We start from the raw sequence: 72,089 nt of genomic DNA, 5'->3' as shown, positions 1-72,089 counted from the left end.
TAGTTCTCCATGCTGTGCATGCATTGGTGGTGGGTGTACATGCAGGGCTGGAAGGGATGTGCCTGCAGTGGGTATGGCATGCAGGGCTTGGGATTTAGGTTTGTTAACTGTGGTGGTGCACTGTGTGGGATGGAGTGGGGTGATGGGTGACAGTGTGAGGGGTGGTGGTGGCATGCAGGTATGGGGGGGTGATAGGTAGTAAATGTTGACTTACCAGTGTCCAGTCATCCGGCAACTCCACTGAGTCCCTCAGGCTGCAGTATTGTCAAGACTTGCTCCTCCCATGCTGTCAGCTGTGGGGGAGGAGATGGGGGTCACCTGTTCCTGATGTTGTCCCTTGTTTGTGGATGCTGTCACACGGTGTTCCCCCTGTCCACGATCCTCCGCCATAGGTCCATCTTCCTGGAAATGGAGATCTGCTGGATCTGTGCTCCAAACAGCTGTGGCTCTACCCTTACTATATCCTCAACCATGACCCGCAACTCCTCATCAGTGAAATGGGGACATGGGTGTTGTGTTTTGTGTGTGTTGTGCAGAGGGTGTTGAGTAATGTGGTGGGGCGTGGGGTGTGTGGTGCGTGACGGATGAATGGGTGGTTGTGGTGTGTGTGTGAAGTTGTCTCTGTGATTTGCGTGGCTAGCTGTTGCTGTCTTTTCGTGTTTGAAAAGGTTTGTGGGTAATGTGGGTGTGTGTTTTATAGTGCTGTTGGTGGGTATGTGGGGTGTGTGTATTTGCGTCAGTTGTGGGTTTTTTGTTCTGGCCAATGTTGTCTTGTTTTGTCTTTGTGTGGCCATATCCGCCACGGCGGTGTTCACCGCTAATGGTTTACTGTTGTTGAACGTCTGCTGTGGTGATTGGTGGGTCATTATTTGGAGGGCACAGTATTGGTGGCATAACGGTATGGGTGGTAGCACCAACAGTTTATCACGTTCAGTGGGTCTGGCGGATTTGTGGTTGTGGCTGTTTTCTGTCGGTTTTGAATGTATGTGTCATAATGTGGAGGACGGATGTCCGCCTCCGCGGCGGTATGCTGGCAGCAGTCAGCGTGGCAGTATTTGGCATTTACTGTCAAGGTCATAATGAGGGCCTATGTGTTTCCATTTCCCAAGGCAGAAGTGTTGCATGTTTTTTTTTTTTTTTTTTTTCTTCCAGCTGGCCACAAACCTTTTCATTTAATTTTGTATGCCTACACTATCAGCGTTTTACAAGTGATCGGATATTGGCATTTTACATTAATGTATATTAAAAAAAGCCTATTTTGGTTTTATTACATGATTTGTGTCTAGTTGCAACTCAGCTTTTCAATCTCTCGTTATTTACGACCTAGCCAGTGAGACAGGCTTCCATGTGTGCAGGAAGACAAAGGGCCTCATTTACAAGAATTTTGCGCTGCCATATTATCATTTTTGTTTACACTACGGTGATGCAAACAGTTCCCCACACAGAGCCGCATTTACAAACTATTGGAATGCTACCATTGCTCCCGTTTGTAAAGCCTTGCGCCACATTTTACCTGCACCAGGTATAGTGTATGCAAGATAGCCATTCCCCCCGCAAAAAAACCTGCAGTAATGGTGCAGTGAAAACTACAAGATTTTACGGCACCATTCTGCTTCGTCACATCGTCATTTTTTTAACACCTGCTCAGGGCAGGCATTAAAGTGACGCTGTGCTGTTTTCATAGAACCCAGATGCCTCCAGTCGGCCCCAGCCCCAACACCTGCCAACACCTGCATTGGAAGAATTTTATGTACAAATGGCATTAAAAATACACAGTTGCCGAATTAATGAAAATCATAACATAAAAATCATATGTCAATCAAAACGTCAAAGAGGTCATAACTCTTGATAACACCCAGACATCCAAACGATCCTCCCGCGTCCCGAACTTCGGTTTGACCACAAAGGCGACCGGTACCTCACCTATATCCATGGGGGGGACAGTTCCCCACACCTCACTGTCCCTTGTCCTCTGGGTTCCGCCCCCCCAATCACCAATCCGTCATGGGGGTACAACGGGGTGGTCAGGAGCAGGAGCACCATGCCCACCCCAGCAATCGGGCCTCCCTAACCCCCAAGCTGGTGTGTATATCCGCAGGTTGGTTCAGGACTGCAGGATCCTACCTTCAGTGTTATCCAGCGGACCCTGCCTTCGGTACCCCTCTATTGCTTAGGGTGAATTTAGTATCGCCCTCCCCACCCCCAAACAAACTGTGGGAAAAGGCCCAAACAGTCCTCAATTAAATGGTCTGTGCCCGCATCAGATAAATGCGCCCAATCTTTGTGAAACATGTCTGTGCCTTTTAACAGTTTGTGTGGGATATTCCACAAACGGCCTGGACCAGGACACAACCGTGCCATTTTTGAGTTGAGACATCACACGGACACATTCATAGCCCTAGATTTAGTGTCCAGACCCCAGTTGCGGAGGGGTACCATGTAAGACCATGTGATGGAAGTGTTCAGGAATTTCTTGGATAACAGAGCTATTTCTGCTAAAATTGCTTCTCTGAGTGCTTTGCGACCCAGACGAACCAGGTCATTTCCTCCGATATGTATGACGATGAGGTCCGGGAACTGGAGTCCCTCGCACCCTTTCACCATCTTAACCAGTTTCTGCAGCTGAATCTCAGACCACCGATCCCACACCACCAAAAGGATACGTCATGAAGCGATGTCAGCTTAGGCTTATGGAGCAGTTGCAACCTGTAGGCCGCCCGTTGGACAAAGGAGTGACCGAGCTCACAACCCACATGAGACGGCATACTATTGAAAAGAAAGAAGCCAGCATGAGTAGCTTGTAACTAACGAATCATAATCAGACAGGCGTAACATTTGCCATTGCCGAATGTAATGTTTATAGCAGTTGGAAGACCATCTGCCAATCATCTTCACTTCCTCATATGACATCCGTGCACTTGCCGCAACAGTAGCTGCCACTATGCAAAATGAATGTGTGAGTAACCCTTTGGGTCTACCCCAGCTGCCTCTAATACCTCAGCCATTACCTTGGAGAACTGATACCGAGATAAGCACTGCTCCTATGAAGAAATAGTGCTGGGGCCCCCATAGCTGGGCGAACCACTAGGTAAGACCCCAAGTGATCCACCAGGCACAAGGGGGAACCATGTGCTGCCTTAAGTTTAATGGTAGACCCTCTCCCCTCTTGATCTGTCTTGGACCTTCATAACTAAATCGTTAAGCAGCCTGAGCCCATATGCACATCGGCCCACGGCAGACCCCCTGCAAAATCACTCTTGGACGATCCTACCAGTTCACCCACACAGAATGAGCCATAAAAGGTTAAAGGGAATGCTGCCACAAACAGTGTCACCTCAAATGGGGAAGTACAAACCTTATTGAGGCTGGAAAGGAGAACTCCCAAGATGTGAACCGTGAGGGGGCGCCTGGTTCCTTCTTCGTGCCATCCAGGGAAGCCTAGCCGGCCACCACTCTCTTAATGATGAAGGCGTTTAGGTGGGCCTCCTTATTCTGCAATTTTTCAAAGACATGAATAGCAGCAAGATGAGCCCTCACACAAGAAATTGGTTTACCCTGTTCCCTAAGATTACCTGAAAAGAGGCAAATGGCCTCAGTTGAAAACCATTCAGAGACTTGGAGAGTGCTTAAAAGTGTTCTATATTGCTTAAATGATTTCTCATAAGATCCCCGGGTGCGGGCCGCTACGGACACACCCACTAATTCTGAGAGGGCAAGACTCCAAAGTTCCTCAGATATGCTTGGAACTCCGTCATCGTCTCCTCTGTATGTGGGTGGAACCTCTGAAAATCCTGCATCAGTGAGTGAGATAAGGCATCAGGTGCACTGTTATGAACACCAGGTACATGTTTAGCACAGAATGTAATATTGAGTTTCAGACACAATAAGACCAAATGTTTCAGTAACCGCAAAACCAACCTACAGGAAACCCACTGCCTATTAATGGCCTCCACAACCGCCATGTTGCTGGAGCAGAATATTACCGATCTGTCTTTGAACACCAGGGCTCAGACCGTGACCGCGATCACAATGGGAAACAACTCCAAGAATGCTACATTCCTTGTAATGCCATTGTCGTGCCACTCGGCCGGCCAATCTCCTCTGCACCAATCTGTACCAAGGATAGCCCCAAAACCCATACTGCCCGCTGCATCGGTGAAGAGACCTAACGTAGCATTGGACACCAGGCAAGAAGATCATATGACAGCCCCATCAAAGTGTCACAAAACGGAAGCCCAGATCTAGAGGTCCTCTTTGACCTCCAAAGAAAGCCTGGTGTGATGATGTTTTTCTTTAAGGCAACAATAGCCCTGACTATGGACCATGAAAATGGGCGAGCCATGGGAACAATTCTTAAAGTGAAGTTGAGTTGTCCCACCAAAACCTGCAGCTGATGAAGGGTGACCTTTTTCTGTGCTAAGACTGTGTCACTAGATTGCCTAAAGGCCATTACCTTATCCAAAGGGAGGTGACACTCACCAACAGCACTATTTATCTCAATCCTGAGAAATGTTAGGCAGGTTGAGGCGCACATTGGATTGTCTGGAGCTATGGGAACACCGAATTCCTCAAACATGGTAATCAAAGCTCTTAAGGCCCAAAAGCACCTCCCTGACCTAGGGGGTCCCAGAACATAAAATCATCCAGGTAATGAATATCATCCTTGTGGCCTGTACGCTTGGTAAAGATCCATTGCAATATGGAACAAAATTGCTCAAAATAATTGCAAGACACACTACAACCCATCGCCATACATTTATCTTAATAATAGGACCCTGCAAATTGGAAGCCTAATAGATGATAATCTTCAGGATGCACTGGGAGAAGCTGAAAAGCAGACTCTATGTCGGTCTTATCTAGGAGTGCCCCCTGACCCAGGTCGTGCAACCTCTCAAGAGCCTGGTGAACCGTTGCATAACGAACTGAGCACCGAACTGAGCATAGTTGAGAATCAATCACCTCATTCACTGAGGATCCTCGGGGAGCCGAAAGGTTATGAATCAGCGTGAATTGCCCAGGTTCTTTCTTGGGGACCACTCCCAATGGAGAACACACAAAATCAACCTGGGGGAGAGGAGAAGAGGTGTGCTATCCTGCCCAACATCCTTACCTTCTCAACCTTCTTCCCCACCACCTCCGGAAGCCTCTGGGCTGATAATAAATTACTGCAATGAGGGATAGGGGCTACCCTGAGGGCTGGAATCCTAAAACCTTAAGAGAAGCCCTTGTACAATAACTCTGCTTTGTCTTTTTTTGCATATGACTGCAACCGTGGAAGGATTCCAGAAATCTTTATGGGTGTAGTCAAGAGCTGCTCAGCTTGAGGGCTTACTCACGTCCTTACCCTCCTCCTTGGATTTCTTATTGCATTTGAACTCTGGGTGGGATGAGTGCCTATAGAAAGAGCAATTATGCTTACATTTGCAGGACCCTTCCGAGTGAGTGCACACTTTCCTGTTGAATGCCCAGCAAGAGCACTTTTTCTCACCTGAATATTGAGTCTGAAAAGGCTGTTTCCCCGGTATCTTGCTATTCACTCACTCCAGCCACACATTAACCTCGGTCTGATCCCAGCCTAATTCTGGATCCTCAACTTTAGCCCACCTGAAGTCCCTATTGTACTCCAGCCATGCGTTATCCCCATACATGTGATGGGCTTTCAGTATCTTATAGGAATAGAATGTGCCAAATCGGGTTTCTTTTCCAACATAACGGACATGTAAACATTAAAACCAAATAACCACATTCTCTTCCACTTAGTTTTTTTTGTCATTGGATGAAGAGCCCTTCCCCTCTTTATCCTTAAGGTCCACCTCCCTTCTCTTAGCTCTGATGAGTTAAAAGATATCAACAAACTCCCCTTTCCAAATTCTGGGGGTCATTACGACCTCAGCGGTCTTTTCGCAAGACCGCCGAGGTACCACCGTGCTGAAGACCGCCAGTGGTGGCGGTCTTCCGCGCCACATATTGTGACCGCTGGCAGCCCGCCGTCCTTTTTCGTACAGAAAGCTGCCAGCAGCCATACTGGCGGATGGTGGGAAAGTGGACCTCCACGTCAACAGAACACGTCCCATGATTCGGTGTGGCGGTGTTCTGGTGACGGTGTTCTGGTGGCGGAGCTGCCCCCATGGATCCCGTCCCCTCCCGGAGGATCAACGGACAAGGTAAGTTGATTGTCCGTTAGGGAAGGGGGTGGGGGGGTGTTGTGTGTTGTGTGCGTGCATGGGGGTGTGCGTGTGAGAGTGTAGAAGGGGTGAGTGAGTGAGTGTATGCGTGCACGGGGGTGTTGTGTGTATGGGAAATGTGTGCGTGTCGGACGGTGTGCATGTCTGTTTGTATGTGTGCGGGTATGTGTTGTCGGGGGGTATGTGTGCGTGTAGGGGTGTGTATATGTGCATTTTGAGGGTGTTAGCGTGTAGGGGTGTGTATATGTGCATTATAGGTAAAAGGGCATTTTTTACAGTATCAGCAGGAGCCCAGGTGGCAGTAGTTGGGACCGGGGGGAGACGGCCTATCCAGGGTAGACAATAGCTGAACCGCTGAAAGTGAAGCCTGTGCGGTCCCATCCTGTGTAACTGTCTGAGGTGTAGGGGCCATGGGAAAGGGTGCAATGCTCTGTGTTTGGGCGGCGGCTGGGAGGACCGGCTGTACTGTAATATCACGGGCAATGGGGCTGGCCCTCGGTTGCGAAAAATGGTTGAACGGTGTGCGTGGAATATCCTGGTATAGCCAGGCGGGGCAGTGGAGGCATTAACCTCCTGCGTAGCTGAGGGTGAGGAAAAAGCTGACAATGCCTGCCGTATATCTGCCAAAATGGTATTGAGACCCTGGGCATCAGCCATAGGTTCCACCCTCTCATCTAACGGGGGTGCCACCAATCAAATGTTAACATTAGTCTCAGGCAGGGCCTCCCCAATACGGTCTACTAGTGGTGACTGTGCGGGAGTAGGAGCAACAGGGGGAACCATGGTAGATTGCTGCGCCAAACCCAGGTACCCTCCCCCTGGAATAGCTGGTACCTGCTTCTGAGCTCTGCACTTCACAGGGGGAATGCAGCACGGGGAGGCACATGAGAGCGCCTAGGATGGATGCCTACAACTCTGGCTTCTTCCCTGTCTGATTCAGAGTCCACACTCTCGGACTCACCATTGCCCAACTTAGCCAGGACTAATTTTAATAACTGGGACAGTTCAGGATCATTCCCTTTCCTCTTCCCCACTCTACTGCATCCTGAAACCATGACCCCATATACAATCACTACCACAATGGACTGCAAATCCAAAATTATCAAATGCACGCACTAATAGTATGTATATACGATGAAATAAACTAAAATAGCAGGTTATATAACGATTCCCCCCCAAATTTAACCGCACTCCCCCTAGTTCCTGTTTCACGTTCCCAGCCCGGGCCAGGGCCGAAGTCGGTCGCAGTAATGACAATGACCTGAGCCACCCCGCCAGGTCAGGAAAGCAAGGCAGGGATATGGTAAAGTATGAAAACTGCAGGGAAATGTTGTAATCAGGGAATTAAATGAGGCTGCCAAAAAATATAGATTGGCCGCCCCTGTGCCAATAGGCTAGGACAGATACTACCCTCCCACAACCATGGGCCCCAAAAAAGCTCAATGATGGAGCGAATGGACTAGGGATCGGGAGTCGGGGTTCAGCTAGCGCGGTATAAGGCCCAAGTGTTGGCCCCGATGCTGTTCCGGACGAGGAGGGGCAGAGGATAGGCCCTGGAGCAACAGCTCAGGCATCAGGAATGCCGCAATGCAGGCCAGGCAAAGAGGGGCCCTGGTGCGGCAGACATGAGCGCCGGGAGAAGGCCCAAGCGTAAGCCTCCAAATTGCCTTGGAGCAGCACCAGTCACGTTTGAGTTTGTCTGCTTTACAACTGGTGAGGTGGGATTCATTTGGAGGGCAATGTCTTTATGCTTAGAATCAAGGTAAACAAGCACCTTTTTTATTTACATTAGTGGGTGAGGCCATGTGCATTCCATGACACAGAGGTCAGATGTTTTGTCACCATGAGTTAAGAGTTAAGATGTAGTGCACGAAGGTGGTTGTAAGTGTAGGTCTCTGTAAGCGCAATACTGCTCAGAGGCTGGGGTAGGCACAAGGGTTATGATGATGTGTCAGAAGAGGGAGAAGGGGCAGGGGTGATACAGATGTGGGCCCTAGGAGCTTGTAATGGAGAAGGGGAGGCTGTACAAGGGGATCTATGTGCCTGTCTAAAGAGTGGTGGCGGGACAAAGAAATGGGGTGGACTGGAGTAGGGAAGAGGCAAAAAAGAGGGTGGTGCAGCAAGGAAACTAGAGGAAGGGACATGGAGAGAAAACAGGGGAGGGAACTATAGGTCCCCGTAAAGCTGGGGGGTTAAAAGAAAACATTTGATTGGAGTGAAAAACCTCAAATGACTATATATCAGGCCTCAGAAGAAGGGAGGAGGACCCCAGTGCCCCCATCAATTGAGGGGATCAGTGGTGATGAAACCAAACCAAGGTCGGTGAGGGTACCAACCGGGTGGTGGTCAGCAAGGAGAGAGGGGGAGGGCATGCGTAGGGAGAAAGAGAGGGGATGGTAGCCCTGGATGTTATGCCTGACGTCATGGAGAATATGGTGGTCATTCTGACCTCGGCGGTAAAAGGCGCCTACCGCCGGTCAGAAATCCTCCATAATCCCGCCGCGGTCGCGGAAACCCGCCACGGTCATTCTGACCCGCAGCAGCCAAACCTCCGAAAATCCGACAGCCACAACAGACCGCCAGACCAGCGGTCGGCGGAAAAGTGGAGGTGACAAAACCTCCACCGTCACGCCAACAGAAATACGCCCATGCCATTACGACCCACGAATCCACGCGGCGGTCTTTCAAACGCGGTTTTCCATTGGCGGGACACACCGCCGCGGTCAGAATACACACAAACGAACAAAACTCAGCCACATTGGCCGAATTGAATTCCACACACCTGATACACATACACACACCACTCCCACACACACAATACAATATAAAACACACACCCACATCACCCACAAACCCCTACGACCAAAAATTCAGAAAGAAGGCCAGAGCGAGACACCACCATCCACAAACTAGCAGCCACAGCCACTCAACACCATCACCCACACAATATCCACACACAAAACAACACACACCACCACACTCAACACACTTAACTACACATACTCCACCCCACACATCATACACACCACCCCATGGCACCCCAAAGACACCCCCGCTTCTCAGACGAAGAACTCAGGGTCATGGTGGAGGAAATCGTTCGGGTAGAGCCCCAGCTGTTCGGCACACAGATCCAATACACCAGCATTGCCCGGAGGACAGAGCTATGGCAGAGGATTGTCGACAGGGTCAACGCTGTGGGACAGCGCCCCAGAAATCGAGAAGACATCAGGAAGCGATGGAACGACCTACGGGGGAAGGTGCGTTCCATGGTATCCAGGCACAACATCGCCATGCAGAAGACTGGCGGAGGACCCCCACCTCAACCCCCACAATTTACAACATGGGAGGAGGAAGTCTTGAACATCCTGCATCCTGACGGCCTCGCAGGAGTCGGCGGAGGAATGGATACTGGTAAGTTGAAGCTTCACTACTGCTTCCCCCCCACCTGCATGCCAAATCATACCCCAACCCTCACCCCCATCCTCGAACCCCACCCTCACCCCCACCACCATCCTCACCCCCACCACCATCCTCACCCCCACCCCCAGCACACCTATTCCCTGCCAATGTCTCACCATCACAACCCACACATCCCAAAACCTAGGCCTGCATGCGTCCACTAAGCATGGACACCCCTCACCAAAGCATGCCCAATGCATATACACATCCCCCCCACAAGCCACCCTCACCAAAGCCCCCACACACGAATGCCAGCACTTGGGGACACGGGAACCCACAGATACACCCATATGCCACACATTGAAACTATAACCATACCTCTATACCCCTGCAGGACCCGACCGTCAACACACCGCCGCGGAGGGCCCAGAATTCTCCACACCCCCCACCCAAGAGGCCGTCAGCGATGACAGCACCTCTGTCGACCTGGACACCGATGACCAGCCCGGACCATCGGGGACCTCTGGACAGTCGGTTCCTCTCACACAGGCACAGGCCACTACAGACCCAAACCCCTCTGGGAACACCAGCACAGCTCCCACCCAGCGGGCCCATGCCTCTGTCTCCAGGGCGCGTCAATCTGCGGTGTGTCTACCACTACAGGGCACCCAGGATAACCCACCACCCCAACAACAACAGGGACCTGGGGGCAGTGGTAGTGGGCACACCGGCCAGGGGGCAGAGGCCCAGGGAAACAGGGCAACTCGGAGGGCAGCTGTGCGACAGGGGGGGGACGGGCCCAGGGAACCCACTCTCCACGAGGCCCTCACCACCATCATGGGAGCATACAACCGCTCCCAGGAGACGATGGCGACGGTACTGGCCCGGTTCCAGGAGATCCAGGTACTGCAGGAGGAACACTATCGGGGGTACAGGGAGGACATCAGAGCCCTCACCTCCACCCTGGTTACCATGGTCGGGCTGCTGCAGGACCTCATCAACACCAGGACGGACACTCAACAACAACAAAGGGCCCCTGCCACTAGCCTGGACCAAGAACAGCCAACCACCTCCGCCGGCGCTAGTGGACAGGAGGCCCCCGCACAACAGCAGCCCACCAGACCCCCACCTCCTGCAGGAGAAGAACCACCCCGCAAGAGGGCCCTGAGATCTCGCAAGAAGACAGAGTAGGATGTCAAGACCCCCACCAGCAAAGGATACCACCTGATGTCATCCCACTGTCCCACATTGTCACCCTGTCCATCCTTGAACTGCCCATGCTCCATCTCTTCACAGGCCTCTGGACAATGCACCTGTGTGACTGTTACTCTGGACTCTGCCATGGACATTCCTTCACCATAGCCCCCACCCACTTGAAACCACCCATCCCATTTTGAGCACTGAAATAAACACCTATTTTGCACAAAACTATCTGGAGTCTGGCTGTGATTTCAAAATATTGTAATTGACATGACAGTGCAAATATGTCCTTGTACATAGTGAAGTCAACAAACAGCTGCCACAAAGCTGTAGTCCATGGGGAAACGAAGCACAGGACTCGTAGTGGGGACCCCAGATCTGAAATAGGGAGGGAAAAGCCACAACTCAGTCATCATACACTGGGGCAAATAGACAGGCAGCAGAGATGCAGGAGAGTAGTTCACATTTACTAAATTATCTTTGAATTGTTACCTGTGTCCTATTGGAAGTACTGTTCAATGATTCTGTCCCTGTTGTCTGTTTCAGCCCCGTCGTCTTCCTCCTCGTCACTCTCCACAGGTTCCACCGCTGCCACAACACCACCGTCTCGACCATCCTCCTGCAGGAAAGGCACCTGGCGGCGCAAAGCCAGGTTGTGAAGCATGCAGCAGGCCACGATGATGTGACACACCTTCTTAGGTGAGTACATTAGGGATCCACCTGTCATATGCAGGCACCTAAACCTGGCCTTTAGGAGGCCAAAGGTGCGTTCGATCACCCTCCTAGTACGCCCATGGGCCTCATTGTACCGTTCCTCTGCCCTGGTCCGGGGATTCCTTACTGGGGTCAGTAGCCACGACAGGTTGGGGTACCCAGAGTCCCACAATAGCCATAAACGGTGTCTCTCTAGCTGTTCCATCACGTAAGGGATGCTGCTATTCCTCAGGATGTAGGCGTCATGCACTGACCCTGGGAATTTGGCATTTACATGCGAGATGTACTGGTCAGCCAAACACACCACCTGGATGTTCATGGAATGGTAACTTTTTCTGTTCCTGTACACCTGCTCCCTGTCTCTTGGGGGAACCAAAGCCACATGGGTCCCATCAATGGCACCAATGACGTTGGGAATATGTCCAAGGGCGTAGAAATCACCCTTCACTGTAGCCAATTCGCCCACCTCAGGGAAAATGATGTAGCTCCTCACGTATTTCATCAGGGCAGACAACACTCTGGATAACACCTTCGAAAACATGGGCTGAGACATCCCAGATGCAATTCCCACTGTTGTCTGAAATGAGCCACTTGCCAAGAAATGGAGTACTGACAGGACCTGCACCAGAGGGGGAATCCCTGTGGGTTGGCGGATGGGGGACATCAGGTCGGGCTCCAGCTGGGCACACAGTTCATGTATAGTGGCACGGTCAAGACGGTAGGTCAGGATAATGTGGCGTTCTTCCATTGTCTACAGGTCCACCAGCGGTCGGTACACGCGAGGATTCATCCGTCTCCTCGCCAAACCCAGCGGACGGTGCCTAGGAAGGACAACATGGAGCACACAGTCAAGCAACCCACAGGTACGTACTCACAGCTAGCACAGTAAACGATTCTCTATGCAGTGAATGGCGTGTCTGAGTGGCTATGCAAGGCCTAGGCCTGTGTGACGCAGTTGAAATTGAGCCATGTGGACCCTCGAAATGGCGGCTGCCTGACCTGTGAAGTGTGACAATGGGATGTGAGGTCAATGCGCTGGCGTGGCACACCGCGGCGGTCAGCGGTCGAAGACCGCGGCGGTCAGCGGTCGAAGACCGCGGCGCGAAGCCGCATTGGTTAACATTGAAGCCTATGGGTTTCAGGAGCCAATGGCGAAGGGCGCCGGCGGCGGCGGTACGCACCGCCGCGGTACGCACCGCCGCGGACGTGACCGCCATTTTCTATCTACTTATCCACTTGCGACTTGAACTTTCACAGGAGAGGACCTATACTGCAAGTGTTGCTGTGACCTCGGTCTGGAAGGGACAATGGCTGCTGCGACTGGGGAAATGGCCCCTGCCTTCACTGGAGAGGAGTTGGAGAAACTTGTGGATGGGGTCCTCCCCCAGTATGCGCTACTCTACGGTCCTCCAGACCAACAAGTGAGTTTAATTCAATATGGATTTGGGGCCACTGGCTGGCTTGGGGGCCTGGCGGGGATGGGGGGGCATGTTGGGGCTGGCGGGGATGGGGGGCATGTTGGGCCTGGCGGGGATGGGGGGCATGTTGGGCCTGGCGGGGGGCATGGCGGGGGGCCTGGCGGGGATGGGGGGGCATGTTGGGGCTGGCGGGGGGCCTGGCGGGGATGGGGGGGCATGTTGGGGCTGGCGGGGGGCCTGGCGGGGATGGGGGGCATGTTGGGGCTGGCGGGGGGCATGGCGGGGGGCCTGGCGGGGATGGGGGGGCATGTTGGGGCTTGCGGGGGCATGGCGGGGGGCCTGGCGGGAATGGGGGGGCATGTTGGGGCTGGCGGGGGGCCTGGCGGGGATGGGGGGCATGTTGGGGCTGGCGGGGGGCCTGGCGGGGGGCCTGGCGGGGATGGGGGGCATGTTGGGCCTGGCAGGGGGCATGGCGGGGGGCCTGGCGGGGATGGGGGGCATGTTGGGCCTGGCGGGGGGCATGGCGGGGGGCATGGCGGGGGGCCTGGCGGGGATGGGGGGCATGTTGGGGCTGGCGGGGGGCATGGCGGGGGGCCTGGCGGGGATGGGGGGTGTTAGGCCACTGGCAACGAAAATGCAGACAAACTTGAACGTGGTATTTCTCCATCCCTGTACGTGTCACATAGGTCCGCGCCCATGAGAAGATCGGGATTTGGCGTGCCATCGCCAAGGAAGTCCGGACCCTGGGGGTCCACCATCGACGGGGCACCCACTGCCGCAAGAGGTGGGAGGACATCCGCCGCGGGACCAAGAAGACCGCCGAGTCTCTGCTGGGGATGGCCTCCCAACGTAGGCGGGGTGCCTGCCGTCAACTGACCCCCCTGATGTTCCGGATCCTGGCGGTGGCCTACCCTGATTTGGATGGGCGCGTGAGGGCAGCACAGCAGACACAAGGGGGTGAGTACAAGCATTATCTACTCTGTTGACGCGCAGTGGAGGTGTCTGGGTGGGGGAGGAGGGCTGTGGGTCCCCCTAGGCCAGGGTGATATCTGTAGGCTGGGCACCCCCGTAAGCCCCTGTGTCCCCAGCCACCACCCTCAGTAGTGTGTCAGTACAGCCATCCCTGGGCCGTGTCTTCCATGGGTGCAGTTGTCAACTCTAGGCGTGTAGGGCATGTTCCACGGAATGCTTAGCGGACCCCAAGTGCGCAACTTAGTGCAGGGGGCATCTGTGTCTGTCATGTCCGCTAACTGTACCGGAGATCCATGTACTCAATATCCCTTTATTTCTCTCTCCCCCCCCCTTTTTGTTTGTCTTTCTGTGCTTGTGTGCATCAGCATCATCAGGCGGAGGAGAAGTGGCATCGGGGCAGGAGGGAGCTGCATCTCACATGGCCCAGGAGGGCCATGCCACAGAGTCTGACTGGACCAGTGAGACGGAGGGCGAGGGGAGCTCCACAACGGGGACGACTGGACCCTGCAGCGACACGGACACGTCCTCGGAAGGGAGCTCCCTTGCGGGGGTGGCACCATCTGTGCCCCCGCCATTACAGGTACAGCCGCCACCCAGCGCACCATCTCCACCCTCCCAGCAGCCCCTCAGCGTTCGCCCCGTGCCCGCTCTGCCAGGAAGCCGGGCATCTCCTTCGCCCCAGGCACCTCAGGCCCTGCCCCTGTTACCCCCGCTGCCCTCAGTGAGGAGGTCATTGACCTCCTCCGAACGCTCATTGTTGGGCAGACTACCCTTTTGAATGCCATCCATGGGGTGGAGAGGGAGGTTCATCGCAGCAATGCGTACCTGGAGGGCATTCATTCGGGTCAGGCTGCCCATCAGCGATCGTTCCAGGCTCTGGCCTCAGCACTGACGGCAGCCATTGTCCCTGTCTCCTGCCTCCCTCTACTAACTCCCTCCTCCCAGTCTCCTGTTCCTCTGCCTGTCCCACCCACACCATCAGACCAGCCTGCACACACCTCAACACCCAAGAGAAGCTCATCCAAACATAAGCACCACAGATCACGCAGACATTCACACACGCAACATTCCGATGCAGACATGCCAACAGTCACTACCACCTCTGTGACCCCCACCTCCTCGTCTCCCTCCTCCCTCCCTGTGACGTCTACACTCACACCTCCATTCACCTCACCATCAGCCAGTGTTTCCATCACCAGCACACCCTCCAGTCCAGTCCGCACACGTGCAGTCACCACCCCCACTGCCATTTACACGTCCCCTGTGTCCTCTCCCACTGTGTCTGTCACCCCCTCTTCCACACCACACAAACGCAGCCACCCACCCACCCAACAGCCATCCACCTCACGACAGCCTATCCCTCCTGCACCTGCACCCAAAGACAGCAAACGTGACTCACCTACAACCACATCCTCTCCCTCCACTCCCATTCCCACTGTACCTACCACTCTCCATTGTCCCAAGAAACTCTTCCTCGCTACTGCTAACTTCTTTCCTGACCCTGAGCCCCCCCCTCCTTCTCGTCGGGGTAAGAAGAGCACCTCAGCCACCACCAGCCCTGCAGCCCCCTTGACAAGGGTGCAGGGGTATTGGAGCCCACCAGCCCGCATGTCTGGATCTTCGCCCAGCAGCAAGGGGACAGCCAGCCCACCCCCTGGGAAGAGGAGCAGAAGGCGGAAGGGGCGCCGCAGGAGCCCGGCTTCTACATCCCCCCCGGACACCACCCAGACACAGTCACCAGCCACAGCTCCAAAGGGAGGAAAGGGCCACAGACTCCCGACTAAGGAGGGCAAGGGCAGCAAGTCGGAGAGGTCAGGCTGCAGGCCTGCTGCCCAGGAGGAGCCCACCACCCCCATAGCCGCTGGCCAGGGAGGACCCAGCCCAGCTGGCCAGGAGGGCCCCACCACCCACAGCCCAGGTGGGCATTGAAGGAGCACCATCCCCGCTGCCCAGGAGGGCACCACCAGGCAATGAGCAGTTGGCCATAGACCGGCCGCCGTCTCAAGCACTGCTGAACTGGGCCCGCCGTCTCAAGAACCGCTGAACTGGGCCCCGCCGTCTCCAGCACCGCTCCGTTGGGGACCGCCGTCTCAAGCACCGCTGAACTGGGCCCCGCCGTCTCAAGCACCGCTGAACTGGGCCCCGCCGTCTCAAGCACCGCTGAACTGGGCCCCGCCGTCTCAAGAACCGCTGAACTGGGCCCCGCCGTCTCAAGCACCGCTGAACTGGGCCCCGCCGTCTCAAGAACCGCTGAACTGGGCCCCGCCGTCTCCAGCACCGCTCCGCTGGGGACCGCCGTCTCAAGCACCGCTGAACTGGGCCCCGCCGTCTCAAGCACCGCTGAACTGGGCCCCGGCGTCTCAAGAACCGCTGAACTGGGCCCGCCGTCTCAAGCACCGCTGAACTGGGCCCCGCCGTCTCAAGCACCGCTGAACTGGGCCCCGCCGTCTCAAGAACCGCTGAACTGGGCCCCGCCGTCTCCAGCACCGCTCCGCTGGGGACCGCCGTCTCAACCACCGCTGAACTGGGCCCCGCCGTCTCAAGAACCGCTGAACTGGGCCCGCCGTCTCAAGCACCGCTGAACTGGGCCCCGCCGTCTCAAGAACCGCTGAACTGGGCCCCGCCGTCTCCAGCACCGCTCCGCTGGGGACCGCCGTCTCAAGCACCGCTGAACTGGGCCCCGCCGTCTCAAGAACCGCTGAACTGGGCCCCGCCGTCTCCAGCACCGCTCCGCTGGGGACCGCCGTCTCAAGCACCGCTGAACTGGGCCCCGCCGTCTCAAGAACCGCTGAACTGGGCCCGCCGTCTCAAGCACCGCTGAACTGGGCCCCGCCGTCTCAAGAACCGCTGAACTGGGCCCCGCCGTCTCCAGCACCGCTCCGCTGGGGACCGCCGTCTCAAGCACCGCTGAACTGGGCCCCGCCGTCTCAAGAACCGCTGAACTGGGCCCGCCGTCTCAAGCACCGCTGAACTGGGCCCCGCCGTCTCAAGAACCGCTGAACTGGGCCCCGCCGTCTCCAGCACCGCTCCGCTGGGGACCGCCGTCTCAAGCACCGCTGAACTGGGCCCCGCCGTCTCAAGAACCGCTGAACTGGGCCCCGCTGTCTCCAGCACCGCTCCGCTGGGGACCGCCGTCTCAAGAACCGCTGAACTGGGCCCTTCAAGGCAAGACCCGCTGAACTGGGCCCTTCAAGGCAAGAAGCGCTGAACTGGGCCCTTCAAGGCAAGAACCGCTGGCCCTTTGGCAGACGTGGCAGGGCAGGATCTGTCTCGGGCAGGGCTGCAGGATGTCCTCTGGCCAACATGCCTCCTCCAGTGGCAGTGGAGTCTGTTATGGACTGTTTGGACTGTGGCTTTGCTCTCCCCAGGATGGCCCAGTGGGCAGGCCACCCACTGTATGGACTGTATGGACTGTGGCTTTGCACTCCCCAGGATGGCCCAGTGGGCAGGCCACCCACTGTATGGACTGTATGGACTGTGGCTTTGCTCTCCCCAGGATGGCCCAGTGGGCAGGCCACCCACTGTATGGACTGTATGGACTGTGGCTTTGCTCTCCCCAGGATGGCCCAGTGGGCAGGCCACCCACTGTATGGACTGTATGGACTGTGGCTTTACTCTCCCCAGGATGGCCCAGTGGGCAGGCCACCCACTGTATGGACTGTATGGACTGTGGCTTTGCTCTCCCCAGGATGGCCCAGTGGGCAGGCCACCTACTGTATGGACTGTATGGACTGTGGCTTTGCTCTCCCCAGGATGGCCCAGTGGGCAGGCCACCCACTGTATGGACTGTATGGACTGTGGCTTTGCTCTCTCCAGGATGGCCCAGTGGGCAGGCCACCCACTGTATGGACTGTATGGACTGTGGCTTTGCTCTCCCCAGGATGGCCCAGTGGGCAGGCCACCCACTGTATGGACTGTATGGACTGTGGCTTTGCTCTCCCCAGGATGGGCCAGTGGTCATGGAGTCCCCTCGTGGATCTGGCGTCGTGTACTCAGTGGCTGAGGTGCCCCCCCTTCCCTTCCCCCTGAGGTGCCTGTCCTATTTTCTTTCTGATGCCCCTGCAGTGTTCTCTCCGTGGAGTTCTTGTCGTGGGACTGGGCCTTGCCCCTTTGCACAGGACCCCTGTGGTCCACGGACAGTGGTTGGACTACATTTAGTAGCTGTATATATTTTGTACATAGTTTATTTATTTATTGTGATTACTGGTGTCCATATTTCAATATATCTGCCTGTTTATGATCTCTTCTTTTGGTCTTTGCATTATTTCGGAGGGGGGGGTTTGTGGGTTGTGACAGTGATCTGTGGGAATGCATTGATGTGTGTGTTGTAGTGGGTGTGGGTGGGTGGGTGTGTGCCGGTACTCTTTTCCCTCCCCTGTGTCGTAGGTGCAGTACTCACCGATGTCTTCCGCGCCGCCGGGCGTGCTCCTGGTACAGGAGCAGGTATAGGAGTGCGGGGATGACCTGCAACTCGGGTTCCATACTGCCGGAATCTCGCGTGGAGTGCGTAGAGGTGAGCGTTTTCCCGTTCGTAGTCTGTTTCCGCCGTGTTTTTATCGGCGGTGCTCCCGCCCCGGAAAAGGTGGCGGATTGGTGGGTCGTGATAGGGTGGGCGGTACATTGTCTGCCGCCTGGCTGTTGGCGGGGACCGCCGCGCTGTTTGTTTGTTCCGCCGTGGCGGGCGGAGTGTTAATGCGGCGGGCTGTGTTGGCGGTTCCCGCCAGGGTCAGAATTGCATATTTTGGACCGCCGGCCTGTTGGCGGCTTGGCCGCCGCATTATCACCGACCGCCAGGGTCAGAATGAGGGCCTATGTCTTGTTACCGGGCCAAGGGGAAGGACATGTGTGGACCATGTGCTATGTGCATTGTTAACATTTATTGGCCCACTGATGTGGCACACTCGAGGGAGTAGGAGGCCAGTCAAAAGGGAAGGAGTGGCAGTAATGACGTGAGATCCTGTTAAAAAAAGGGGGGAGAGAGTGATTGTAGCTAGATGGCAAAGGGTCACATGGTTAAGGCAGCACAACGCATCCATGGGCGAAGGGCTGGCTTAGCATCAAGGCCTGAGACACTTTATGAGTGGTGCAATGAATCATGAAAAGAGAGCATATGCAGGTACAAACACCTGTAAATACAGGTGCAGAAACAGAGACAAAGGGTACTTAACCGCCAGAAAAGGTAAGAAGGCAGCAACGCCTTCAATGAACATATATGAACACCTTCGACCAGGTTTGGAACTTTGCTGGTCTTCAACAGTGAACAGTACTTGTCCTGTTCTAAGTCTTGGGTGATTTCCACCACTGCCAAACTGCCAAGTCTTTTCCACTTTGGGAGTGAAATTCCCTGTCTTGCAATCTGCCCAAGCAGTGCGTATTCTCATAGTCTTAGAGGATGAGGGCATTGTTGGCAGAAGTAGGGTGGGTGTCTTGTCCATGTGCTAGTCTTTCAAGGTGTCCAAAAAGGCACAGAGATTCTCCTGTTCAAGGAAGTCCTTGGATTTTCTGTCCATGGTGATCCACACTCATGCTGCTTCAAATTGACCATACTTAAATGTCCCACTTATGCAGTATTAGTCACAGACATAGGAAGACTTTGCATGTCTCATTCGTCTCCTTGGAAAAATCCACTAATATGCCAATGTCACACTTTTCATAGTCATAGGGTTCATGCTTAAGTGCTGCAGCCAAAACTTGAATTCTGAGTTCAAGAAGTCTGAGATGGCCATTTGTGATTTCAGCGATGTACAGCAGGTGTCACTGCAGTCTAGTTTTCCCTGAAATGCCCTTATCTGAGTTCTCATGGATTTCATGCCTGTGGTGAGGTCAGTGATTTTAGTATCCATCAGTTCCAGCCTTTGTCCCACCATGATAATTTCTTTAAGGATGAGGTCCATTCTGTTGTCTGACCAATCGGCCTTTAGTGGGGCAGCAGGCTTATGTTGGGCTATGACCTCTGTAAAAAGCAGTAGACAAGACCCCTTCCCTGATGCTATAGGCGTTGATCATGGATGATGGCCACAGTAGAGGGCTGCAGCCAGTCAATGTGCTCTCCAGGGGGCACAGCTACTCAGACCAGAGCTATGTCAGGTCGTCTGCCATGAAACTTACCTCAGGACTTGTCCGTCCTCCAAGCCCTCTCTCCTGGGATCTTAGATGTGTCAGGGCTGATGTTGTGTTCGAGGCAGGACTGAGGGGGGAGTAAGTAATTAATGTGAGGCTCAGGACAGTCAGAGCCAGGCAGGGCTATGGCCTGTGATTGGCAGGTTGTCGCTGCCGGGGTGAGTGTTGCAAGGGTAAGCTGGCCCTGGGCGGGATCCCCCTGCAGCAAATATTGCACTTATGAGTGGAGAGAAGAGTTGTGCAGAATCAGGCAAAGCCTGCAAGTACATGGGAGAGTTCCATGGATGAAGAACTCCAGCGGAAATCTGTGGGTACCACCTAGTGCAGCAGACCTTACCTTCGATTAGCAAAAGCCGAATTGGCTAGCTGGTTGTCCTGACTAGGAGGTGCTGCCTTACAGTCTAATGGGATTAACCAGTGAACCTCAGGGCCCAGGTAGCAAGTGATATGTACAGAGAAAGGACTTTTCGGTCTCATAAACAATTTTGTGTGGGTATCCTATATTCCTTAAAGCGGTATAGGTCCCCCAGTAAAATGTATTTGCAATACTGACTGGGCCTTTCTCTGTATGTTTCATATGAGGTGGTCCCAGAAGGGACCCATTTGGTGCACCACGATCCTTGATGTAATGCTGTGGGCCGAAGTGAACTTGATGGTGCAGGAAGACGATGGTAGGAACACAGAAAAGATGGAAGCTCACTCTTCACGTGTTTCTGGTGAGGGGCTTTAGGCTTCTCCAATAGTGGAGACGACAGGACTCTGTGACACTGCCTGGTACCCACCAGATGAAGAAGCTTCAAAACAACAAAGACTGAGTTACCCCAAAGGACCACAGGTGGTGAATCGGCGGTCAATGTGATGATCCCTCTGCCTCAACAAGGTCAGGCACGTCCGGTGGCCACATCATGCTCTGGTCCATGGGCATGCAGTGCAGGTATGACTCTGGGGGGTGGCTCCAAGCCAAAGGTAACCATTCGAGCAAACACAGTCAGGGTTCTGTGGATTCACCCCCATGGGCTTGCAGGCCTTGGTGGGCCCAACAGTAGATGATGACCTCTCTGGCAGCGTTTATCTCTGAGGCTAGGTGTGGCTCTGTGGCTCAGGCTGGTGCTTGCCAGAAGGAGAAGATCCTTAACTATGGAGAGCTGGGAAGGGGCCCAAAGGACTGATACCAAGACGGCACCCCACCACGTGGTGACTCGGGGCTGCTCCAAAAATCCCCTCGACTTCACTGGATCAGGCAGCTGTGCCACTCGCTGGCCCATGGATGGGTGACAATATATCACACCATGCTGTCCTCTAATGAGAGGGGGGGCGGAAAAGTACCAAAACATGCATCCGGTGGCCAGCTCAATGAACGCAGGTAACTGGGCAAGCGAACGCAGTGAATTCACCTCTTATACCTCGCTCTGCTCAAGAGACTTGCTGCTACGCAGCCATTTTTGTTGGTGGCCTGGAATTTACATAAAAATAAAAAAATAGTAGATAGAGAAAATAAAAAAATATATATTATGTTATACAGTATTTCATTAAAAGTTTCACTAATTTGGATAAACTTTAGTTAAAAAAAATGCCTTACATGACTATGTATTTCTATAGTTATTTCTTTCGCCCCATGGATTTCTATTGAAGGATGTTGCTATTCCGGGGTTTGGCCATGTGTGGTGCTGGACTTATCCCAAGGTTGAGCTAGATTACAGTTGCTACTATTTTGGGTCCTTTTTGGCTATAGTAACTTTAGAAGGGCAGTTTGTGAATTCGAATGGTCTTACTCTTTAATAGGTGGGTCTTTGACCCGTATTGAACATCCTCCTACTCCTCCCCTAACTCCTCCCATTTAACAGTAAGCATTCTCTATTTTTCAGCCACTCCTTCCATCCCTTCCACATTTACAACAAAAAATTATATGTATGTATACAGAGATCTCCACAATCAGGGTTGAGATCCCGAACAGAAAATCTAGGAAAGGCGGAGGTGGAGACCTCAATATGTAGGTTTGTGAATAGCATTTTGTAGTACTTGATTAGTACTATTGTAGTACAATATAATGTAATACAAAGTGCAGTTTGTGAATAGGCCCGAAGAATATAAGTTCCTCATGGCCCAGGGTGTCTTTGCTAGGCAATCAAAATACATAATTGCTGCAGCAAAGGCCTTATTACCAGAATTGTTTAACTTTTCAGGGTGTTATTCTTGAAAGTCCACGAAAACCTAATCTGGTTATATAGAAGAGTTCTAAGAAACGACTCATGCTTAAGAATTTAGACTCGGATTCCAAACACTCTTTACAGGAGTCATCCTCTGACAGTATGAACTCATACATTTGCATGTTGTTATTTCCACTTGAGCCATGAAAAGTATTCTCATCTTTGCACAGGCTTTGATAACCTTTGTTTTAATACATGTGTGGTATCAGGGTATTGATGTACAGTGAGAAAGCTTACTACCTTCTTTAGATATCAACTGCCTTCCAGCTGAAAACAGAGCCCTGCTGTTTTACCAACAAATGTGATGATATCAGATTTACTAAGGGCCTGCGTTGCTCTTGCATTGTACAAGGTAACACAAAGATAAAGCAAGCCCGTAAGTGAGATTTACTATGCCTTGCTGAGCCCCCTTGCGGGGTTCTGCGTGGCACTGCAAATCTGGAGTAACGCGAGGTAGCACAAGTTGCTGCCTTGCTTTACCCTGCCTCGGAAAGGTGTTCCATGGTTTCTGGCGCATTCCCAGATTTATTAACAATAGCATACCTGGAAATGCATTAAAATGTATGCATTCCCAGGAGAGGTGTATTGAGGAGAAACATTTGTATTTTTCCTCAATCTGCAGAACACATAGAAAGAGGGAAACACCTCAGAGGTTTGTTTTATGTACAAAAACAAACCTGCCTGCAATTCAGGCACCCTTGCAGTATAGTGTAGGAGTTCCTGTGTTGGTACTTGGCAGCCACTAGTGCATAAGCACAGAGAGAGAGCAAGAATGCACCATGTCTTAATAGATATGGCACATTCTGCCCTCTCCATTTGATACAGCACAGCAAGTTGTCTTGCTGTATTGTGCTGCAACGGATGTTAGTAAATCTGCCCTCAAATGTCTCTGAGCCTGATTACGTGTTTGTCAGTCTCACCGCCATTCCGCCGCAGCAGTGGTCCTAAGTTCTCCATGGACTCAGTGGTCTTTCACCCGCCATATTTAGAAACCACTGCTGGCCTTGCGGCCGTGTTTCTGATGGCGGAGGACCAGCCCGGGACACAGTCAGCAAATAAGGAAATATTTTTCATATGTGTTGATGCAGGTGCGCACATTTTGCCTAAATAAATGTAAAATGCACACATATGCATGAGATATATGAAAAATACCTTGTACGAGTGCGTTTCCATTGCTGGAGTACAGGCCATATGTGCCCGGTCCAGTCAATGGGAAAAAGTATGAAGCTTACCTGGATTTCGGTCCCGATGGGGCGGTTTTCTTTGGGGACAAGTTACTGCTGTGAATGGGGTCTCTGGACGAAGGGGGTCCATGTTGGAGACTGAGAGGAAAAGAAGAAAATGGGTGAGTTTGCACCCCATTTCCGTCAATTATGCCATCTCAAAGCAGGCAGTCTCCCCACCACAGTTTGCTTGACGGTAAGGCACTTTGTAATCTGAATGGAAGGAACCTTGCCTGTAACACGCTCTGACAGCTGCTTTCCCCCGTGCCACTGTTGAGGTGGTTGGCTAATGGTTGTTGGAGTCGGCAGGACTCTGTTGGTCTCTCATTCAGCAACCCGCCAACATCGTAATTCAGCAGGCGAACCACCAAGTTGGCAGCCAGGGAATCTGGCACCGTTTCAACAGCGAAACCCTTTCCACCAAACTCCTAATCAGGCCCTTTGTTTAATCTCTCTCTTCCATTCCTCTCTACCCGGGTCTACTTATAATGAACCATTGAGTGTATGACTGGCGGGTGAGCTAGAGGAGTGTGGAACCTTAGCCTTATTCACAGTATTTTCATCTGGGTCATGTAATTTGAGGATCAACTGTCAGAAAATACTGTTCTCCCTAATTTGTCATCTAGCTTTACCCAGCAGCAAAAACTTGCGGGAGATATCTCTAAGAGGTGACAGCATATGTGTGCTATTACAGGGCTGGTTCCGGATTTTACTAGAGGATCTCTCAGTGGTTCTAGAGATGTTTTTTAATGGTGCGGGCAGAAAAATGGCTATCAAACCATTTAACCAGACATAAGGTAGGATTTAGAAACGCGTTATCAGTGCGGGTGAAATGATCAATTTTTCTAGATCTATTAGGCTGACCATTTTGCCTGAACGTTGTTTGAACATTGGTCCCACTTCTCAAACTAAGGCTCCAAATCCCAGTTATTTTACACAGGCGCTTGCATGATGCAAAGCACTGTCCATGTACTTTCGCCCATAAAAACATTTTGAGACAAAAACTTTAAAGAATATCAGCATCAAATGGCTTTGCGTGGCATGGTACCACACCCCGGTTTAGGTAGGCAATGGGGGTGTAACAAAGAGGAAGGAGCACAAACAAACACAGAGTTCCAAGCAAAGCCAAATATACCAATATAGTATAGCCTGGCTTTTATGAATTCGAAGGGTGGTGTCACTAACTTTTAAAGAAACTCAGCTCACTATTCTAAGTTGCAGCGTCATGTTTCACAAGTGGGAGAAAACAGCGCAGAACCAAATTTACTAAAAATAGATAGCTACTGCTGTCTTCTTCTGCCGATGGCACACAAATAGGCTGCGCATCCCCACATAAAACGTGATGCAAAGGTGTGTGCATGATGGCAAGCACAAGTTTTGTAAATCTATGGCCTACACATGATGTATAACATGCCATACATTGGATGTGTGCTGTACAATACAGAACACGTGCAATGTGTGGAACGTCTAGAGATCTTAAAACATTTCCTCAAATGTGTTCTTGCTTCAAGGAGACGTCATTCTTTCACCACCCCTAATGTTTTTTATACAAAGTCCGCTGACAATCTTACCAGATCGGACTTTGTGTCAAAAACTATGATACGTCCTACCTATGTAACGCCCTTTTGAAGCAAAGCGGCGCTAAGCACAATTCTCTCTGTGAAAAGGGCACCTATCGAAACGCCTTTTGCACTGTACAAAACTCTTCTCAGACTTTGCACCACTTTGGGTGAGTTTGTGTCAGGGTAAAGCCTTAGTAAATCTGCCCCCAGAATCCCCAAAAAGCAGTTCCAATAATGGTCAACTGGAAAATAGCATTATTTTCTCACATGTAATGAGTAATTTCTGCGAAATTATATGTATTTTGCGTGCTAGCAAGGGCAGCACATAATAATTTGGACAAGATCGATGTCCCTGAAGTACAATTCTCATGCAAGACTCCCCTCGTTTGCTATTGTGCCAAAAACAATAGTTAATGCCATGCAAAATGTTTTTATTGCACGAGTCCCCTGACAATATAATCGAAATGCAACTATGGTTTCGTGGAGTCCTTATCCCCTGGCCAAACACAGCCCTGCAGATTTCCACGCAGCAGTTCGCTGCCCAAATTTTAATAAATTGGGGCCCCTGTATAGTTATTTTTGCCATCATTGATGGATTTGCGTGAAATCACCGAGATCCCTTTAGTATTTTCCTGGACACTTTTTGGTTCACAGACCATACCCATTACAGTTTGGGCCTTTCATTGTGTTTAGAGGCTACTGTCGTAGTAGCATTTGCACCCTTGGGCTTTCATTCCTGGAACTACATATGTTCTCTTGGACTGAAGGACGCGTAAATTCCCTACATCTGTGTTTACATTTAAAGGCACACCACCAGCAAACTAATCTGTCCAGTGGAAACAAGCAATTGATCTACAAAGTCATGTCCGCCTACTCACAATTTCCAGCTTTGAGGAACTAATTGGTATAATAGTTGCACCTATTTGGAAGAAAACATATTACACCTTACTATTAAAAACAGTTACATCCAGTCTTTTCTACGTGATATAATTAAAAATAGCCTCAAATATTGTACTAATCTCATGCAAGAGAGAAATACATTAGTAAATATCTCATCCCTGGGATTGTGTAAAAAATGAAAAAGACAAGCCAGTTTTATTGAATTTCCTTTATATATAAAAGTAAACACCTGCTGCATAATCAGTTGAGTGTGTCTCGAGAAAGTCTATTAAAAGGGAATCACAAGGTTTGAGGCCATTTCCTCATACTGGTTTATCTATTAATGTGAAAGAAATGTCATCTTGCTGGAATATTTGTTTTCTTGCTGTTTTGCATATTTTTGTGTGTACATTTGAGTGAAAGAAGACACTGCAACACTAAACTGCATTTGGCACTTCTCCACTTGCCTTTATCCATGTGTTTGCCAGCAGCCTCAGCCAGCTTCGCACTGCCAGTGTCCCGTGACTTCACTTGTTAAATGGCTGCCAGCTGCAGACAGGGTACAGAAGGTTGCTTCCAGAAACATTTCCTTAATGTTATCAGTTTTACATGTGTCAACAGCACCATTCTATCAAAGGGGTGTAGTGCGCTATTTAGAGAAACAAACTGTGGAGACTGAGGCCCATATTTATACTTTTTTAGCGCCGCATTTGTGCCGCCTTTTGATGCAAAATCGGCGCAAACTTACAAAATACAATTGGGCCATATTTATACTTTTTGACGCAAAACTGCGCTAACGCAGTTTTGCGCCAAAAAAATTAGCGCCGGCTAACGCCATTCTGAAGCGCCATGCGGGCGCCGTATTTATTGAATGGCGTTAGCCGGCGTTAGCCGACCGGCTCTGCCTGGTGTGCGTGAAAAAAAAACACGTACACCAGGCAGCGCCGGCGTAGGGAAAAATGGCGTTTGGGCGTCCAAAAATGGGGCAAGTCAGGCTGAGGCAAAAAAATCGTCTTAACCCGATTTGCGCCATTTTATTTTGGCGCCCAGACGCCATTAACATGACTCCTGTCTTAGCAAAGACAGGAGTCATGCCCCCTTGCCCAATGGCCATGCCCAGGGCACTTCTGTCCCCTGGGCATGGTCATTGGGCATAGTGGCATGTAGAGGGGCACAAATCAGGCCCCCCTATGCCACACAATTTTTTTAAAAAAAAATACTTACCACAACTTACCTTTTCTTCCCTGGGATGGGTCCCTCCAGCCTTGGGTGTCCTCCTGGGGTGGGCAAGGGTGGCAGGGGGTGTCCCTGGGGGCTTGGGAGGGCACCTCTGGGCTCATTCTGAGCCCACAGGTCCCTTAATGCCTGCCCTGACCCAGGCGCTAAAATCCGGCGCAAATGCGGGTTTTTTTAGTCCCGCCCACTCCTGGGCGTCATTTTTGCCCGGGAGTATAAATACGACGCATATGCATCGCAGTCATTTTTTAAGACGGGAACGCCTACCTTGCATATCATTAACGCAAGGAAGGTGTTCACGCAAAAAAATGACGCTAACTCCATGAACTTTGGCGCTAGACGCGTCTAACGCCAAAGTATAAATATGGAGTTAGTTTTGCGTCGAATTTGCGTCGAAAAAAACGACGCAAATTCGGCGCAAACGGAGTATAAATATGCCCCAATTGTATTTTGTAAGTTTGCGCCGATTTTACCTAAAAAAGTGGTGCCAATTTGGCGCTAAAAAAGTATAAATATGGGCCTGAGGTCGCAGTTACACATGATGGTCAGGGATGGCTGGAGAGGTCTCAGAGATGAAATACTTGAACAAACATTGGACTTAAATTGAGCAAGACTATTTGGTCAAGTAAAGGGTGTTATACTTTAGGAAGATCAGAGAGTTAGAGATGGGGCATGGTAGTGAGTGGGGAAAAGAATATTGAAAAGTGAGCGAGGACAAGCAAGAGAGTAGATAGAGAGCATGCGCACAGAGAGAGTGAAAAGTGTGTTGGGAAAATGTGAAGAAAAGTTTAGGGGCAGGTGAAAAGCAGGGGCGGGAGGTGGAGGCATAACAGAAGGTCTGGGAACCGGTGGGATGACATTTTATGTGGGATTTAAATTGAAATGTTTTTTAAACTTTGTGATGCTTCTGATCCTTACCATGAGGAAAGAGATTAATAGAAATCTTCAGCAATTGAGATTCTACAGGCCCTTGCAGCCAGTAGGCAAACGGCCTGATTCACAAATGCAAACATACACTTTTGTGTAAGTTTACGATAATTTACATGTCACAAGCAATTTTACGAATAGTATCTTTCTGACTGCCTCTCTTTTTGTGTGGTGACTCCACCACAAGTGCTTTGATTCCGCACTCGTAAAGATACTACTGATAAAACTCATTCGTCAAATGCAAAAAAATCATTAACTTGTAGAAAAGTGTAAGTTTACCTTTATGAATCATGCTTTCGGGATTCCCCGCTGATAGCATTTAGCAGCTAGCTGTTTGTGTGAATATGATCACCCTCATCCTAGAATAGTGAGTGTCAGACAGTAACTCACATCTGTGTGTCAAAATTGTTTTTTACATGAATGAATACATGAATAAAAACAATAGGTCATTGGTATAGTGTTCTGAAACATAACCACAGATCACAATAACCTGGAGCACTTATGAAGGCTAGCCTCTCTTAGTCTACAAAGCTGATTTGCAGTATAAGAGAAGGAAGACTTTTGCTGCCACCTGATTGTGCACATCTAGGCAGTGGTCAGTGATCCATGACAAAAGAAGCAAACAGAGGAGACATATTTTGTCCTACCTGCCTTAGACGTGCAATAGGAAGTGGTTTGGCATGGTCATTTCTGTGGAAGTCGTTATTTATTTAATTAATTACCTATTTTATAGTGTTAGTTTAGCAATGCACATCACCTTCCAATCTCTTTGTAATGCCTCTCTGTTTTGGATGAGTTTATGTATGGCAAGAAGGAAATCATTTGTAGTTGGTATTATTCCATCTCAACCAATACATGGAATTCAGACAAAGAAGATACTGAATAACTCAGTTTTATGTATTTTCTTTAGTTCATGTAGTTAATTTCTGCCACTGACTTGTGTTCAGAGCATTTCACAGCTTTGGGGACTAAGGGCCAGATGTAGCAAGCTGTTTGCATGGCGCAAACTGCGAAAAACGCAGTTTGCGCCAGGGAAACGGCCTCCCGCGATGCTCATTCCCAAATTGCGAGTCGGTACCGACTCTCAATTTGGGAATGCGACTCGCAAATAGGAAGGGGTGTTCCCTTCCTATTTGCGACTCGCATCGCAATTCAGAGTTGCTTTGTGACCGCGAATGCGGTCGCAAACCAACTCGCAGTTACCACCAGTGTCACACTGGTGGTAACACATTCGCAAAAGGGAAGGGGTCCCCATGGGACCCCTTCCCCTTTGTGAATGTCGACATAAATATTTTTTCAGAGCGGGCAGTGGTCCTATGGACCACTGCCTACTCTGAAAAAAACTAAACCAAATGGTTTCGGTATTTTTTCATTTTGCAACTCGTTTTCCTTTAAGGAAAACGGGCTGCAAAATGAAAAAAAAAACTGCTTTATTTAAAAAGCAGTCACAGACATGGAGGTCTGCTGACTACAGCAGGCCACCATCCCTGTGAGTGCAGGGACTCGCTATGGGGTCGCAAAATGCGACCCTCCTCATGAATATTGATGAGGTGGGTCTTTGCAACCCCATAGCGAGTCGCAGAAGGTGTCTGAGACACCATTCTGCATCCGATTTTGCGACTTGCAAATTGCGAGTCGCTCAGACTCGCAATTTGCAAGTCGCAAAATCGGATTTTGCTACATCTGGCCCTAAAGTTCCAAAGTTCTGCATCTAGGTTTCCTGCACTTAAATGTATGCCAAGTGACCTGGTGTTCGGTACTGGAGCTTAAATTGTTTGTCTGCGCACTGCATGGAGTCACTTTTTGCTCCTAAGCAGGTTATTTGCCCTTTTGTGTAGAATGTTGTAAGAAATTGGGTTACCAGTCGAGGGGTGGTAAAATGCTACTCAGACAGGAACTACAATCCTTCAGGGTGAAGTCACAAGCAAACCCTAAACTAACCTGTGCTCAAACCTCTGGTAGCTTGGCACAGAGCAGTCAGACTTAACTTAAAAACAATGTGTAAAGTAACTGTGCAACATTTCAAACAGTAATACAATTAAAAAAATCACAAAGGGGATCCTACAACATATTAGAAAAAATAGTAACCTTTAATAAATAACACAAGCCCAAAACAACAAAAATCCAATCAGTAGAACCAGAGTCATGCATTTTTACATATTTAGGTGGATAACAGTGCCAAAAAGCACAAAGCTCCAACTCAGGATATCTGGTCACCGTAGACTGGGACAAAGTCACAGGTTCAAGCTGACCGTGATAGAGCATGGGCTGGCTACATGACCCAGTTAGGCCCGCTGAATGAGAATACCTTAAATCCTGGTTGCAAAGCATCGCGAGATGCTGCACCAAAGATGTGTCGTGCAGCTGAGGTAATGCAGTGGTTCTGAGGAGCTGCGATGTTAGGATGTGAGGTCCTGCATAGTTGTTGAGGATCCCGTCAAAGAAGGCTTTTAATGCAAAGTCTTTAATATAGCCTTAGAACCCGCCGTAGCGGGCTCTACCGGCTATTAAAGGCCCGCTCCCCGCGTTAAATGCCCGAGCCGAAGGCGAGGGCATTTAATAAGGGAGAGGGACTTTAATAGCCGGTAGAGCCCGCTACGTCGGGTTCTAAGGCTATTAGAACATTCTGTCACACAGGGCAGAATGTTCTATTAAAAAAAAAAAAAATTCACGGAGCCCGAGGGGATTTAAATCCCCTCGGGCTCCGTGAGGCTTTGTTCACAGCTGTTGCTGTGAACAAAGCGAACATTGGAATGTTGGCGCTGCGGGCTTTTACCGGCCAGTAAAAGCCCGCAGCACTCCATTGTTTTCAATGGAGCCTCCAGCATTCCAATGTTCTAATTGAGGATGTGTTGTGCAGCTGAGGTTTAGAATCAGTTCAGAGGAACTGCCAGACTGAGAGAACCTACATCATCATCATCAAGGTTGCAGTTGACAAGAGATTTGCAAGGTGAGGGTCTGGGTCGGGAAGATGGCACACAGCAGTGATTCTGAGACAGGCTGCAAAGTTGAGGCAGAGTCCTTGTGCAGGGAGAATACTCACAGCAGAGGCAATACATTGGTTCTGTTGGATTTGCTCTGCACAGCAGAGGAGATGTGGAGGTTCTGCTAAAGCCACAGATGAGCTGGCACAGCACCTTCAGGCCACTTCCAAGGATCCAGGACTAGGGTGGCACCTCCTGGCAGATTGACATTCAGAGATGGCAGGGTCCAGGTGCTGAGTTCAAGGCTGTTGAAGCCTTCGGTCCCTGAGACTCTAGTTAGGAGGCTAGCTGTTAGACCTGGCATCCTTGGTGTGGTCTCCCCTGTCTTTTTTTGCCTCTGCTTCCCATGTTTTGACTGTGTGCTGGACTCTGTTTTTGCTGTTTTTGGTACTCTGGGCACTTAACCACTGCTGACCAGTGTTAAAGTGCAAGTGCTTCTGTCTACATTGTATGTGTAATTGTCTTATTCCTGATTGGCATATTTGATTTACTAGTAAGTCCCTAGTAAAGTGCACTAGAGGTGCCCAGGGCCTGTAAATCAAATGCTACTAGTGGGCCTGCAGCACTGGTTGTGCCATCCACGAGTAGCCTTGTAATCATGGCTCTTACCTGCCACTGCAGTGCCTGTGTGTGCAGTTCTAAACTGCCAATTTGACCTGGCAAGTGTACCCACTTGCCAGGCTTCAACCTTCCCTTTTTCTACATGTAAAACACCCCAAGGGTAGGCCCTAGGTAGCCCCATGGGCAGGGTGTAGTGTATGTAAAAGGCGGGACATGTACTGGTGTGTTTTACATGTCCTAACAGTGAAATACTGCTAACGCAGCTTTCACTATTGCAAGGCCTATCTCTCTCATAGGTTAACTTAGGGGCTGTCTTTAAATATCATTAAAAATTAGATTCCCTTTGGGAGCAGATAGAAATAAGGAGTTTGGGGTCTCTGAACTCACAATTTAAAAATACATCTTTTAGTGAAGGTGTTTATTAGACTATTAGTTTGAAAATGCTACTTTTAGAAAGTGGGCATTTTATTGTTTTAACCCTTCTGTGACTCTGCCTGTTTGTGGATTCCCTGTCTGGGTCAGACTGACAGTTGGACTGGTGTGAATTCCGTCTAGACAGTGAGACAAAGGGAGCTGGGGAGTAGCCTGCATATCTTGATGGGCCATCTGTGTTGGAGTGGAGGGAGGAGTGGTCACTTACACCTGAATGGGCTGTGCCTGCCCTCTCACAATGCAGTCTCCAACCCCCTGGTGTGAGTCTGGAGCCTGACCTAGGCAAGGCAGGAACTTGTGAACAACAGAGACTTTCCTTTAAAGTTTGCCAACTTCAAAGGCAGAAAGGGGTATGAGTATTGGACTCAAAACTCCACAGTCTCAGATTTCTTCAAGGATTCAAGAGGAACCTCTGCTAAAGAGAAGAGCTGAAGAGACGTGCTGCCCCTCCCTGTGACTGTGGTTTGTTAGGGTATCCTGCAGTTGCTGCCTCTGCCTGTGAAAGGGGACAAAGACTGGACTTTGTTGTGCATTCCTGCTTGAGAAGAATCTCCAAGGGCTTGAGTTGAGCTTGCCTTCTGTTGTTGAAGTCTCAGGGCCATCAATGACTTCCTCTGCCAGCACCTGGACTCTCTGGTGAGGCTCCTGCCAAGTGGTGCTCCATCCAGTCCCTGGGCCCTTGAAAGGTGAAGCGGGTGGAAAAGGACTGAAATTCACACAAAGACTGCTGTGCAGGAAAATGTTCGACACACCATCTGCAACGCGGCTGATAAATGACGCGCCGCCGGTTTCGTGGCTGAAATCAACGCTCTGCCTGCACCGAAGCTGGAAGATCGATGCATTGCAGCTGGAGAAACGACGTGCAACACCAGCTAGTGTCCGCTGATAACAACCCAAACCCCACACAGCGCAGTTTTCTGACACCGTGCGACCAGATTTCAACGCAATATCGCTGAGCATGAAAAAGCAACACAAAGCCTGCCTGGACCCAAGGTGCCCATCTGGAAATCGACGCATTGCTGCCTTGCGCATTGCTGTCTTGCGAGGGAGAAACATTACGCACCCGACCCGACCGAAGAAGGAAACGACACACGGCCTCACTTGTGAGTAAGGAATCGATGCATCACTAACTCCTCCGACGCACAATTGCCCATGCAGCTTTATTTTTGTAGTAAACCAGGGGGCATATTTATTCTCTGTTTGCGCTGAATTTGCATCAACATTTTTGACGCAAATTCGGCAGAAACCTAACACCATATTTATACTTGGACGCCCGACCCACCGAACGTCAAAATTCGTCAGTGTGCATCATTTTTTGATTGCGTGAAACCACTTTGTGTTAATGACATGCAAGGTAGGTGTTCCTGTCCCAAAAATGACTTTAAGGTATGTGCGCCTTATTTATACTCTGGCGCCATTTTGACGCACGGGGGGCAGGCCTTAAAAATGGTGCACACCCTGATTTGCGCTGTTTTTTAACTCCTGGGTGAGGGCAGGCGTTATTGGACATGTGGGCTCATTTCCATGGTCCCTGACCATGGAAGCAGTCCACAGGTGCCCTTCCCTTCACCCAGGGACACCCCTGCCACCCTCGCCCGCCCCTGGAGGATACCCATGGATGGGGGACCCATCCCAGGTAAGTACAGGTAAGTAGAGGTAAGTATTTTTCTTTTCTTTTTTAAAGTGACATGGGGGGCCTAACTTGGGCCCCCCTACATGCCACTGTGCCCAATGGCCATGCCCAGGGGACAGAAGTCCCTTGGGCATGGCCATTGGGCAGGGGGCATGACTCCTGTCTTTCCTAAGACAGGAGTCATTTCAATGGGGGTTGTGCGTCAAAAAATGGTGCAAGTCTGGTTAGAGCCATGAATTTTGACTCTAACCTGACTTGCACCATTTTTTGATGCACAACCCCCATTCTTCCCTACGCCTGCGTTGCCCAGTTAGAGTCATTTTTTTAATCTCTAACCAGGTTGCAGCGGTGGCTAACGTCAATCCATAAATAAGGTGCCCGCCTGGTGCGATGGATTGGCGTTAGCCGGCGGTAAGTTTTTTTGGGTCAAAAAAGTATAAATATGGGCCCAGGTATCTTGTGTAACAACAGCGTTCTCACTGTTTTCTAATGATTGAAACTCTTATAATTTTTAAAATTGATGTCTTGTCTTGTGTATGTTGGATTTTTGTTGTTTTGGTCTTGTTTGATTGATATAAATATTACCAATTTTTCTATATTGGTGTGGTGCCCATTTTGTAGAGTTTTCACTGTATTACTGTGTGTGTTGGTACAACTACTTTACACGTTGCTTCTGAAGTTACGTCTGCCTGCTCGTGCCAAGCTACCAAGGGGGTTAGTGGGGGTTAACTGAGGGTGATTCTCTTTTACACTGACTAGAGTGAGGATCCTTGCTTGGACAAGGGGTAACCTGACTGCCAACCAAAAACCCCATTTCTAACACTAGCCAACTAGCCCTTGGAGTCACTCTGGTGTCCTCGGTTCAACGCATGCAGGGTCAGTCCTTCTTACCCAGGAAAGAGGGCAGCAGGCATCAGATGAGCACAAAAGGGCACCAATCCCTCAGAGCAGAAGTCCAGCGTCCTTCTTCCTGGCAGAGTCTCCAGAAAAAAGTGTACTGAGGAGTTGGCATCTGAGGTCCACTATTGGTACAAGATGCCTCCTTTGAAGGTGGAGAAGCTTCAAGAGGTTTCCTTTTGAAGTGCAAAGGTTTCCTGCCTCCCCTGCCTTAGCTCCAGACTAACTACAGGGGATATACATCCCTTTGTGTGGAGGTAGGGCACAGCCTATTCAAGTATAGGTAGGGCTGTACCTAGCTCTGCCCTCCCATCCTGCCAGTGATGACCCATCCAAGTACTCCTATTCTCTCTATTGTGTGTGGTTGTCTAGGAGCAATACACACAGCCCAACTGTCAGCTACATGCAGTCATGTGATCCAGAGACAGGCTACATACACTATGGGACAGATGTATGAAAAGTGGTGCTACACGTAGTGCAGCACCACTTTTCTAGTGCCCCTCAGCACCCCCCTAATGCCACCATGTGTGCACTGTATTTAAAATATGGCACACCATAGTGGTAGTTAGGGAACTACCACCATAATTTTTTAAGCTAATTTGACGAATTGCAGGATTGGATTAAAAAATGTTGAAGCCAATCCTGCCAAGCACATTGGAGCCAATTGTAAACAATGGTGTGCCTCCTTTTAACAAAATAAAAGGATGGATGGAGTGTTGAAACTTTTCAAACACTCACCCCCAGTCACAGATCTGGGTTTAATCCATCGTTATTTTGCTTGCCACGTCACCCCAGTTCAGACCCAGCAATATGCAAATCAGTCTTGAGCCTGCTCCCAATGGGAGTAGACCAGCCCGAACTGCCAAGCTAGGTCTTCCCTGGACAGGATTCAAGCATCCTGGAACCGGTTTCAGGGTATCACCATTCATCAGCCAGGCTAGCTTGAATCCAGTGGCACAGCAAGCAAGGGACCCACGTCTGCGCTTACCCGGCACACTTATGGTGACAAAGCAAACAAACACAAATGATGGACGGAAGTGTAACCAATCAAACAAACATTCCTGGGGGCTTCGAGACCTTGCCCCCAGGAATCAAGACAACAACTGCTGCATCAGCTCTCTAGTCTCTAGTCCATGGCTGGGCCATTCGCCTACGTCCAATGCCACTACACTTGCTACACGGATCCCTCCTCCGTCCCCTCACCGCCAACCTCCAAGCACAAGAAACAACTCCACTGCATGCTGCTCAATGCAAGCTCACTCAACAGACACACCACGGAATTATTGGACACCACAACCACACTTAACCTGGATCTGATTTTCATCACAGAGACCTGGCTCACTTCCACCTCGGCCCCCGACATTGCTTGCGCCACCCCGCAAGGCTACAAGCTGATCCATAAAGACTGCCACAACAAGCATGGAGGAGGCATTACCATCATGCATAAGGACAGTCTCCCCTGCACCACCTTCGATGAAGAGTAGTCTCACCTCTTGGAACACCTTAACTTCCTCATCCGAATCGATGCAAGGACTTCTGTCAGAGGTACCCTCACATACAGACCCCCGGGGCCCAACTCTGCCTTCTGCAAAGACATTGCCGACTTCATTGTTCCCCTGGACATTGACTCAGCAGACTACATGTTTCTAGAAGATGTCGAATTTCCACCTAGGCAACTCCCATGACCACAACTCCTCCAACCTCCTGGACAACCTAAGCAATATTGGACTTAAACTACTCTCAACTACCCCCGTGGGGCATATCCGGGACCCCATCTTCACAGCCAGTGATAAAATCGAGTTGTACCACACAACGGAGCTCACATGGACTGATCACCACATGGTAAATTTCTCCATAACCAGCAGATTGGGGCTTTCCACCACACCCTCACCTCCACCCCTCTGCAGATGGGAAAAAATTACAGAGACCCAATGGACCACAGCCCTCCACTCCAACAAACCCATCCTCTGACAATCTAGAGCAAAACACATGCAGCCAATCCAAAAAGATCCTCAATGGCTCCAACAAAGTTACACCCACAGGGAACTCTACCTCTAGAAGATCCAGCAAGCCAGGAAGGGGGTTTATCTCTGAACTCCGCACACTCAAGAGATACTGCAAACAGTTAGAAAGACAGCAGCACAGCAGCAGAGACCAAACAGACTACACCACCTTCAAAGATGCACTGAACAAATACCATCTAAGCCTTAGAAGAGCAAAAAGCATTGCCCTACTTAGCCACATCAAGGAAAGCACCAACCGCCCAAAGTAACTCTTCAAGATCATCAAAGAGTTCTCCTGCCCAGTAGCCAATGAAAACACAATCCAATCCACTCAGACTCTTGGCAACTCTAGTCGACTACTTCCATGACAAAATCATAGCCATCTACAGCAACTTCTGCCCCCAATCCACCAGCAACGAACACCTACTGACCCCAACAAGTGAGCCTCCCAGCTACCTGACTACCAACTGAAAGCCTCTATCCATCCAGGAGACAGCAGCCCTCATGAGTTCGATCCACTCCGGCTCATCTAGTGACCCATGCACCCACTACATCTTCAACCTAGGCCAGAAAGAAATCAGCTGCATCCTCAACCCCATCCTCAACACCTCCATCAAGACTGCCTACATCCCGAAGCTTGGAAGCAGACGGAGCTCAAGCCGCTCCTCAAGAAACCTTCTGGCAACCCCAGCGATCTCAAAAATTATCACCCCGTCTCTCTGCTCCCCTTCCCAGCCAAAGTACTAGAAAAAGCCATCAACAAACAGCTCTCCAAACATCTGGAAAGATACAACCTACTGTACACCTCACAATGCGGCTTCCGCACCAACTACAGCACCAAGACCACCCTTATTGCCGCAACAGATGACATCAGGTCCCTCCTCAACCATGGAGATAAGGCAGCCCTAATCCCCTTCGACCTCTCTGCCGTGTTCGACACCCTCTCCCACTAAACCCTCACCTCAAGACTCCACCATGTCGGGATCCGAAGCAACGCCCTCAAATTGAATATTTATGGAATGGCGAAAGCTGGCGCTAAGTATCAGCTAGCGTCAAAAGAAAGGACGCTATCCGGGGTGGTGGAGGTAGGGGAATATGGCTGGTGGGCACCAGAAATGATGTGAGGCTGGTTAATGCCCATATATATGACGTTAACCAGCCTAGTGTCATATCTTGACGTAATAGCACCAAAAATTACTCCTGTCTTAGTAAAGACAGGAGTCATGCCCACCACCCCAATGGCCATGCCCAGGGGACCAGTGTCCCCTGGGCATGGCCATTAGACCCAGTGAAATGCAGTGAGGCCCATGTAAGGGGCCCCCTATGACACAGAAAAAAAGTAATGTAATACTTACCTATACTTACCCAGGACGGAGTCCTCCATCCTTTGGCGTCTCTCTCATGTGGGTGGGGGTGTTCCTAGGGCTTGGGGTGGGCACCTGTGGGCACATTCCATGTTTTGTAGCCAAGGAAAAGGGTCTACAGGAACCCTGCCACCTGGTCAGACCCAGGCGTTAAATAATGGTGCTAAGCAGGTATCATTTTTGCGCCACAGTATAAATAAGGTGTTAGGGGGTTAGCGTGATATTGTGGCCTATAAATATGGAGTTAACTTTGCCCTGATTTAGCATCAAAACAAATGACGCAAAAACGGTGCAAAGCAAATTTAAATATGCCCCTTAGTTCCCCAAATTCTGAAGTTCTGCCATCCTAAATATGTAGTCCTATTATCTTAATAGGAACTGTATACCACCAATGGCACTTGTAGTACGGCAGATGGAATATCTGGCATATTTTGGGGGAGTATCCCAACAAATAAACTCCAAATAAAGCCCTTATTATGGAAACAGAGTAAAACAGTGACCTATTGTAAATTGTGTTGAACATAACAATTTCCTTGAACAGGTAAATCTGAGCTTCCTGTTGTTAAATGATCGTGTGCAAAGGGTAAGTAGCAGTCAAAAAGCTGTTAATAAGTGAGAAGAAGAGAAATTGCCAGGGAGTTCGAATCTAAAGTTTAGGTAAGATGCATAAGATAAGAATTAGTGAAATGTAACATTTACTTGTAAATATTGTAGTTTTATTACACCTGCAAATTAGTGCAATACAAGTAGAAGAAGCTGGTCACTGATAAGCTAGAGAGAGACAGTGGTATCTTAGTACAAGATACAAAATAAACTATTATTTATTAATACTAGAATTATAACAAAGTATCTTGTAACTAATATAAGAACTAGCATAAATTACTATAAAATAAAAATGCATATTTTACAATAATCACTAAATATAATAATTAAAAAACAAAATGATCATTTAAACATAACAATTCAAAAAATTTAATTATAATTAGAAAGACTAAAAATGTAATGATAAAAATGTGCAATAGCAACATTAAAATAATAAAAAAAGAAGTGAAGTTTACAACAAATTAATAATTACAAATTAGAAACAAAATGTATGTGTGACAGCTATTAAAAAATCAGACGTAGAAATAAGACTTGGGAAGGGGGGGGTGAGGTAAAGTCTTCTATCCCAACCTGAGCAACAGTAAGAAAAGTGTTGGCCTTTGAAGAAGTTACATTTACTATCCCACTTTAACAGATGCAACAACAAGACAAGTGTTGAACTTTAGAGGGACCAACTTTACTACTACCAATCCGACCAGAACAACAGGGACTTTGAAGGGGTCAGAGTTGCTAATCCTATCCAACATAAGCAACATTAGAGTATATATATATTATATATAATATCCAAGAAAGAAGCGACTCAAACAGATGATCTCACTAAAGAACAAAAATATATTTCTACTACAACGTTTCAGCTTCCGCCTTCCTCAGGTAGTACAAGATAGTACATCTTGTACTACCTGAGGAAGGCGGAAGCTGAAACGTTGTAGTAGAAATATATTTTTGTTCTTTAGTGAGATCATCTGTTTGAGTCACTTCTTTCTTGGATATTACATTTTCTTGTGGCTCTTTGTATCCTTTGGGATCCAGATTTTTGCCCTGGCTGGCTGTTGTTTTCTTTTGATCCTGCATCTTCCAGTATATATATATATATATATATATATATATATATATATATATATATATATATGCCGCACACCTCCTCCAAAAGGACACCCTCAGACCTGTCCTGTATGTTTGCAAAAAAAGTGTTTCTTTCCAGTCAGGATTCTCCCAATGAGTTTCTGGCGTAGCCCACTGGAACCCTGCTCAGATCTATGCGTCCCCTCACTTGGGCTACTGAACTTCAGTTCCTTTCTCTCTCTTTCTATATATTTATATATATATATATATATTTATATATATATATATATATATATATATACATACATATATATATATATATATATATATATATATATATATATATAATCTATGGGAGAGAGCGCCAAGATATATATAAATATATATATAGATATATGTGTATTTTTTAAAACAATGTGGTCAAAAGGTTGCTGGGCGGCGCACTCCACTGCCGGTGCCACGTGACGGAGAAGACCAATCTCGGAAATATTTTACAAACAAAAGATTTCACTGCACTCCATCAGGTACAGATTCACGTGTATTTATTGCAAGCAACAGCCACCAGGTGGCTTGGCACTCTCTCCTACAGATAATCTGAGCAACGGAAGAAATCATGTGCACTCGGATGGCGTGTACATAAACTAGAAGATTTATTCACAGTTAATCAATTGTCAAGAGCAATACATCATATGGCGAAACCCAACGCGTTTTGGCATACAACTCCTTGATCACGGGTGGATTGCTCACCTATCATATGCTTTTTAAACACCCTTAGTGAAGAACTGTGAAAAACATAGATGAAGGATGACCAGATCCCCTTCTTACACAGGAAACACGACAGCCATTTTATTCTGTGATCAACATAAACCCTAAGGCTAAATTGACTATCATAACATCAAAATAATAACATAATTAGCACATCAGCTGCACCGCATGTTGTCATAACTAAAAAAAAAGAGGGGTAAAGAAAGTAAAAAAATGAGGAAAATATGTACATATACTATTCACTAAATAGTTCAGTCAAATGAAAACAGCAAGACATAATACATGTTATATTTCATAGATGCCGTGTGCTTGAGCTATTAGCTTCTAAAAGATATTCAGCCATTCACTGCACATTGCATAGTCAAATACAAAAAATATAGAAAATAAAAAAACTGCAATACTTGTCAATAAAAGGTATCAACGAGTAGAACCTATCTGTATGTTGTATTTCCAATAATGCCCTCAGATCCAATAATTCACTAATGGTATATGAATATCTAATCCAAACCTGCACACGGTAATACCCTTATGCGCATAAGTATCAATTCTCTGGCTACAGAGTCCAGCCCAAGTAGACATATATAGAAACAATACTCTGCTGTTCATCACCCATATTCTCCACTGTAACAGTTATGATAAACATTGCGATAAATGTATCAACACATCAACAAAATAGAACAGAAAAAGAGAGGGAAAAAGGGGAGCAAATATTGTCCATAGTAGAATCATTCAGTCCAAATGGCTGATCCCACTCGACAGTCCAATATTTCAATATGTTTTTCTTCTGATTAGAAATCTGCAAAGGTATAAATAGAAAACACTCCTGAGTAAGGGGGAAGAGGCAAGGGAAAGGGGGTAGAGAAACAAAAGGGGAAGGACTGGTGCCCAGACCAAGGAAATAAGGGAGAGATCAGGAACAAAGGGATAGGAGAAACACAAGGAATTTGTCTTATAAGTCTACTCAAATACAATAGCAAACAAAAGAAAACTTTAAAAAGGTTATAAAAACCCTGGGGATCTCAAAGAGTAAACCAGGAGAAGGAAGATCCCTGGGTATCCCGAAGCTACTTAATGAGCCACCATAAAACTAGAGTGCAAGAGAGTGTTTAACCTAAGTGAACCGCTAACTCCTCATCTGCATTCAATCCATGTGGACTTTTGGTATGCAAAGCAACAATGTATTGAGACTTCAGCCTCCTAGCATTTGTTCTCTTTTACCATTGTTTGCTTGGTGGTATCCTGTCAATAATGTAAACTTTCATTTTGGAGGCATCTCTGTTATGCTTTAGGTTGAAGTGTCTAGCTATGGGGTAATGGGGGTCAACATGGGTGATCGCTCTCATATGTTCTAATACTCTTTACATAGTGACATGAGTGGTGCTGCTTATATACTTCAATTGGCAAGCACATTCCAGAACATATATTGTATAGTCACTGGAATAGGTGAAGTAGAATTTGATCACAATAGTACTCCCAGTTAATGATGAAGTATATTCTGTAACCCTAGTACAGCTCTTGCATGCCTTACAGTTAGAGCAGAGATAAAATCCCTTTCTGATTCCACTGTTTTGTTCCCTACATATATCATGGACACTAAGAGGCATCTTTAAGAAAAGTGGTGCTGTACACAGTGCAAGGCCACTTTTCTTGCACCCTTTAGCGCCCTCCTACTGCTACCATGTGTGCACAGTATTTAAAATATGGCGCACCATGGTGAAGGGAGGGGGCAATAGTGTCATTTTTTTTTTTGCACTATTGATGTACTCTGCAGGAGTGGCACCTAAAGTTTGGCACTATTCCTGCAGAGTACATAGGGGCCCATTGTATTCAATGGCATGCACCCTTTTAATGCCTCCCTTGGGTAGGCGTTAAATGTGCCAAAAAATTATGCAAAGAAATCTGTTAGATTTCCTTGCACCATGCTTTCGCCCCCCTATCGGGGAATGCCCCCTTTGCATACATTATGTCTTGTGCAGGCATACTGGAGCGCAAAGGGTTACAAAGTGGTGCAATGCATGCATTGCACCACTTTGTAAATATGGCGTGGCGTTTTTTGCCATCTAACGCCACATTAGCATCACAAAATGACACTGATGTGGCATTAGAATGGCGCAAGGGGCTCTTGGATATGCCCTTAAGTTTGCCTCTTAAAGTAGCACCTTTTGTATAAGTCACCCTCAGGGCATCAGCAATGTATCCAGAAAGGGTATACTCACTTAACAGGACAGCCTGATGTTTGCCTAAAATTTTCAGAATGTCCTGAGATTTATCAGTAAAGATCATGGTGAATCTACACTTCAAGGGACCCTCTTTATTCAGTTCTTAGGGACCAACAGAGTTTCTCTTTTTTGTCTACAAGCTTTTTCATGCTCTGACATTCCAATTGCAAGTTTGCATCCCCTTTGTATAAACCTCTCATACATAACCTTACATTCCTCTTGGAGTGTTTTGTCAATGCTACAGTTTCTTCTAGCCCTACGGAACTCCCATAAGGGATGCTCTCAGTTAGATTCCTGAGGTGGCTGCTTGAGGCATGCAACAATGTATTACTAGTGGTTACTTTTCTATGACACCTAGTTGTTATCCTCATGCCCTTGACCTCCAAAGTGATATCAAGGAATTCAACACTATTTGTATCTATGTGTGATATCAGGATAAAGTTGTAGGAATTGTCATACAGATGTTGGACAAATTCTTCTGCTTCTTTACATGTCCCTTTCTAGATAACAAAAATGTTATTACTGTATCTCAGTCATAAACCCACTTTAGAATCCAATTCTTTTTGGGCCTTAACTACCTGCTGCACCCAGCACTCCATAAAGAGGCCAGCAAAGCTGGGAGCAATACAGGTCCCCGTCTCAGCTCTCTGTTTCACTTTTTTGATGAAAACGTTTGTTTTTTTAAAGGAAAAAAATGTTTTCCAGACAATTCTGGATCATCTGTAGGACACTGTCAGTGTGAAAGAACAATGAGAGAGATCTTGCTCTTATAAAGTAACTTGCAGCTGTTATACCATCCATGTGTCTGATGTTAGTCCATTGTCATCAACTGTAGATCCTCTTCCCATTCTATATCTTCAATTCTGTTTAGAAAGTCCCTGCTATCTTGTATATAAGAGCAAAGAGCTTGAACAAAGGGTCTGAGAAAATACTCTATATACTGTAATGTATTCTCTAGTAAAGAGCCAATGGAGAATATAGTTGGTCTAGCAGGTGGGTTTGTGGGGTTTTTGTGTACATTAGGTAGAAGGTAAAGAATGGGAATTCTAGGTTTTTCGCATTGATTAAATCTATATTCTTCCCACCCTATTAAACCCCTCTCCCGCCACTCAACTAGTTTGTCAAGGTAAACATTGTTAAATGTAGCGTTCTGGATCGCTGAGTTGGTGAAAACACTCTCGTAAGTATATGTCTCTTGATAGTACCACAATATTTCCAGATTCCCTTATTACAATAGTTTTGTCTTTCTCCAGATTACTTTTTCAGATTCCTGTAAGAAAACAAAGGAAGTATATGGGGGATGAACAGGATTATGGAAATGGTACTGTGTACACATTTGCCAGGCAGTTTGATTCCTTAAAGAAAGAGTACACTATGTACTCCAGAATAAAGCTGCCAGTAACCCCAGAAATGTTGAGTGAGTCTGACACTGACTTGAGTGAAGGGGAAGGTATGATAGAAGGCGGAAGCAAGATAACTACTTTGGAGGAAATGCAATTGATGTATCTAGACCAACAAACCGTAAAAGGCAGATGCTGAGGACGCAACACAGGTGGAGGCCAAATGAAAAATACTTAATAAAATCAGAGGAAATGTAGAAGAGGGCATGGGAAAAAAAAATAAAAAAAAGGCTTTACCTCTACAGAGAAGGCAGAAAATATAATGGCGTCCGCCAATGGAGATAAACATTGGTGTTGAATCTATTGAATCACCAGCTGTCACATGATGAACTCACACTGTTGAATAAAGGCTTGTTCTTCTGTCCTGAACAGCATCATGATATTGTACATTTAAAAATTGATACGTTCAAGTTTATCCAGAAAGTCAAACTTGCCAATTACTTTGCTAATATGAAATTCAAACCCTCACGTTCAACAACAAAAAAGATGATGAGGAATATGGGCTTACCATTGAACAAAAGAGTGATACTAAAGTAGGGTTTGATCTAATGTACAATCTGGATAAAGATGATCTTACAGAGACCCAAATTATTCAACATTTGAACATAGAAACGAATAATCATGCGTATAGTTCTTTCAAACCGAAATCGAAATTCTGCCAGATGTTAAATCCTGGAACAAAGCTGGTATATTTTATGAGGCAGTAATAAAGGATCTGGATAAGTTGAAGCACTAATGTAATGATAAAAACTGAAAACCTGATGAAACCTGAAAGATTGGCCTTCAAATCTCTCATGACAAACAAATCGTTGGTGTTCAAACCAGCACACAAAGGTGGCAACATTGTCATCTTTAACAGGGTGGATTATATGGAGGAGGCTTATAGCTAATTGAAAAATACCAAGAACTACAAACAGCTCAAACATAACCCTGTCAACATCATGACAGAAAATCTTAATGTGAAATTCAGAGGATGGTATGAAAAATCCCTTTTGAGTAAGAAGAATATGAACTTTTATTTGTTGTAAATCTAAGCATTATAGGGTAACAAAATAGTCTCCCACACTTTATTAGTGCGGGTACATGTAACTCATATCTAAGTTCATGTAAAGTATTCTGAAAAACATAAATGACCCTTAGAGCATTTAGATATAAATCAAATATATAAATGTATTATACACCTATCAAAAAATCTCCTTTTTACAAAATATTAAATGAAAGTAGAATGAATAATTTTGTTCTACTGAAAACTACGAAGATCCAATGAAAAAGACAATAACTCACTCCATCACTCAGTCACGCCAGCATCCAAACAACAGATCCATACCTAAAGATTTCCAAAATTACACAAATGATTTAAACACAAAAAAATTATAACTCAAGACAGAATAACAAAATAAAGAGACAATCAAACCATGACAAATAAGACGTGGAATGAACTGAATAGCAAATCACTAAATCAATTGTTCTTAACAAATTTTAACACACAAAATAAATGATAAGGTAAAGAAGCCCCACTTAATATTTTGAATTGATTCGTCCTTATATTTTTTTATATACAAAGTAGCCAAACATATGTGAATGGTCACATTTCTTCACCATTTGCTGATTTCATTGAACAATGTATCCTGGGACAGCTGTTATTCTGTCTTTAATCAAACCAAAGGGATAGCGTTATTCTTTAGCTATCCACTTGTTTTGTTATGATTCAAATTTTTTGGGGGGGATATTAGAGTTCTTGTACAGAGTAATTGATTGGAAACTACTGTATACAGAAACCCGACTGCTATGAACAGTGTTCTGAATGGAACAAGTTTTCACCCTAATGCACGGATAAAGTGCATCTCATATGGGGAATTCATCCATACCAAATGGAACTGCTCCATAGCAGAGAAATTGGAATCTCAATTCAATGAGGCAAAAAAGAGACTTTATAGGAGAGGATATCCACCATCTTTTGTTGAACAAGGAGCTAAAAGGGTTGGCAACAGAACACATATGGAAATTGTAATGACAAAACATCCAACACTGGTGGATGAGACGAAAATGGTAAAAATGACTACAACCTATAATGAAGAGAGTGGAACATCAGGAGAATTTTTCAAAAACATTGGTACATTCTATTGAGTGATACAGACATGTCCAAGACCGTGAGCCCCAGACCACAGATTACATATAGGAAAATTCCCTTGCTGAAGGACAAGTTAGTGAGGAGTCATTTTGTGGTCAATCGATCTAGAAATTGGCTAGAGACAAGGGATACGAGGTTCATGAAATGGCAAGTTTGTAAGGCATGTGAAATTGGACAGAATATGAAAGCTGTCAGCGAACCCAATATTAAACAGATACCAATTGAATATAAAATTACATGACACACCAATTTTGTGGTATATATTTTCGAATGTGCATGTGGTCTGAAGTACATCGGTAGTATCACATGTCCATTGAAGAAAAGAATATTGGAACACATACATGCAGTTAAAAACAAGATTGAGTTATGCGGTTGTGAAACATTATGCCCCTGTACATAAAGAAGTCTAGAGGACAATTATGTACTATGGGGTAGCATATGTGCCAAACAAATGAGAGGGAGGTGACAGGACACTGAGACTACGCAGATTAGAGAATAAATACACCATTAGATTGCAGACTAAGGTGCAGGGGGTCTGAATTCTGACAAGGGACTGCATGTACATTTGTAGAGCGATATAACGTCAGAATGATGTTAGAGCATTACATTCATCCTTAAGCAACATTTTCCATTGTCAGAGGTTAGGAATGTTGGGGAATTGTGATATCTTGAAAGGAGAAGGGACACTTATGTAGCTATTTGATACACCCTCACCTATGTGCATTGAGGTCTAAATAGTAACTGTGAGTCCCAGGGAATGTTAATGTATGAGAACAATATAGTTGATGGATACTGGGAAGTCCTGTTATTTATAATAATAGTCAGTAGTGTGGCACTCAGTCATCATGTTTGACTGTAGTCATGAGTTTAGTGAGATCACTTAAATAGGAAATGTTTTATAGTCTTTTTTAGAAATGGGGTCTTTGGTTAGCAGTCAGGTTACCCCTGCCCAAGCAAGGACCATCACTCTAGTCAGGGTAAAAGAGAATCACCCTCAGCTAACCCCTGCTTACCCCCTTGGTAGCTTGGCACAAGTAGTAGGCTTAACTTCAGAGTGCTAGGTGTAAAGCATTTGTACCAATACACACAGTAACTTAATGAAGACACTAAAAAATGACACAACACAGGTTTAGAAAAATAGAGAATATTTATCTAAGCAAAACAAGACCATAATGACAAAAATCCACAATACACAAGTCAAGTTATCAATTAAAAAGCAAAAAGAGTATTCATGTAGTTTTAAACACACACTAACACTGTTAGCGTGAAAATGTGCCTTGGGTGCATCAAAAATAACCCTGCACGGGTGAATGTGCGTCAAAAAGGGCAAGACCTTGCGTTGTTTCTCCTTTAGTCGGGTCAGGCGCATTGTTTCTTCTCTCCGCAGGAGAGCGATGCATTGAAACGGTCAGCACTCTCGGGTCCCGGCAGGCTTTGCATTGTTTTTACACACCCAGCAGTACTTGCGGCAGAATTCCAGCCGCAAAATGATCCGAAAACCACGTAGCGCGGGTAGCAATCTCGACCAGCCTCCGTCAGCGATGCTGCGTGTCTTTTCTCCAGCTCCGTGCGTCAATTCTTCGGTCACGTAGCAGGCGAGTGCTGATTTTCAGTCACGAAGCCGGCGGCGCATCAATTTCCCAACTGCAGATTGGAGTTGCGTTGATCTTTTCCCCGCACACATTCTGTGTGTGGATTTCTTTCTCTTAGGCTGTCAACTTCTCCTTTCAGGGTCCCAGGAACTGGACCGGCACCACTTGGCAATGTAGCAGTCTCTAACAGGAGGCAAGATCTAAATCAAGCCTTGGAGATCTTCACAAGATGGAAGGCACACAAAGTCCAGTCTTTGCCCTCTTACTCTGGCAGAATAGCAACTGCAGGATAGCTCCACAAAGCACAGTCACAGGCAGGGCAGCTCTTCTTCCTCAGCTCTTCCGCAGGCAGTGGTTCCTCTAGGTTTCCAGAAATGTTCTAAAGTCTGTGGTTTTGGGTGCCCTTCTTAAACCTAATTTTTCCTTTGAAGTAGGCCTATTTCAAAGCAAAATCTTTCTTGAATGTGAAATCCTGCCTTGCACAGGCCAGGCCCCAGGCACTCACCAGGGGGTTGGAGACTGATTTGTGTGAGGGCAGGCACAGCCCTTTCAGGTGTGAGTGACCACTCCTCCCCTCCCTCCTAGCACAGATGGCTCATCAGGAAATGCAGACTACACCCCAGCTCCCTTTGTGTCACTGTCTAGTGTGAGGTGCAACCAGCCCAACTGTCAAACTGACCCAGACAGGGCATCCACAAACAGGCAGAGCCACAGAAATGGTACAAGCAAGAAAATGCTCACTTTCTAAAAGTGGCATTTTCAAACACACAATCTTAAAATCAACTTTACTGAAAGATGTATTTTTAAATTGTGAGCTCAGAGACCCCAAACTCCACATGTCCATCTGCTCCCAAAGGGAATCTACACTTTAATCATATCTAAAGGTAGCCTCCATGTTAATCTATGAGAGGGACAGGCCTTGCAACAGTGAAAAATGAATTTAGCAATATTTCACTATCAGGACATATACAACACATTACAATTTGTCCTACCTTAACCATACATTGCACCCTGCCCTTGGGGCTACCTAGGGCCTACCTTAGGGGTATCTTACATGTAAGAAAAGGAAAGGTTTAGGTGTGGCAAGTGGGTACACTTGCCAAGTCGAATTTACAGTTAAAACTGCACACACAGACACTGCAATGGCAGGTCTGAGACATGATTACAGAACTAATCATAATAATAGTAGCTTTATTCGGTCTATGAGGCCATCAAAGCATAAAAATGCATAAATAGCAAGATTTAAAAAACATACTATAGAAAGATGCAAACTAGCTTGATAACTTGATATACATAGATTAAAAAATAACAAAAAACATACATCCCTTTTCTTACCTTCTAATTTCTACAACCTAAAATAGATAATAACATGGAATAAAAGATTGATTTCAGTGAACGATGTCGAATACGCCAAGCTGTCGCAAGGAACTTGCTAACCGCATGGATAACATTTTTAGAAGTATCACTCTTTAAAATCCTAACAGCTATAAGACACAGCCTCAAGCCCAGATCTCGGCAGGTTGCACGGATCCATTTTGACCTAGGGGCCGTAGAAGCAGGACAAAAGAACATAAAGGGCCTGATTCTGACCCCGGCGGTCACGGACCGCCGGGGCCAGGGTCGGCGGGAGCACCGCCAACAGGCTGGCGGTGCTCCTCAGGACATTCTGACCGTGGCGGTTCAGCCGCGGTCAGAACAGGAAAACCGGCGGTCTCCCGCCGGTTTTCCGCTGTCCTGCAGAATCCTCCATGGCGGCGCAGCTTGCTGCGCCGCCATGGGGATTCTGACACCCCATACCGCCATCCTGTTCCTGGCGGGTCGCCCGCCAGGAACAGGATGGCGGTATGGGGTGTCGTGGGTCCCCTGGGGGCCCCACAAAGAATTTCAGTGTCTGCTGAGCAGACACTGAAATTCGCGACGGGTGCAACTGCACCCGTCGCACATCCTCCACTCCGCCGGCTCCATTCGGAGCCGGCATCCTCATGCAGGGATGTTTCCCACTGGGCTGGCGGGCGGCCTTTTGGCGGTCGCCCGCCAGCCCAGTGGGAAACCCAGAATCACTGCAGCGGTCTTATGACCGCGGAGCGGTGTTCTGGAGGGGGGAACTCTGGTGGGCAGCCTCCGCCGCCCGTCAGAGTTAGAATGACACCCAAAATGTTCAATGGTTTCAGTGCAGCCAAGACAAGCTGGGCAAAGATCAGTAGATGAGGGCGCGCCCCAATTTTTTGTTAAAAATAACAGCGGGAGGCTTCCAAAGCGGAAGCGTGCATAAAGACCCTTCCCCAGTAGGTCAGGAATCAAATCAAGATATTGTTCAAACTGGGGATACCACTTGAAGTCAGTAAATAAATTGGTCAATCTGCCATGAGATGTACAGCGGGCCAAGTTACTCTTTATATGGGACCAATATACTGTCTTCAAGAGGGTCTTGTCAGATCTCTCCAAATTGTGTGGCTCCTCCCAAAACCTTTGTAGACCCAGAGTACGGAACCAGTTGGATACATGCATAACCCAGGGTATGGTGGCCGCTCCTGGCCTCCTTAGAATGTCAAGTACTGAATCTCTGTATACAATAAGTTCCGGAACAGTCCAAATCCTTACCCAGTATAACAAGGGTCTTAAGGCCACCAAGTCAGCTATACGGTTAAAACCTAAGTCCAAAACATGGAAATCAAAGGAGTCCTCTGGGGGCACGCAAGTAGGGCCCTGGCAAAGTTATTTTCTCCTACTGCTAGTCTTTTACTCTCGGAGAAACCCCATAATTCAGCGCCATAGGCGGCTGCACCCTGCGCCTTTGCCAAATAGATTTTGATAGCTGGGGATGCAGCTTTAGATAAAGAATTCTTATAAAAGCACAAGATAGCAGGCGCTCTATGCTGAAGAAGCCCCACACTTTTGCCGATTTGTTCCTCCCAATGCAAGTTATTTGAGAGCTTCATGCCCAAGTACTCTATGGTCTTAACTCCACTTAGTAGGGCCCCATCCAAATTGATGGTGCATCTCCGACTGGAGCCGGAGGTAAACACCATAAATTTTGTTTTGTTAGCATTCAGTTCCAAACCATGATCATCACAGATGGACTTGAATCTATCCACAAGGATTTGGAGGCCCATAGGGGTCTTGGAGATATGAAGAGAATCATCAGGAAACAACAGTATTGGGATCTTCTGCTCATTTAAAGTGGGAGCATCATTGGAACATAAGGACAGGATTTGTACCACTTTATTGAGAAATAGCGTAAATAGTGTAGGGGCCAAAACACAGCCCTGGTGTACCCCCCTCCGTATAGGGATCTTATCAGTCAATTCTCCTTGGTCACCCCACCTCACTTGTGCATATGTATTATCATGTAACCGTTGTAATAGAAGAACTAGATTGGTGGGGACGCCCATCTGGAGCAATGCTTCCCAAAGCTTTTCTCTGGAAACCAAATCAAAGGCAGATCTGAGGTCCACGAATACAACATAAAGGTTATTTTTAGCGAGGACCACATATTTCCAATGCAGGAGAGTCAATCTAAAGACCTGATCTATCGTGCTGGTTTTAGAACGAAAGCCCGCTTGCAGGCCTGATTTTCTTGGACCCAACTAGTTAACCTCTCTAGCAGTTGTTTGGCAAACATTTTCTGCAAATTATCAATCAAACTAATGGGTCTTTAGTTGGCAGGGGAATTTGCATTACCCTTTTAAAAAATGGGGATTATCTCAGCACCCTTCCAGGTGCTTGGAATTTTATCACCAGCAGCAATTCTGTTTGAAATCAAATTGATACACCAGGACCAGATAGTTATTTCTGATTTATATAAATCACCTGGTATCTTATCAGACCCAGGCGCTTTTCCTGATTTTAGTAAATTAATTGCGATTTTAGTTTCCTCTAGGGAGAAGACGAGCGGTTCAGGGCGGTCACCCCGGCTGCCCAGCCATGTTGTGGTTGAATCATGTGCTGGGGGCTATCCAGCTAAAGGGTTATGAGGGGCAGCATAGAGTTGGGTAAAATGATCTACCCAAATCTCAGGTTGAATATGGTTCCTTATGCGCCTCCTGCACCCTCCCTGCCCTCTAGACAATAATTCCCAAAACATCACATTATTGTTGTTTTGACTTGGCAAGAATCAAACCCTGCCATATCGAGTCTTCCCATAGCTTTTTTGCTAATATTTGAGCCTTCTTATATGTTCGCCTAGCTGACTGAATCCCTACTGGGGAGCCTATCTTAATAGCACCTTTTAATTCAGATTTGGCCCTACTGCAGTCCTCATTGAACCATCCTCTATCACCCTTGGAAGGAACATCACCCACTTTGGCTCTAATCTTTTTATAGAAGAACCTCTGCAATCCCTTCAACATTTCTTGATGAATGTCTAAGATAGGAATGTTATCAATTTTATGTTCCTCATAGATTGCCAGCTCATCTATAAAAATTTATAAATCCAGGCCATCGAATGAGAACTAGACAGAACCTTTGGCCAAGAGACCCTAGTATAGTTTTTATTCAATAATGGAGAGGGAACCACTGTATGTTGTGTATTCAAGGTTCTCCTAAAAGCATTCCCATCCATAGATAATATCACGGGGTTATGGTCACTTTCACATCGGTATTCTACCTTCATGTCCTTTAATAGAGGCCATAACCTAATATCAAGTAAAAAATAATATATTACGCTTGAGGACATCCCTCGTTTGAAGGTAGGTGCCAAATTTAAATCTGAGGGTGTACGTCCAGTACAAGCCCTGAGACCATACTTTAAACATAACATAGCTAGCTGGTGGGCTACACGAGAACAAGTGCACGGGTAGTTGTTCATTAGCTGTGGGATTCCCCACATCTCATCTTCCTCATCTGTTAGTCTAGTGACCATGTGGGAGGGTTCAAAAGTACAGTTTAAATCTCCTGCTATTATTAAATAAAATGGGGGAATTAAGGTGTCAAGAAATTCTATCAACTGTATCAGAGTTTGAGACTCAAGCTAATCTTGCATATACATTAATTACAATAATTTTAAATTCCCGATGTAGAGTAAATTGAACTCCCATTAAATCCACAGAATCTATTTTCAACAAAAAAAAATTCACATTGCAAATCCTTATTAATAAGCATTAGTAAGCCCCCTTTAAAACGGCCTTGGCCCTTCTCCAGTAACTGGGCAGGAATATTATATGAAAAGAACCCATCAAAAAAGATTTGCTCATCAGCCCAGGTCTCTTGAAACAAACAAATGTGAAAATTATTAATGAAAGTAGCCCACTCCGAGGCCCCCAGCTTCTTACGAAGACCAGCTACATTCCATGTTAAAATTAAGAGCTCAGGGTTGGCTAGATCATTGCCGTTGACGGGGCTGAGTCCCTCTTCCATACAATTGTCCCCAGTAATAACACCTGACCACACATCCCGATTAATATTTAGTCAATCAATAGTGTCCAGGGAATGAAAAGAGTTGTGGTCCACAGCGGGTTCACATTCCAGGTCCGGGGCTAGTTCACTAGTATTCCTTTCTATACGAAAGCAGGGTGGTTTTAAAGAAAGGTTAATGCCAACCCTTTTCTTGACCCACAGGTCACGTGTTCGGGTTACAAATTCCATGAGATGGTCCACCATAGCTTTTTTAGTAAAGCAAACAGAGATATAATCATGATTTAGCCCTGGTTGACTATGTCTTTCTACCTCACGGATATCCGAACGAATAACCGAAAGACAATCGGATAACCTTATTGGTCAAGGATTCATGATCTTCGAAGGAACCAGGTAGCAGTGTGGGAACCTTAATAAAAAAAACAGTACTGGCTCTACTTATTTGGCCTGAGTGTTGTACCTGTCATACCTGCTGTGGAATACCAGTCAAGGAGATACCTGAACCAATGGGGATCCCAAGGGGGCCAGCTGCTCCATCTAATCCACAAGGTGTAACAGCCCCCTCAAGTGCGTCTTCCGCAGGGCTGGGCCGTGTTGCAGTATAGACACCCCCCCCCCCCGGGCGCCTCTGATATTGGAAGCTCCAGTACACTTCTGGCATAACTTTGCAAATTCAGACTGATTGCTCTCAACATGGGGCGGGAGTGAAACTATTGGAAGGGGGTTCGTAGCTACCCTAGGAGGAGGAATAACTGGTTTTAGACCTAGCTTGGGTACAGTTTTCCCCCCACCCATTCCCATTCCCACCTTCTTCCTTGTTATCTGGGAGCTACAACCATATTTTTGGCACCAAATTCTCTCTCATCAACCCCAATGAGGATACAACTAAAGTCTTTACTTCATCCACCTTTCGTAAAACGAGGGCTAGATTATCATTCTCATGCAAAATTTGGCACCATCAGAAACAAGCGCATTATTTTGCTGACTAATATTCTCAAAAACATCTCCATGCAGAACGTGTGTTACACAGGCAGGCAAATCTCCCTCTTCCTCCAATGGCCCAAATCGGTTAGTACATGGGATATTAGGAATCACTACGATCTCTGGGCTTAGTGGGGGGGGAATAGCAATAGTACCCATGGAAGGAGAATCCGACTGACTAAATGGAACATCTACAGTACTGTACGGAGTTGCTACTGGCATATGTACAATTTCACCCCTAGGGGCAAGAGAAGCCTCACTTGGAGTGGTCAAAACTGGAGGGTATGTTCTTCATATCTTCTTCTTCCTAACGAAGATTTCTGGTATTTTCCCCGTCCCCAGAGTTTTACTCTTTTTTGTACATGGATGAGAATTGCTTTTCAAAAGTTCATCAACATCCTTAAATAACAAGTCAATTTGATCCAGGGGAATAAATCCTTTACTATTTACGGGACTCACTAAATTTTTTGTGTGCTTTTTCAATTTTTTTGTGCCGTTCTGGCGAGGTGGAACATCCACGGCTTTACCTTTTCCCATTGTAGGGTACAAACAAAATACAAGTCACAAATCCAGAAAAAATAAAGATTGCCCGAAGCACTTATTCTTGTATAAAAGGAGTAATAAAGTTTGTCGAGCCTCTAACGCTCAAAGGAAGCCTAACACTGCCCCAAACGGCTTAATTGTGTTAAATAAAATAGCCAGCATTCAAATAACACTTCTAACAATACAAGGCAGAAGGGCCCCGTAACATACCTTAGGGCCCAGAGAGGGAGCGCGTGAAGTTCTTTAAAGGGCTCTCAGGCCCCGCCCCCTCTCCGGTGGCTCCGCTGTCCAAATCGTGCTTCCTGTGAGCAGGAGCGCGTGAAGTTCTTTAAAGGGCTCACAGGCCCCGCCTCCTCTCCAGTGGCTCCGTTGTCCAAATCGCACTTCCATTACAGAGCTACTTATGTGGCTGGCATAACCAGTGCTGCAGGCCCACTAGTAGCATTTGATTTACAAGCCCTGGACACCTCTAGTGCACTGTACTAAGGACTTACAAGTAAATCAAATATGCCAATCATGGATAAATCAATTACATATACATCTTGTATAGGAGCACTTGCACTTGAGCACTGGTTAGCAGTGGTAAAGTGCCCAGAGTAACAAAAACAGAAAAATCAGCGTCCAGCACACATAAACAACCTGGGAAACAGAGGCAAAAAGCTAAGGGAGACCACACCAAGGATGAAAAGTGTAACAGTGTAGTTCACTATTTTTAACTTACCGCTAAAAACATGGTTTTATTAGAGAACGTGCAATGGGTTGGCTGTATGTGCTATTACAATAAGCCTCAAAATATGACACCTAAGTAATGATTATGATTGTTAAATGCCACTTGACTTTTCTGTGTTTTTACTGTGGACTATAATACCCAGAATGTCTCCTAATAGGCAGGATGGACAGTGTATATATTTGAAACTAAAGAGGGACTCATGAGACTCGAAACATGTTGGTGTTTGCTGTTGGAATAAGGACTTGTGAACAGTATAAGACTGGTGTGCAGCGGCTCTTTACATCTTTGGATACAATTTTATATATATATATATATATATATATATATATATATAAATATTTCTATAAAGTATAAAATCAACATTACATAATTTATGTCAATTATTACAAACTAAAACCATGTAATAAACTTACAAAATATACAAAAACATAATTCAATTAAAAAACTAAAAAATAGATTTAAAATACTTTCCACCCTCTTACCCTAAAGTTCCAACAAAAACACATTAGATTAATGATTGGAAAAATTATAATATACAATATTTGAAGAAAAAAATACAGTAATAACTATTATGCAACAAACCTTAAATTTAAAAATAAATATATAACACAATCAATTATAAAAATCGTTACACAATGAATTATAAAAATTACAACGTTAAACTTCTACAAAAAGAATAATCAATCAAAAAAATGTCCCACCCTATTGCTCTACAGACTAAACAACCCACCAAAAAAGTTAACATAAAATAAAAAAAAAACACCTTAAAAGATGTGACCACATAAAAAGTGCACTAATAAATAAAATAATATATAATAAAATTCAACAAAATAACCAAAAACTCTATCATGTACAACTTTATTTAAAAGGCTATATGAAAGACTTAAAAGATGATATGCTTGCTTTCTTTATTCTGTCACACAAAATCACAGTATTTTAATGTGATGTTTGTGTCTCACAATATTCTTTTTAATGATATTTGCATGAATACTGGGGTACTGTAGCTTGTGATACCAAAGTAGTGATAATATTAGGGATTTTTGAGCAGTATCGACTAGCATTGTGAAAGTATGAATTATCCAAAAAAACTATTAACAAGGGTATGAGCCTTAACAGAGAAACAGTATTGTCTCCCTGAATGCCAACTCCTTGATGTTCTCATAATGTCAATATGGGATATATGTATAACCTTTACATATAAGGTATATTCAAGAAAACAAGAACACCACCTACTGGTACAGATTTAAAGGTTGTGATATAAGACAGAAGAAATTAAATTGTGAATATAGTTCATAACATAAACCTCACATACTTCAGACACAGAGAAAGCAATCAACAACTTGTGCAGAAAATAATCATAAGAAAAGGGAGCTAGAGTAGACAGTGTTACCCTGTTACCCTGCGTATGTCTTGTATCAACGGAATGCACCTTGTTTTGGAAGAATACTGAAAGAGAGTGGTAAGCCAGAAGTTCTAGAGAAGGAGAAGTGAGGTGTTCTGTTGGCTGTGTGTGAAGTAAGTGTCATCCTGGAATGGGTTTCACAAAAAATAAATAATAAATAACTCACTACCCTCCACTATATCATATCTTCTGGATCTCTTCCTCGATGAGAATAATCTCATATAACAAACCTTGACCTTAACCTTACGCTTAAGAATTTTGAAATTGTTCACACTGTCGAGTTCCCATTAAAGCTTCTTTGGGAGTCAAGCATTTGAAGGAAATGGCAAAAAGAGGGGAAAACCCTTCGAAAGAAAAAAGTTTATTGATGAAAACACCAATTGAAGTCCACTTGACTGCATTTTCATTTAAGGTTAAAGTAGTTGTCACATATGTTGAATTTGAAAATGGCTAGGTTTAAGTCAATTCACTCCTTCCAAAAGACATTAACAAATATACGAAAAGATGAGAGAATGGTAAAAACCTCACCAGGATTTTATCTTTGGCATTTTAAATATCAGAAGTAACTGTGATAACTTCTGAAGTTTATCAGTGGTATTACATTAATGCAGTTGCATATCAATGCATATGTCTCAGTGTATCCATTTTCTTTACAGAAAAGATTTTTTGTTACAAAATTTCAATCAGTCAGGATAGCAGTACTGTGATAAAATTAGATAGTTTTAAGTTTCTGTCCTAAAGTAGAAACACACTGGCTTCACTATGTACATGAGTTGCAATTCTGCTTGGGATGCAAGACACCATTAAGCAGTTGCTTCTGCCCTATCAGATAAGTTAATGTGGTGACAGCCAGGGGCTCCTACTGTTGGGAAACATCTTCTGGTGTTGTCATCTTCCAGACGTGCTGTTGGGGCTTCATTTGTTTAGGTGCGTCTTCATGCAAGTGGGCAGCATTAATTGTTAGTCTATAATAATGAATATGCTGCTCAGGATTCAACCAGCATTTTTCTGGTATAATCCTTGGTTTTGTAAACTGGGGTACAGTGGAAACCTGTCCAAGAAATATCAAAGCAAGATCAGGCCCAGTAGGCCCACCAGTCTACTAAAGAGGGGCCATACAGGCACATTTCTCATGAGGTGGCATCACAAAGCTTCTGACCACCCCTGCCCCTACCCTCTAACCTGTAGTAGCATTTCTGCTTTCCATAGAAGTCATGGGGCCAGACTTATCAAGGTTTTGCATCACCCTTGTGCCACTTAAGGAGGTGCAAGGGTGATGCAATACCTACGTGATATTTATCAATCGTCACAAGGCCACCTTGTGTTGCCCTACATGGCTCAATAAATCTGGAGTAACGCAAGGCAACGTAAATCACTGCCTTGTCTTACTCTGCTCGGTGGACGTATTCTATGGGTGGAATGTGGATGTTCCCATGCATTCACCCAAGGATTTTGGCACATTCCTAGATTTAACATTAGTAGTATACCTGGGAATGTGTCAAAATGCTACGCCTCTCCAAAGGAGAAGTGAGGAGAAATATTTTCAATTTTATTTGTTTTTTCCTCTTTCTACATTTGCTGCAATCTGCAACACACACAGAAAGAGGAAAATGCCTACTGAGTACTGTTTTTGTTCAAGGAGGTGTATCTTCCTGCACAAAAACAATCCTTCCTACAATGCAGGCAGCCTTCCACCATGATGCAAGGGTGCTTGCGTTGGCGATAGGCAGCCAAAAGTGCGCAAGCACTAGGAAAGGACAGGAATGTGCTATATAAAGCTAAATACGTTGCATTCCTGGCCTTTCTCTTTGGCGCAGAGCAGCGTAGGAAGGTGGCTTGCTACTTCCACTGCATGAAAAATTGATAAATACGCATTCTACTTTGCTCCCCAACCTGGGCAAATAAGACTACTTATGTAATATCTTGCCCCTGCGTTCCCAACCAGGGGACATATTTTAAGGGAGAAATGTGTTCCAATCAAGGCTGGGTTGTTCCAATTACTTTTTTCCTGGCTTTTCTGTTGCTAAATAATTTCTTGCTTATAAAGGAGTTTTAGCAGGGCCTCGCTTTCAAGCTTCAGTTTTATCCTAATCTTTTTTTCCTTTAAAGAGCTCAAAATAAAGCAGTGGCTACTTTAATGTAGACGTAAACAGTGAATTGAGTATCCAGTGACAAATATATGCAATGGAAAAAATGTGAGCCTTTAATTTTTGCTACAGATACAAATTGAACGTGCACCAGTGTGAATCTGATTAGAGACGGTTTACATTCTAAATTTAAATCCGGGGTTCATGCTGTGCTAGAAATGTTTTCATTTGTTTTCTGGACTGTGGGGATTGAATTGCATTATTTGTAACCACATGAAATTCTTTTACATTAAAGCTAAATCACAAAGTAAACAGTTGCAAAGCCAACATGCCTGGCCCTGTTTGAGCAGAATTCTTCTTTGTAATAATCACTTTTGTATTATTTGAAAAAAGTAGATTAAGTGGGAGCTTTCCATGCTACTCATTCTTTTATGCCGCTGACGCAATGCTGTTGGATCTCGCATTCCACCCCTTTTATTTGTAGGACTCTTGCTGTCACACTTTAGTTTTAATTCTATGGGTCAAGCCAATAGGTGCTACACCTAGTTCTAGGACTCCTAGCTTGACTCTGTTGGAAAAATAATTTATATTTCTGTCTGGCAATGCAAGGAGAAAAGAAATGTGTAAAGGCTCTGTCTAATGCCTGCATTATCAGTAATGCTGCCTGCGGCCATGTATTTTGTAGAAACTGCCAATGCTCCACTATACAAGTTTAAATAATTGTATTCTCCAATGAATTGACTTAAGTGTACATAATATTTAATATGAATGTATCTTCCTTTAAAATGCCAGTGTTTTATAATATATGTTATCTTATTGTAATGATTTGTCACTTAAATCACATAATAAAACGTACCTACCTACCTATTCATGTATTCTAAATTACGTTTTATCTATATAGACCAAATAAGGTTTTCTGCCATTGAACCTGCTTTTCTGACTACTGTTTTGCTAAGACTATACTTTAATCGATGTACCATTGACCAAGGGTGTGTTCTACACCACGTCTCTGTTAATTATTCCGTTTATGATATAGCTCAGCACTGTGAAGTCCTAGCACATTTTTCAATACAGCTTTAATGTATTATGTTGGCAAACTAGATCTTGTTCTGGTGGTCAGAATCGGTACGTGTGTACCAAAATAGTATTTTACACTTAGCTCCTCTTTACAACTGGTGAATAGATGCTGGGGGCAAAAAACGTGGGGTTATGATGTTGCTGCTCAGTATTGGTTTGGTTTTTGGATCCAACTATGAGATTCCTTTTCAAAAAATCTTTTAGGACAACTATTCTTCTAGGACGTATGAAAAGGAACTTGCTGGGTCACAAATCAAGGGGCAAGCTTCATTTGTGTAGAAATATTAATATTTGAATTTGGACTCAAATACTATTTGAACTTGATTTCAAATTTAGCAAGCCATTCTATGATATTGTTTATGCGTGGCCAAGTAGTTCAATTTCTGTGCACTAATACCGACCTGCAGGCAGAATGCTATTCAATTTCTTTGTTGTATTGATATGATCTGCATTGATACCTGAGATAAACCAGTCCTTCTTTGTCCAGTAGTTAACAGAATTAGTGGATCTTCCCACATTAGTTTTTATTTCTGTGCAGTAACACTGGATTGTTCCTAATTTGAGGTATGAGAATTATTACATACATTCACTGAGTTGTTAATGTATTATTTTCCATTCTTGCACGGTTGATGAGAAAATTCATAGAGACTTTGAGCTTCATTTCGACATTAGCAATTCCACCACGGGACAGCCAATGTTGCTGGGAAGACGCCACCGCCATGCTGGTGGCATCCCCCCCAGTCGTATTACAATGTTCCTGCTGGGCTGACTGGTGGGAACATTGTATTATGACGTTATCGTCGGTCAGCCCAGCAGGAACAGTGCTACAGTATTGGCCTCGGCTCCCGAGGACAATAAAGTAGCTCAATAGCACCCTCAGAAAGTGCACAGACTCCAGAGCTGGCCCCCTGTGACCCCTGGCACTGGCTTTCTGCCAGCCTTTCCATGCCCGTGTGTCCCCCTTGGAAAGGCTGGCAGACCATGGAAAGGCTGGCAGAAAGCTGAGTTGTAATCAGCACAGTGGCTTTGAGTTCAGCTAACTGTCAGGAACCATGTTGCTGCCTGTGACGGCAGTCTTTAGGCAGTCCCGTCTGCCAGGGTCGTATTGTGGCGGTGGGACCACCAGGAGTGCGGTGGTCCCACAGCGAGTGTGGTAGTCTGAAGACCACCACACTCGTAATGAAGCCTTTTGATAGTAGCCCAGTTGAGTATCTAAAGGGGAGTTTAACCAAAGTGTAAGAACTCTCCCAAACTGTTGTTACTGTAATCTCTTTGTTTAAATAAAACAATGAAAAATTCAAATCAAAATAAATGATTAAAATTAATGAGGCTATGAGTTACGATGGAAATGCCCCTTGCATGACATACATTTAGCATGTCCTCCTCCTCTGAGTGCTTGACCATATATCAATTTTAATTTTGGCCGGTATCACATTGATCTAGCAAGTGCATACAGGCCTAGTTCCAGAACCTATCCTGTGGCTGGATTGGTGCACTGAGCATACCATCAGAATAGACAGAGAACTATTATATCTGCCTTGGCGTTAGCACATAAGACAATATTGGCAGCATACTCTGTTTTGTGATCTCATCTAGATTACAAGATTATTTTATTCTTGTCAGAAAGTGTGTGGTCTACTGCCCCCTCTTGTGTAAAATTCTGTTATTTGAAAACCCAGAATCTTGTGCAGCCATTCTGTGTTTATGCCCAGTGCGTGTGTCGGCAGTTGCATATGTAGAAAACCTGTAGAACATGTGCAGTGAAGTACTTTGTGTGTGTATGAGTCGGAGTACTGAAACGAGTGGGGTCCATTTTGGATGCCCCTAGTTTACCATGGCATAAGATAAAGAATGACGACAGCTTCCCCGACCATAGAAGTGTATAGCCTGCATCCTGTGACTGGTGAGCTGAGATTCAAACACTGAAGTGAGAAGGCAGGAAAGAGGCCTACATTTGGAACTTCTAGGCAGCCTTTCTTAACAAGGGGTGCCTGATTAGCATTTCCTGAGTGCTACCATTCAATAGATGGTAGGGGTGATGGGTGGGACTGCAGTTTCTGTTGTGCAAAGTAAGAAGGTATTCAGCTCAATCCTTCTCTTTTGTCTATTTTTTATTTCTATTTCAGAAAGACAGCAAGGTGCAGAAACCTCACACATCATTGTGCCCATGTTGTGAGTACTCCAGTTTGGAGTCATCCACAGTGCTACCTGGTGAAAAAAGCATCACTTTACACAAATGTTTTTCCTGGACAACAGTCTGTGAAGGACTTATAAAACAGAAACTCCCCAAATCAGTTCTGAAGTTTCAGGCAGGGAATCCACACGCCATCTGTAGAAATGTGTTTATTAGTGGGACCCAAGCTACCCTACATTGTTCCAGTTCTATGTTCTTCATGACCAAGGGTGAAGTGCCCTGGCCCTGGTCAGCCATGTGTGATGTAGAAATGAGAAAGGTGCATGGTGCTTGATGTCTTTTTGGTAATTATGTGGTTGCCTCTTCCTTAATACCAGGACAAGACATTGCCCAATCACCTGTGTTGTAAAGAGCACAGGCCACCTACCAGACTAAGACCACTCCAGATCTGCAAAGACTAAAGAAGGCTGGTGAGATGATAAAGTCAAACGCTGAGAAGGTACAGGCCATAGCGTCCATTGCCCCTACTCTTGACAGTGGGGATGATGAGACAACTGAAGCAGATCAAGTGTTGGAGTCTGGGGGCCATGCCAGAGATGCAGGTTTGCTATCTGCTGGGGGACCTACTTGGGTTGAATTCCCATAGGCTCAACTTGAGTGCCCTTATAGTGTGTCCGGGAATCCTGATCCAGGAGATAGCAAGAGGGTAGTAGTTCCTCTAGTGCACAGGCATCTTCTTTTGTCACTTGCCTTTATAATACCCTAAACAGGGCGGTTGATCATAAGAAAAACCCTGGGTAAGTTTGACTCTTTGTTCAGTGATGCTCAGTGATACAGAGGGTTAGTAGATCCCGCCCTCATTGTAAATTGAGTGGTAAATCATTAGGTAAGTCCAAGACATGGTTAGTACCACACCCAGTTGAAAGTGTGAGAGTAGGGAGTGTCCGATGGCCTTTGTCAGCAAAAGACAGATTCCTAATTATCAGAAATGGACAGCCACTGAAAAGAAAATACAGGGCCCTAGTGTGGGTCCCACCGTTACTTGTTTGGTAACAAGACTTCTAAGTCCAGACAGATCACAAACCACTTAAGTGATTGATGATAATGAAGTGTGAGAATTCCAAATTACTGAGATTGTGTTTCTCATTTCAAGACTCAGATTTCACAGTCAGACGTAAAGCTGGAATAAATCATCACAATGAACATGGAGTTTCCTGTCAGTTTTGTCAATCTGATGACCATACTTACTCAAAGATAATGTAAGGATCCGGTTTTTCAGATCTGAGAGAAGCATCTGTTGTGATGAGATTGTCCCATGCATGGTTTATGGGTGCCCACCTCTGCCCCAAGTACCTGGATGCATGTGCTCTGATAGCCTGAATTTTATTTGTGGTCCTGGTGAGACACTAATCTAGCATGTGCACAGCAGCCCAAGTTTGTCTCTGACCATGAGAGGCCCAGAAAACTATCCTGAGACCTGAAGAGCATCAGTTAGTGTACCTTTAGAGTGGACAAAGCAATACTGTCTGTGTCATGGGTTTAGCACTTAAGATAATGGTGGCAGTATACCATGTTTTCTGATTTAATCTAGTTGACCAGACCTCTTTATCTGTGCCGGTGAGAGTGTGGACTACTGCCTCTCTTGTGTAAAGTTATACTGTTATGCGAAAAATATAGAACCTTGCTAAAACATCCTATGTGTACGTCCTATGCAGGTGCAAGCGTAGTATGCGTTTAGCATATGTGTAGTAAAGGGACTCTGTGTGTGTATGAGTCTTAGTGCTGAAGCCCATGTGATCAATTTTGGATGCTCAGGGTTACGAAGGCACAGGATGAAGGATGAGGATAGCCTCCACAAGCATGGGAAGTGTATTGTTTGCATTCTTGTAGCTGGAGGGCTGAAACTATGAAGCAGAGAGATGGACACTGGGCTACCTTTAGAATTTCTATGAAGGCTCAGTTATCAAGGGGCTGTTGGTTACGTCTTCCTGAGCACTGCCATTTGGTTGAGAGTAGGAGTGATGGCTGGAATTGTAGTTTCTGTTGAGCAAGGTGAAAAGGTTTCTAGGTCCCTCCTTCTCTTTTCTCTATACCTGATTACTACTGCATAGCAGCTGATGACAGCCAGGTGCAGAACCTCACAACTCATTGTGCCCGTTTTGTGGGCAGTTGGGGGGGGGGGCTACCTGCTGTAAGAAGCTTCACTTTACACAAAAGCTGTGCCTTGAGACCAGCTTGAAAAGGCTACTTGAAAATCAAACATCCAAAACTGATTCTGAAGTTTGATACAGTGAATCCATATACACTGTCTGAAAAATGGGTATAAGGGGGGACCCAATCCCCTCCACTTTGTTCCAGTTCAAAATTCTTTATGACCAAGGAAGGGAGTGTTCTGCAGAGTACTTGAAGGAAAGATATGTTCTCAGGGCTGGTGTCTGCCTTAAAGGGCGTCTCCCAGAGGTGAGGGGTATTGCCTTAAGTTTACACTTTCTGCTGGAGGACCCAAGGGTCTCCCTCATGCCAAGCAGCCTGCCTGTCTGTCTGCTGTGAAAGTGAAGGAATCTGCTTGGCTCTGCAGGAGGGGAGACATTACAGGAGGAGACGCTTAGTGTAGTATATGCTAGAGAAGCACCCAGAAAAGCAGACTGCCCGAGAGAGCAAAGCCAAGAGCAACCTATGCTTCAGAGGTCTTCTGGTCTTTCTTTGGTTCCTGGTGAGAATTATGAATGTCTACATGCATCCGCACATTGGCCCGAGGTGGGCTGCATCTACCTTGCTGTTGTATTAGGAGAGGTAGCGTCTGCCTTCCGTGTCAGCCCAGTCAAGGCTCCACCTACCATGCCCTGTTTATCAGCCAGGCTCAGGGCTGCATCTCACTTGCCATATTGATCAGCCCTCAGACACTACCGTGCACAGCATATCTGCTAAAATTGGGCTTTCAGAGTGCACATCAGTGCATCCACGTGACAAAAAGAGTTCACAAAGAGGAGCGTGGTAGTGTCTCAAGTTCCTTTCCACCTTCTAATAAAGTTTTGCTTTCAGCACTAGCCAAAGCTGGGAGAGGGCTTGAGGTGGTTCTTCCCATGTTAATCCTTGCCTTGCTGCTCTATCTGACTCCACGTTTCCAGTAAAAAATTATATTTTGCTGGATTTCTTTCACCCATGGTGGAAATACTAACTGGGGAACTTGCGTGGAGAGTGTGGTTGTAAGTGCTCGAAAGTGAAAGATTGAGTGGGAATCAACAAGGATGGGAGAGCCTGTGTTTGGGAGTGTGTGCATGCCTATCAGTGAGTAAGACTCAATGGGAACTGGTCAGGGTGTGTGGGAGTGAATGAGTGACTGAGCGACTCTGTGTATGAGAGACAGTGAGCTTGAGGGAGTGTTATTGAAAGGGGAGTGAAAGTCAATGACTGAAAGAGAGCTTAGGAATTAGTGAGAGTTGTTAAATATGAATGAGAAACCGAGTGAGTGAGTGAGTGAGGGACTAGGAGTGTGAGTAAATTGGAAAAAATGAGGCGTTAGATCATGTTAGTGAGTGTGGGTAAGAATGAGGGAGATTATGTGAGAGGTTGTAACTGAGGAGTGAGTCAGAAAGAGTGAGTGAGTGAGCATAAGTGAGGGTGAATGAGTGTATGTATGTGTGTTAGGTGTGTGAGTCAGACACAGGCCATAGCATAGTTGTGTTAATTCTTAGCTAGTGGGAGCATTGAAGGCAACATTGTGCACTGGAATATTGGAGGTAATCTTGGTCTAACTCAGGGATCTCCATAGAGTAGCTGGTGAGCTACTGGTAGCACTCCACCTACCTGTAAGTAGCTTACTTGTTGCAACCCAGCCCACTAACTTAGAAGCTTTTTTCATTCAATAGGATACGTTACCTAAAATTGAAAGCATGTATTTCAGATGAACATGTGTGTTTTCTCAGAACTCATAAGCTGATGTTTAGAGAAAATGCCTACATTTCTAAAATATTTTTTAAGCTATTTGATAGATAAATAATTTGGCATTACGGAGACTGATTACTTACAATATTACCTTGATGCCAGGGGGTTGTAGGTATGATAGTTCTGCATTACCCATCTACAGACATTCCAAATTGACAAAGCCTTTTTACATTACTGCTGCTAACTCTACCAGATGTACTAAGGTGATCAGTACTAGCCGTTTTGCATTGGGTGACCACTAATGTAATCTTGTCTGATATAATCACTATTGCAACACTACTACTGGTAGCTCACAATGATTTTCATTGAACATGAGTAGCTCTTATTACAGAGAAGATGAAGAACTAGTGTAAATGAAGGTGCACATAGCACAAATGCAGACCTTGGCATACCAGAGGCAATTCTAGCCGCGTGAGGACACAAATGGCAGAATGCAGGACCCTCCATGCTAGAGGCAATTCATGGCATATGGAGTACCTAATGCAAAATAATTTCTGGTACTAAGATGTTGTAGCTAATTCCTAGCCTCAAGGGGGTAACCATAGTAAATGTGTGGGGAGGAACAAACCATGAGAAAACGCTGGAGAGTACATGCTGGAGGTAATTTTCAACATATAGGTCTCACAAAGTGCAAGGTGGCATCAAAGGCAAAATTCTGGCACAGGCATATTGTACATAATTCTTATCATAAGGTCACATCCATGGGAATGTTAGGTACCCATGATAAAATGCTAGAATACTTATAGTGGAGGACCCATGGAGATTTTGAAGAAATTGGGTCAACGTTTGGTAAGTATTGGGCTTTATTGGCAGACCATGAAAGTACTGGAATGTTGCACATGTTCCTTCTGACATTTTAGCTAGTTTATGTGGAAATTGTGGTTTAAAATGTACTACTAAACCCATTTTTTTCCAAAGCTTACTCTGGAAGTGACTCCCCCTCACCCCCCCTCCCCAAAGTAAACCCTTGTAAAAGAAGTAAGACTCACTTTGCTGGCTTCACTGCAGTCAGGGTTAGTATTCCATCCTATCACTTTCAAAGATCACCTGCCACTGCCAGCATGTTGTGAACCTGTGGTGCTCTCCAACAGGGGCAATTATAAGTGGTTTGTAGTTCTTTAGGGCAAGAAAGAGCTTGGGTTTGCTGTACCTCAAGGACAGATGTAAATGTGATACATTCTTCTTAGAACGAGTAGGAGCTTCAGGTGTTTTAGTTTATGGCTAGGTTTTGATATTTATTATTTTGACTATGAGTGCACTGACAATGTTCTGCTAGATAGTATTTTGCATTTGGTATTAGCAATTGCTATTGGTAGAACGGGCATGCAGTTTGTGAGGTGTGCACAGCCTTAGGAAGTACCCCTTACTGGGACTAGGGCACAGATGGGTTGAAATTCTGCCTCTATAGAATACGTGTATCCCATTGATCTTCTTGCAACAGTATCACCCCCCTTTATTGCAATGACACATTAGAGCTCTAAACTCACTCGCAGTTTGTTTGGCCTATGATTTCCCTTCCCTATAGGCAGGGCCACTGAAATTATGCAATGGTGCGGTTGCAGCGATTTTCAGACCATTATAGATTTGCTGCATTTGCCACATAATCCCTCATCTGCCGCATAATCTGCACATTTAACAAAAAAAATGTGTCTAGCTCAAACTGTTCAAAAGGTACTAAAAGTGCAGTGACGTGTTGCTGCTAGGTGGAAAGCCATTGCAAAGCTGCACTGGTAATCTTTCTTTTGATTATTCACATATTTGGGCATTAACTGGGTAGTAATGTGGTGTAATCAATGTCCAGACAGAGTTATCAAGTTTAAAAAAGATTAAATAATGAAGTAATGCCATTCCAAAATGTGCCACATTGTGCTGCATGATTTGCCTTTTCTTGCAACATAATTTACTCCACTGTGCCACATAAATTGGCCCTCTCCAGCTTCACATTTCCAGTGGCCCATCTTAGAGGCTGTGGAAATCTCCATTTGCACTCCATATCAGCAGGACACAACATGCAGCAGCATGCAGAGCACTGTCTCGATTTGTGGGAGCACAGACAGAGGATATCTGCTTTCAGCCATGATTTCTGATTAATACCTATTTGCATTGCAGGCATGCACACAGCAGCAATTATGCCTTTTCTGTCAACCTGCAGTTCAGTACAGCTGCAGCATTTGATGCTCCTCACAAAGGTGTGTGGTGTGGTGGATATCTGTAGACATTTACTGTGCATATCATGCATGAGGTGCCTTGTTACTTGCCACTGTATGAGTACATCTTCCCTGCAGTCCTGGTTGATGAAAGCCAAATGCAGCATTATCCTATGTGCCTTTTTGCTGCTCATGCTCTTTAACCTGGAATGCTGTCAATGCTATAAATAATCTCATGGTGGCTCTGGGATGATTTTGGATGAGCAGATAGCAGATAAAAATAGCAGCAAGCACAGCTGTCCTCAATCATAAATTTGGAAACCAGTCCTGTGAGATGGAAAGCAATTAATGCCCAGTCCACCGCAGTTGCCATGGTTACCATGGAGGGCTTGTGTTAATGCATCCATAATCCCAAAATGGAGCTCAGTGTTTACCTCAAACCATAAGTAGTGACATGGGCCCTGCGTCCTCTGTTTTGTTTGTTTTTTGCTTTAGGTGGTAAGACTAACCACAGAACCTATTTGAAACCCTATGCCATATATGTGGTACATGTGACACCGGAATAGATATCTGTGAAGTGATATCTACACTTAGAGGCAAAGGGGCATATTTATGACTCCTTGTCCCTCCATTGCATCACTTTTTGTGATGCAATGGCAGTGCAAACCTTGAACTCATGTCTATCAGCAAACGCTCTGGCCCCTGTTATAATCTCTCTGTGGGCTTTTAACCACACCCACCGCACGCCAATCAGTTTTGTTGGCTTGTGGGCTTGCCTTTTCAAATTTGCTTGATTTCATTAGTGAAAGGCATGCATACGTTATGCCTTTTCTGATGTTTAGCCCTCCTCGAGAGCACCGATAAACTACTGAAAACATCTGAGGCTCCGTGTTTTCTGCCTGGTTTCTGGACTACTTTGTCTTTTTATAGCTGGTCACTTGCGGCTTTGCATATCCCAGACCATCACTCTTCTGGCAGTGCCTGCTGGTTCGGTCATGGCTGACACTGACTGCAGAAAGATCCTTATTGTTTGTGGACTCTTGTTTCCATACAGAAATTCCACAAATCTTGCCTTTATGAAGTTCTGCAATTGTTTTTCCAACTGTCTCTCAAACTTGCATGCCAGGATGCTTAGGACTCAGCTTTGTGAATGTTAAAACGTATTCTCAGGGGAAGGTTTCTCACAGTACAGAACATTTTCCTATGTTCCAGCACGAGACAATAATGTTTGCTTTGCCATCGTTGTAACCAGTTTGTAGATGTTACGTTTGATAGGCAGTCACTGAGTGACAGGAGAGCGCCCTTAGCAAGAGCATCACCAGACTGACAATATAACGAACTATGATACTGGATCACATTGACCTGCATGCTGAGGACAAATAAGCAGGAAGTTGTATTAAGAATGCCATTGCGGGCCCCTGTGAGGGGACATGCGTACTTTTGATAATTTTGCTATTTACAGTTCAGTAGTTGCAGTTGGCTTGAACAGTGTATGAACCGAACCAGACCTTGTAGAAAAAAAGTTGCTATGATTAAGAACTTGTTTTGAGAATTGAGTGTAACCTCAGAATTTAATCTTGCTTGTAACAGTACTTTAGTTGTTTATAATATTCAATGCAAGGCTGCTAACGGCAGGGGAATGTAAATATCTTTTACACTTTGGCGCTGGTTTGTCTCAAAAATGTTACCGCGGCTAACGCCATTCCTATGCGCCTTGCGGGTGCCATATTTAAGGATTGACGTTAGTCGGCACTGCAGGCTGGTCAGAGTAAAAAAAAATTACTCAAACCAGGCAGTGCTGGCGTAGGGGAAAATGGGGGTTGTGCGTCAAAAAATGGTGCAAGTCAGGTTTGAGTAAAAAATCATGGCTCAAACCGGACTTGCGGCATTTTTTGGTGCACAACCCCCATTGAAATGACTCCTGTCTTAGCAAAGACAGGAGTCATGCCCCCTTGCCCAATGGCCATGCCCAGGGGACTTCTGTCCCCTGGGCATGGCCATTGGCACAGTTGCATATAGGGGGGCCCAAATTAGGCCCCTCAAGCCACTTTAAAAAAATACTTACCTGAACTTACCTGTACTTACCTGTGATGGGTGTCCTCCAGAGGTGGACGAGGGTGGCAGGGGGTGTCCCTGGGGACAGGAAAGGGCACCTATGGACTGCTTCCATGGTCAGAGACCATGGAAGTGAGCCCACAGGTCCCTTAACGCCTGCCCTCACCCAGGTGTTAAAAAACGGCGCTCATCAGGCTGGGCGCCGTTTTTTAAGGCCTGTCTCCTCCTGTGTGTCAAAATGTCGTGGGAGTATAAATAAGGTGCACAGGCCTTAAAGTCATTTTTTGGGCGGGAACGCCTACCTTGCATGTCATTAACGCAAAGCAGTTTGCCACTTCCAAAAAATGACGCACACGGACGAATTTTGACATCCGCGGGATCGGGTGTCATAGTATAAATATGGTGCACGTTTTGCGCCGAATGTGCGTCAAAGTTTTTGGCGCAAACAGAGTATAAATACGCCCCTTAGTGTGGTCACTTACTACTGTCCCTACATTGGTTGTTGTTATGCCCTTGCACCTGAAGACTTACATCCCTCTAGGGTTTCTCAAGCTACTGTGTGGATGCTCAGCGGGGCTTTGCAGGTTAAAACGTACTGTTCTTTAGTGACTTGGTTCCTGCAAGTTTAAATACATTTAACTGGAGGGGTTTAACACCATAACAGACCCCAGACTGCAACAGCTGAAAACGTGTATCTGTTCTTCTGTTTCACATCTTTTACAACTCTGTTCCATCTCTACACAGCAGGAATACTCGACACAGAGATGTATTTAGGCCAGCCTACTGTGTTCTCTTTCTACAGGTGTCTCTCTATGCTTTGCTTGTTGCGTTCTATTGCCTTTTTAGGGTTGAGCGTGCAAGTGCTCTGGCCCCTGCTATAAGCTCTCTGTGGGCTTTTAACTACGCCCTACACACGCCCATCAGTTTGGTTGGTTCGTGGGCTTGCCTTTTAAAAATTCGCCTGATTTCATTAGTGAAAGGCATGCATATGCCATGCCTTTTCCGATGTTACCCCCTCCTCAAGAGCACCTGTAAGCTAGTGAAAACATACGAGACTGCATGTTTTTGGCATGGCTTAGGGACCACTACTCATTTTTATTTCCTACGCAGCGCAATCTCGCTGGGCAGTAGTCGAGCACTTTTGCATGACATCACCCCTGTTACATGGATAATTGCATAACTGCTGATAGGTTTGACTGCGAGCGAACTTCTGTTTCCCTTTGTGTGCTCCTTCAAGCCCATGGTTTGGCCCTTTAAATTGGCTCACTTATGTAAAACTGTATTACTTTTCATTTCCAATTTATGTGGCAAGAAAAGTCCAGATAGGACTTTACAACACCAATTCCTCTATGTGGACCAAATGCGAGGCCCATTGCATTGCAAATGCTTGCTCTTGCCTGCTTCAGGACTCACGCTTGCTATGCTAGTGTGTGTGGGATATAAAACATGGAATTTGTTGAGTGGGGTACAGGAATCTTTAGTCTTCTTCCAAACTACTTGAGTCATTCGTTCCCCAGACTCACAGATTCCAAAGAAGGTCTGATTCGCGCCTCTTTCTGAAGTACTTGTTTCCATCCTAAAATGTAGGCGTGCCAACCATGCTGGTCTTATCCTGCGTTTTATCAGTCACCAAAGCTTCGAAACTGAGTTAAATGCAGATATGGCCTGAATAAAACGCAAGCCAGAGGTCTACCACGATACTTATCTGCACTGCGAGTTTTTTTTTCTTTTTTCTTAAAAATGCTGTATAAAAAACAAATAGTCCATTTTTGGAAACAGAAAGGCCAAAAGAGTAGTTATCTCCGAATCGAAGTGTTATCACGGCCTATTGAACAGGTAATAGTTATGGTAGATTGATCGAGGTTCGCGGGAAAGGCTTGTCGTGTAGTGTCAAAAGGTTAATGTAATTACACGAGGGGGCCTCAGGATCAGCTGTAGCAGAGAACAG

Source organism: Pleurodeles waltl, chromosome 11, assembly GCF_031143425.1.
Source record: "Pleurodeles waltl isolate 20211129_DDA chromosome 11, aPleWal1.hap1.20221129, whole genome shotgun sequence".
Classification (NCBI taxonomy): Eukaryota; Metazoa; Chordata; class Amphibia; order Caudata; family Salamandridae; genus Pleurodeles; species Pleurodeles waltl.
Note: the sequence above shows the minus strand (reverse complement) of the source record.